Raw genomic sequence first — 72,089 nt, 5'->3', positions numbered from 1 at the left:
GGCATCTGTTCGTAGAGGGAACTACTCGCATATCGTGGAAGTATCGACCATACTTAAAGAACTTCGGAACGCTGGCTACATACAATAATCATTTGATTAACTGTCATGTGTGTACTAATGAAAAATAAAATGAATTATTTATATTTTAAAAAAGTATGATTTATTTCTTGTATCCTGATTTCCAAATAAGCCTGTGTTTCCGCTACTGTATGTGTGATCATTCCGTTTCCTGTGTGTACTGTGTGTACGTTCCGATTTCCTGTGTGTAAATTCCGTTTTCCTGTGTGTACATTTCGTTTTCCTGTTTGTACATTTCGTTTTCCTGTGTGTACATTTCGTTTTCCTGTTTGTACATTTCGTTTTCCTGTGTGTACATTTCGTTTTCCTGTGTGTACGTCCCGTTTCCTGTGTGTACTGTGTGTACGTTCCGTTTTCCTGTGTGTACGTTCCGTTTCCTGTGTGTACTGTGTGTACGTTCCGATTTCCTGTGTGTACATTTCGTTTTCCTGTGTGTACTTTTCGTTTTCCTGTGTGTACTGTGTGTACATTGCGTGTTGGAGCCGAGTAGACTTGTATCCATCTAGCTTTATAGACATGTAGTTTCGTAGCCATGCGGTCTTTTAGTCATGTAGTCTCTCAGCCATGTATAACTCGGAACCAGCTAGATCCTTTTAGACTCGTAGCCTTGTAGCCTCGTAGTCTCTTAGACTCGTAGCATTGTAGCCCAATATCATTGGAGCTGTTGAAAGAAAAGGTAGTTGGAGCATTTGGAGCTGTTGGAGCATTTGGAGCTGCTGGAGCATTTGGAGCTAAGAAGTAGTCGTTGCACGTCTATGCAAAGCTAAATGTTTATAAGTTTGCTGGCTTTCGCAAGTGATTCTGTAGTAGGATAGAAATTGTGTAATAAATATTAATTTTGTAAAATATTTTGTGGTTTTTTATTTCTCGAACCTTACGATTTTCTGGTATTTAAATTAAATTTATTTTAGCTTCGTCCAGGATCGTGCCAAGGACCTTAGGTGACCTAATTAATCAGTATATTGTTTGCAAATTTATTTAATGAATTTTTAACTTTTACCTGAATTTTTAGTTTTATTATTACGAAAATTCCAAGATGTTGGACTTGATGTCGGATAGGATGATGGTAGTAGAGGATTTAAAGTCTCTTAAGAATGTTGAACATGGTTTATTGAAATTATTTTTTTTTAAATTAAATTAAATATTATTGCATCGTTCGAGTATCGAACCAAGGACTGGAGCGGATCGAATCAATATGTAAGTTAATGAGTGATTTTTTTGATGAAGTTTGGATTTTTTCCCGCTTTTCTAGCTACATTATTACACGATTTCAAGATGGCTGCCGAATTTCAATATGGCGGGGGGCTCCTCGGTAATAAATGATTACTGCACTCTAGCGGGTTAGAATAAGACGAGTACACACACACACACAAGATGGATTACTCCAGCAGGTGGTAGCTCCTGGTAGAATGTACTAAACATAAAATGACGGATCCATGATGGTCGACAAGGACAAAGTCAAATTTAAAAGACAAAGTCAAATTTCAAGGTCAAGGTCAAATTTCAAGGTCAAGTTAAAAGTTCAAGGTCAAGGTCAAATTTCAAGGTCAAGGTCAAAGTTCAAGGTTAAGGACAAATTTCAAGGTCAAGGTCAAATTTCAAGGTCAAGGTCAAATTTCAAGGTCAATGTCAAAGTTCAAGGACAATGTCAAAGTTCAATATCAAGGTCAAAGTTCAAGGTCAAGGTCAAAGTTCAAGGTCAAGGTCAAAGTTCAAGGCCAAGGTCAAAGTTCAAGGTTAAGGTCAAAGTTCAAGGTCAAGGACAAAGGTGTGGTGACTAGATACTTATACTAACATGGTATCAGCACACTCTAGCAGACGAAAACAAGATGATGATCTCCAGCGGGTGATTTCAAGATGGCGGTCGTCACAAAAAGTGCAACGGAGGATTTAAGGATTTTTTTATTATTTAATTAGGTTGATTAATTTTTTAAAATGATTTTTGAAAGTTTTCCCGATTTTCTAACATAAGAATTACGGATTTTCAAGATGGCGACCATAACGATAATTGCAACAGTTACGTCTTATTACAAGATGGTGGTTCTGTCTCGAACAGGTGGTGCTATTATTACTTTAAATTAAAAAAATTACAAGTCCAAATATGCATGTTATTTTTTTATATACCTTATTTAATTTTCAGTCTGGTAAATGTCTCGATAGCCGAGCGGTTATAGGCGTATGTTTTCCAACCTAGAGATCAGAGCTGCGCTGGTTCGAATCACAGTGCTTCCAATGTATTTTGCATAAAAAAATAAATTTGGTATGTCGATAAGGACCATACTAGCTCTGGTAGGTAATGGAACATCGACCTTATGTGATAAGACACAGCGAAGCTGGCGCTCTCTCGGAACAAACGACAGAAACAAAGTCGACGGTATCCAAGATGGCGGCCTGCAGCGGAACAGAAAAAAAAACCATGAGCGCCGCTGGCGCTATCTAGGAACAAACAACAGAAACAAAGTCAACGGTATCCAAGATGGCGGCCTCCAGTGGAACAGGAAAAAAAATCAAAAGCGACGCTGGCGCTATCTAGGAACAAACAACAGAAACAGAGTCGTCGGTATCCAAGATGGCGGCCTCCAGTGGAACAAAACAAAAAATCAAAAGCGACGCTGGCGCTATCTAGGAACAAACAGCTGAAACAGAGTCGACGGTATCCAAGATGGCGGCCTCCAGCGGAACAGAAAAATCAATATGGCGACAGAGATGAAAATTTCATTATAATGAGTGGGGCGCTCGATTTAAATATGGCGGATCCAAGATGGCTGCCGTGATCTACTTGTTCCGTTACGTTATGTCCCGTTATGTTGTGTCCCGTTACGCTGCATCCAAGATGGTGGATCCAAGATGGCGGATCCAAAATGGCCGCCGGGGTCAAGGTCAAAGGTCAAGGTCATAACCATCCAAGATGGTCGCAGTAACGTCACAATCCAAGATGGCGGTCGGCAATCACAATCCACACAATCCACAGCCTGAAGCCTGCCGCAGGAGCCCCTATTATATACTACTGACAATTTTCATTGTTACTGAAGATGTGTAGGCCTAGATTATGTAGAGTTCGTACAAAATCTAGTAAATAGCAATGATACAAGAAAAATTATATGAATAATAGTAATCTGTCAACACTTATACAAACGCAGTTTGTACGGACAACTGTGTCGTTTCGGCACACCAGATCAGAGGGCTTAGTTTTCATCACACTGACGTAAAACTGGTTGCCATATTTTAGTTTTCGGAAGGGAATGCCAGCAAAACTTAAGCACCACGCCATATGATGCTATCAACCTCATTAATTTTTTTTTTCGAGAAACGCGCGTACAACCCAGCGTCTGAAAATTAACCGTAATGAGAGTACAATGTGACATGCACCATACATGCCAGTTTGCAAGAACCATTAGGTTGAACTTGCTGAGGGAGGGATGGGAGGCTTGAGACTAAGTACTGAGTCAGTTCTACAGAATAGAAACGTCAGCTCAGACTGTGATTAAGTGATAGTATACCTATGTGTATTTTTTTCTTCTGGCTGAAAAAAAAATCAATTTATTAAACACGACTATACAAATAATTAAAAACAAAATACTAATTTTTTTTACTAAAATACTGTAGGAGAATAACATTACATGCTTTGAATTTTAATTTGGATATTATGTCTCTTAGAAAGTGCAGACAGTTCCCAAAGAATGTGTGTCCACGCCTGAAGTCAGGCCGAGGCCGACTCGTCTGTTATAAAAGCTGCATATAAGCACACGTGCATAAATGTGCGAGGATCATGGGCTAGATTCCACCTACATGCAAGAAGTATTTTAACTAAATAAACAATTATAATAACCTCCACGCAAGGTACAAAACAAAAGATTTCTACGATATAAGTAGCCAATAGCGTATATATGAAATATGGCCACCGGCAGCCGTAGTGAACCTCGAAGGTGCAACTAGCGTACTTATGGTGCACAACAAGTGAAATACCGAACAAGGGTGTGGTGGAAGGGAGTTGACCGTTCATGGTGGGAAGCCTTCATTTCACAGACGAGAGAGCCACACCCGAAGTTCCCCGAAGTTCATGCTCGCTTTTTTTTCTCCGTACCACAACAGGTGTATTTATTTAGGATGTAGCTTACTCATCACGTCATACGCCGTTCTATCTCATTGTATAAACCGGTGTGGCATTAAATTTTGCGGTCGATTAGGATAGGTTAGCTACATTATAAATACTTTAAGACATTGTGGATGGTTGGTTATATTAGGTAAGTATAGCTACATTAAAAATACTGTAAAATCATTTTATGGTTGCTTAGCAAATAACTTTTTAATATGTAGCTATCCAGCACTAGGAAACCGTTTACATGATTTCACAGTATCTTTAATGTAGCTATTCTAACCAAATCAACCGTCCTTAATGTTCAAAAGTATTTATAATATAGGTAACCTAACCTAATTGTTCATTAGTTATCATGAGTTGTCCAAAATAAACATTCACGGACACACGACAAACGAAAAATATGGCGGCGTACAAATAAATACCGTTGCCTTGTTGATGGTCTTTACTTTTATCAACACCGCCATATTTATTTACAATGAAAAAAAAACACGAAAATACACGATCGGGCGTTTGGCTCTCTCGTCTGTGAAAAGAAGGCTTCCCGTTCATGGTCGCCTCTGAACATACGGCTTTGTCCGCTCGTCCGCTCTGACATTACGACCTTTTGATCATAAGCATCGAGCGGCGTATAGCGATGGAACGAATATTCGCACTCACGTTCGCGAGTGCCTAAGAATTGACATTCGTTACATCAATGGCGCACACGTCCGCAGGATTCCGAGAGAGAGGCCACGACCGAGTAGGCCACATAACTGTAAGCCCATAACAAATACATCGGCCCAAAACACGCACTTATATACTAATGACAGCAACGTGGAACATTGATACCGGCTGTAAATTTATCTAAAGTAATATTGGAAAGGTACTTCTATGTTGTTAACCCTTTTCACTAGAGTTTAAATAAGTACGTCATGTTAAAAAGTGAACAACAGCTCACCCAAGAAAAGAGATACGTCATCGTCAAAAAAAAAAAAAAAACTCATCGCTCACGAAATGTAAACCAACACCTTCATCTGCATGTCCATCAAGTTCTGTCCCGGCCCGAACACCCCCGAATATTCACCTTCGGCCAACCTCGGGATTTGTGTTATTTTTGCGCAGGAAAAAATGAATTTAAATATTAAAAGTGGTCGGTTAGGTTAGCTACATTAAAACACTTTAAAACACTATGGACGGTTAGTTAGGTTAGTATAGCTACATTAATATAAACAGAGAAATATAAATATATATGAATAAACCCTAGTTGGCTGAAGGTGAATATTCGGGCGTGTTCGGGCAGGGACAGAACTTGATGTATATCTTAGGCTTCCCTTCATCTGCTCGTGATCCCCACAACTATAAACAAATAAAGGAGTGGCTAAAGAATTATGATCTACAAAAGAAAAATTTATTCATGAACCCTATAAAGCACTACTACCTAGCGTCAGAAGTGAGAACTAGCAATGACCGGTACTGAAAGGGAGTTGGTACTTATCGACTATCCCATGTACTTAAACGGTTCCTGTATTTTTAATTCTATTATGAAAATAATAATCTTTGTGTGTTCTAACAATCCTACACCATCACGACTAAAGCTGATAGTTTTATGCCAAATTTTAAGTAAACGCACCGCAGAAAGATACGTCACAACCAGGTGGAGTTAAAAAGGTACAATTTTTCAAAACGGCTTTTTAACACGGTAAGTGGCAATATCTGACGTGGACAGCAATGCCAAACCAATTTTGATTGTATGTGCACGAGGGTTTATAAATTTTTACATAATAGGTAAAATTAAAAAGAAAACTTTTATTCTAATATCAACGTTGTTGTAATGACCACTGCCACAAAGAAAAGAAAAAAAGAAAACACAAACAAATATTAAAATTAAGGAGTGTTTGTTAATTTTAGAAATGGGTCAATTTATTTAAACGGAAAATGACCAAAGCACCTGCATATATATAAAAAAATCAGAACTGAATTAGTTTCGGCCAGCACGCAGCTCGTTAAGAAACCCTTTGGCTCTGAAACTAACGAGCAAGAATGAGGGCAGAGGTAATGCTTGGGCGCACAGGACTCTGGGAATAACACAAAGAAAAGTTATTAAAGCGAGAGACCCCTTGCGAAAGCGGCGTGCAAGAGCGGCACAGGAAACGCGCCCTAATGAACACGCACAGAGGCGAGAGGTGTACTTCTAGACCTCATTTTTTTTCCGTCCCACGTATTTAAATCAAATAACAACTTGGGGTCTCTATACCTTCTACGTTTGGAGTTGCAAAAAAAGAAAAAAAATTAATTTGCATCCTCCGGCGGGAGGACAAGCAGTCTGCCTGGAACGGGCGGAGACAAATTACCTCCAAAAGAAATTTTACAAGTCGGTCTCCATTTCCCTGGCTTGTTTACACGCCGGCCACAAAAGCAAATATTTTCTTCCTTTCCTCCAAATCTTCCCTCTCCTCTCTTTCCCTTCGCCTCCTTCTTTGTGAGAGCATTTCAACTGGCAGGGACGTAAATTGCAAGCCGCGGAGCCCAGACAGCTAACAAACGAATGGGAGTTTAATTTCGGCAATAAAAAAAGGAATGAGAAACTGGCCTTAAAAAATTATTCTCTCTCAGCATTAAGTAGAGTTGGCGAAACTCCTTATTGCTTGTAGGATCACGTCGCCTTACTCGAATTATTTACGTTGCATAAATCATGAAAATCATACTCTTGGTAAAAATATTAGTTTGGAGTTTCAGAACTTTGAAGAAGCGCCACTCAAATAAAACAATTTTGTTTCTCACAAGGTACCTCAAAGGAAGTTGCATGTATGCAAATTAATGTACAGTTGGAAGAAATTACAAAGTTAAAGTCTTGCTACTCTGCACAACATATTCTAACTACGTAAATAACTATATACAGGAACAAACAATGTTACTAAAAGAGATATAACACAAGTTTCAATTGACAGTAGTAGTATACAAATGTATTTCCTGGTCCTGGGTTCCGGGTGAGGCGTCGAAGTGTTGAACGCCATCTTGGATTGTGACGTCACGGTGACCATATTTGATGATCTTGACCTTGAACCTTTCCACCATCTTGAATTACACAATTTTAAATAATGATGTCACGGCCGCCATTTAGTTTTACAGAACCCTCCACCAAATTGAATTGTGATTCCACATCCACCATACTGGATTTTATAACTTTCTGCCATTTTGTTTTCCCGTTTGGGACAATGATATCACGTCTACCATATTAATATACTGAAATTATTAACCTAAATTCAAAAAAATATTAAAAATTATTTATTAAAAAAATTATTAATTCGATTGTTTCCTGTACACTGGGCCATCCTTGGTCGATGCGTAGTGGTAATTTAAGCTTTAGAACCATTATTTAAACTAATCATTCTTACTGCAATAAGGAATCTATACCGTCCGACTAAACATATGTTACACAATATCATTATGCCTACCTTGGAGGCCACATTCGACGAACCTAATAATAATTATTGGGTTCGTCGAATGTGGCCTCCAAGGTAGGCATAATGATATTGTGTAACATATGTTTAGTCGGACGGTATAGATTCCTTATTATTATTTTATATTATATTATATTAATTATTATATATTATAATATATTATATTAATTATTATTAGACTTCCAAATACAAGAATATATGTCAAGCGTCTCTAAAATATAATTCCTTCTTCGTTTATAAGTTTATGTCAAAATATGTGTCCTAGTTGACGAATGTACATCCATTTTGTGGAATGTGTATCCAAATGTGTGTCCTATAAAACGATTGTGCGTCTTTTTTGTTGAATGTGCAGCCACGAATGTGCGAAGTCGTCTGTAGTCAAATCTGAATGTTTAATGGTTCAGAACCTCTCGGTCTTATAGTAAGAGTGCAACATATTCCAGGTATGCTGTAACCTATAGTTAAAATAAAACATATGTTACTTCGTATCTATACTGGTAAGAGGTTATATCTATACTGTATGTATGGCAGTTCGGAGACTTTTGCCGTATCTGCTTGAAATAGGCCATGGTTTGTTTGAAAGGCATACCAAGTATGGATGAAGAAGGTCAAATTGTTTGGAGATGCTTGGCCTATACGCTTGTATTTGGAAGTATAGTAGTCATAAGGTTCATCTAATGCGGCCTCCATGGTATTTATAATGATGATGAGTAACATATTTATTCAGTCAGGCAATATAGAGTCCTCCTGGTTTGCAGTGAGTATGATTCATGTAAATAATGATTTTGAAGCTTAAATTACCTTTTTCTTTCGATAAAGGATCGAAAAAAGTACAGGAATCGATCGAATAAATCAATATATAAAAATCAATTTTTTTAACGAATTTTGGAATTTTATTTTTTATATTTTAGGTAAAAAACCTGCATTTTTTTCAATATGGTGGACATGTCATTATTTAAAATGGCGGAAAACAAAACAGTGGTAAGTTCAAGAATACAAGATGAGGCACGTGATGTCACAATTCAAGATGGTGAAGAGTTTTATAATTTGTAAGCAGTGACATAATAATACCAAATGGCGGAAAGTTATAGCATACAAAAGTAGACTGGGATGTCATAATTAAAAATGGCGGAATCCAAGATGGTGCAGGGGAAAAGTCATCCAATATAGCGGCCGGATCAAGGGTTATAGTCAACGGTCAATATCAAGATCAACGGTCAATACCAATGTCAAAGGTCAAAGTAAGAGGTCAAAGTAAAAGGTCAAGGTTATATAAATTGGCCGCCATTACGTCACAATATAATATTGTGGAAAAAACCTGGATAACTTTTCAAGAACCCAGAGTCAGGAAATGCATTTGTATACTATTGAAAGTCTTAGCAAATTTTCTTGTAAAGCCTAGGTCTAATTAAATATCTGCGGAATAACTTGTAATCAATTCTGTTGCAACACCACGCCTTTTACCGAAACCTAGATATTCTATTGGAATATCGTTCTTGGCCTCGCAAATTTCTAGTACACAAAACAAATAAGAAGGAATTATATTGTAGTTACCTGTGCAGAGAGAACTATAGAGGAAAAGAGAATCACATTCAAGGTTAAATATTTAATAATGCTCACGCAGCATTGTGGAAAAGTTGGAAGAGTACACGGAATGTCCGGTTATTTTTTATTTCTAGCTTCGTCGTTATCGTACTAAATAAACATCATGACTCAATGCTGGATATAAAAGTTTGTAATAATGCATATTGTCGAGGCCCCTCTCTGCAAGCTGCAAATTGGTAGAACAAAAAGCCTGTGTGAGTGTGTGTGAAATTTTACAGTTTGGATGTTTAACAAGACTCCCTAATGAGAAATAGCGTTGCCCGAATTGAACTATTTGTCTCGTGCATCGCGTGAATAGAGATTTACACTTTGTTTATTTCATGCGTGGTAAAGATAGAGGAAAAAAAATATAAAATTGAATTTCTGTAGGAAAAACTTTAAACTGTTTTCTCGTATATTTCACAGTGAATAACTCAAATTTCGTTACAAACGTAATATGTTACTTCTGTCACCCGCACAATGGCTTAGATGGCTACATTTGAGTTCATGTTATCTCACTCACTCGTCATCGCTAACACAGCTCGGGTTGTGTGCGACGGCAGTGCATAGTTTGTTTGTTGCCGCACGCATCAGCTCCGAATTGCACACAACGGGATTGATTGCGCTAATTGCTCCCCACCACACAGAAAGGGAGAGACACAAAGACAGAGAGAGAGGGAGAAAGAGATGAGGTAGTATACAGCATCAATAAGCAACCAGCCCTCGCCGACGCAGGTGGCGGTACACAGGGCTTGAATTTGCATCGTCTCTTTTGCCCCATTCAACCCGGCCATCTCAACTGCCACTCCCTCATCCACTCGCAGCAAGCCACGTCACATGATAGTCGTGTGTGTGCTGCGGTTTTCTGCAAATGAAATGACCACGCGCGCGATATTCAACAAGGATGATTCTGATCCAACAACAACGTAGATAAGGAGTTAATTAATGCCCTAAATTTCAGTGCGAAAATAAACTTTAATCATTTACTTGAAAAGGCATACCGGATAGGCAGTTTTTGTCCATTTAAAATTTTAAAAAATGCCAACAAGGAATTAACATAAGTCTCTTTTATGTCTCAATAGGAACACCACATTTTTTTTAGTAAGAAAAGTGTTATTTTGCATCCCATCGTCACAGTGAAAAAATTCAAGTGATAATTTGAATACGAGTGCACTAAATGCGTGCAGAGTTGCTGTGTTCGTAATGGTAGCTTGGTACTACGAGAGAATTGTGAAACTGACATGCTTTCATTTATATTTGCAGTGTCCTAGGTCAAGAGGGAGTATTTCTTAAAAGAAACCGGTGACTGACTTGGGCCCTCAGCGATGCCTGGTTTGTTGTTTTTGTGAGGACTAAGGATAAAGTTGACATCATTCGGCGTAGCACTAAACATTTGGCTTATTAATGAATCATTTTGTCAAACGTTCAGAGCACTAAGCATTAACTTTTAATCTGAAGCGCTGCATATGCACATAATTGTTTTACCTGGAAATCCCCTTTAAAAGGTTTCGCTCTTGGAAGTGACTGAAGTGTGTCCACATCAGGCAATAAGTGAAGAAAGGTAAAGAGTTTTATTTAAATTTTATTATTGACTGTCGATGCACAGACATTCCGGCATGTTAAGTGGATTGAGAGATACCCAAGAAAATTGGCATTTTCTAAGTCGGGGAATGATTTATAATTCATGGCTTTAGTGAGTTTAGAAGCCTCACTGTTTCGTGTTGGGTATTCTACTGAAATTTTATACTGCTTAACATCGTTCATTTTGGTGACTGCCAAATACCTAAGTGCAGATGTTTGCAGCGCTAGCTGAATTCAGAGCAAAAATTCCTGGATTTGATTCCAGGATAATAGTTTTAATTTATTTTTCATTTTATTTTACATGGAAATATTATAAATATGCGGTTTTTGCAATGCTAACATAACAAAAAAAGTTATTAGAGCAAACTAATAGAATTAATTACTAAAGATAGGTATATTCACACTCAAAAATACATACCGTACCATTAGTATCGTAAAACATCGCATGTTACTTTAAGGAAAATATCAATGACTGGCCAAACAATATGATCTTAGTAGTATATATTTGGGGCACTGAGCGCAGGGTGCAGGGTGTGGAGATGGATGGAACCGCCATCTTGAGTTGTGACGTCGCGGTAGCCATATTTTACCATGGAATCGGGCGCTCGACTCCCAAACGTTGCAATTTTCCGATATGGTGACATCGTAATCGAATGCCCCACTCTTAAGCGTTGAAATTTTCATTACAGTATTTAGAATTATAATTTATCTCCGCCATTTTGAGTTATTACATAACGTCTGCCATTTTGAAACATGACATCACGTCCGCCATCCTGATAGTTCATAAATATGATACAAAAAATCGGGAAAATGTTTCGAATTTATTAAAAAACTATTTAATAATAAAACATTTAATAAAAAATTCACTTACTTGATGGAACTCTGAGTCCTGGGATAAACCTTGGTGAGGGCACATAACACATCAATCTCCCAGTTGTAGCAGCTGTTAGACAGACCGCCAATCACTAATATTAAGAAATATATTACGTCAACCAGTACGCTGTCATGGTGGTAATCTTGAGATTGCTATCATTTTTGTCTGCTACAGATCGCATCACGCCATTTTCGTTTATTTTTTAATCGCTAGAGTAAAGTAGTATTTACTACCGTTGAATATGTCATCTTGTCGACATCTTGATAATCTGTAATTATTTAATTGAAATGAAAAACTTCAAAAATCATCAAAAAATTCTATAATTAATTTAATGATTGAATTGATCAATTCTGTCATAGTTACATCCTTGGTAAATGCAAAAGTGTTAGTTTAATTAAATGTAATTTACATTTTACAATAAAAGAGATAGTTCCGAGAAATATGTCCAAGAAATTACAAGTAAAAAGTTATTCTATGATTTCTACAAGTATTAACTAGCAAATTACTAAAGTACTTAGCATTTCTCGATTTTTGCATCTTCTACTCACGAATAAAAGTGAGGTGGGAAGTCCTATCACTTGATGTAGGATCGTCCATTTCTTCGATTGAGAATCTCCACCAACAAGCACTTTCAGACTAATATGAAAATTCCTCAAATCGTCACGCCTTTGTGTATTCGATACTTCGAAAATTTCGCGATTTAGAGAATCCTAGGCCTCCACGCGCTTGTCAGCAACTAGGTACTCTTAGTAATTCGTTTCTCGTACTTTCGTCCACGATGACATTCGCACTGTCACGCAGGAAATGTTTAGGTATTCGGATGTATATTTTGACACAGATAAATGCAGTATAATTTTGTGTGTGTACCCATGGAAAAGTACTCTTGTATTATGCCTTGCTTCTTGCACATGAAATCGCCGAAAACTATTACAGATTTGATGCTTCCTTCGTTTGAAAGCACCACATTTACAATGTCAGTAAACAGAAAATATTCCAGGACTTCCACCGATCGTAAGATCGTATCCAGGCTGTTGCAGCGACTTGGAATAGAGGTACACGTTCTCGAACAGAAAACCGCTTGATTCTTCCAGCAAACTTCGTAGAACGCACATTTTCCTACAGTTGGATGGGCCTGCCATATAGCAGTGTATGGTAGAATGGAATAACGAACCACATCGCGATTCAAGCTCACTGACTTCGTCATATTGCGCAATGCGCACCGGCAAACACACTTCTAGCTTGACTATCTCCATTGGTACTGACGAAATTCTATAACAGCAAACCCATTTATACTTTAAGCTCAGTTGTGCGTAATGCCTCGAAGAGTTAAGAACAATAAACACGTCGGTGCAGGACTCGCAAACTCGCTGATAAATAATCAGCCTTCAGAGCTGCACAATCCAGGCTACAGATTCTGTGGTCCAGGAACGAAAATAGCCAAACAACAAGATCGAGGCGACATGGGCACATATTCTCTTGACGATAAGTGTAAGCATAACGATATTGTCTATTCCCTCCGCAAAGATTTGGAATTAGGCACCAAGCAGACGAGATCCGTGTGTTTTGAGTCAAAAAGGAAAATGGCAATTAATGAGTACTTATACGAATATGGCGAGAACTTTGAGGCAATGAAGAATGAAATGTTTATAATATAAATGCTCATTTTTATTTTTCACTTGAAACGCAGGTACCTTGAAAATAAATATCAAAAATGTTTTCATGGCTTTATTTGATAAACCGACGTGCTTTGCACAAATCATTTTTTCTTGAAAAAATATTTCTTCAACTATGTCCGAACTATACCTTATGTTTTCCTAAATTAATTACACTTGCTATTTTTGTCAAAGTCTATGTAACTATTCACTACAGGATGTGAAGGATAAAGGTTCATTTCTTAAATTTAAAATACTCTGCAAAAACAGCTGTCAGCCTTCTAACATAGGCTTACGCAATTTTATCCTTTCAGGCTGAAGCAATTCGTAATAATATAGTTAATGGAATACTACAGAAAACTGTGCACAGTTTGATCTGCACGTGTGTGTTAGTTATTTTTTCTAAGTATGTGAATGTGTATTACACATCATAATAATTTAATGACAGTTTCTTAAGTTATAACCAAAGTCTGCGTGTTTCAGTAGTTTTTTTTAGGTGAAATAAATTGCAACTTAAATACTGAGCACAGAAGCGAGCTATTTTACACAAACATTCATAGACAGTTGAAGTTTCGCTTTTAGTTTTGTCATATTTCATGTATGAAGTAGCTTGGCTTCTGGGTTGTAGCCGTGTCCTAGGCGAATAATTCACCGACGTTTCGGTCAACACTGCAGTCGCCAAAATCAGGGAGCAGTTACCTACTGAGGTAACTGCTCCCTGATGATAGCGACTGCAATGTCGACCGAAACGTCGGTGAATTATTCGCCTAGGACACGGCTACAACCCAGGCTTCAGACAATGGCCGTGAAAGCCTGCTAAAATTATTATATTTAATGTGTTTTTTTACTTAGGCTACATTTATTTTTGTTAACGTGCCGTATTTTTTTTCAAACTTACCATTAATTAATTAAAATAATGTTTTGATTAATAATTTAAGGCAGAAAATACTGCAACGGGCTGCATGGGCGCCCATGCACACGGCCTTCCCTCCCTCTCACTCCCTCCATCCGCCTTTGCCCCAAACCCCTTCCCTCCCCTCGCTTTCCCCTCTTGTCGTTTCTTCGGTGGTAGCTGACAACACTAGCGCCATCTGAGCTTAGTTTATTTAAGGCCTTGCGCCCCCTGACTCTAGCTGTTTCGACGCTGGGACACCGACCGATCTACACGCCCCTTCAGGTACGGTTGACTTCAAATTGAGTGATTGCGGAAGGGACGCGGTGGCCGCTCCCGGAATGTAACGTAAATGTTATAATTCTCCTTTCTTGTTGTTTCGAAATTATTGTTTTGGCCGCCACCTTGTAAATTCCAATTAGTATTTTCTGTGGCTTTTCCTCCCGTTGTCAACCGTGCCTCGCAAGATGTTTTCGTCATTTTTCTTTGTTCATTTGGTGGTGTATCCCAGCGTTGGCAGCCAAGGTGATCAGGTTTAATTTGTTTGTGTATTTACGTTCCCTGTTCGTCATAAGTATTTAAAGGGCAAAGTTAAATTTTATATATGATATATTGCATGTAAACCTTTTTTTCTGATTTCAAGTTGACATCGCGTCGTGTAATAAGGGTCTTCTGCCCCGTGTGTCTAATGGGACCGTGTATAAATCATGTATCAATAATTAATGTGTTATAAATTGAACATGTGTAATTATCTTCTGCAATTGTTGATCGCCTTGAATTTACTATTTGAATAAATTGTTTTCATAACAGTCGTTCGGGAAACGTCTCGTTTGATGGTAATTTCACTGTTGATTATTTGTTTGTTGTTAGTGCAAGGCAATTAGTTTACCACTCTGAGAAAACCCCTCCCAGAAGGGGCCTAAAGTGTTATAGAAATTATTCACTACCACGCGGGAGCAAATCTGCGCTACTCTGCTGTCTCAGAGTTTCTGTGTTTTCTGTTTGTCTGTTTCATGACCATAGCTATTGCCGGTGGAGTGTCGTGGATTTACCAACTGCATCGTGAGGACCTGATGCTCCACTTAGAGGAAAATGGGCTTACTGTTGCCCCAGGGGAAACCGTGGTTTCCATGCGGTCCCGTCTCGTGCAGTTCGTGCGAGAGTCGAGTGCCTCCCCCCCGGGAGACCCGCCGCGGCAGTCTCCTCCGGATGTGAGTCAACCCAATTCCTCATTCAATCAGAAGTTATTTTTCTCCACTCTTAAATCGCTTCCTTTACTGGGGGATAGCAAGCCTGAGGGCGTGTTAGATTTTATTATTGCCGCCGATAGATTAAATAAGTTACAGTTGGTTTCCCAGGAGGCTTTCATGAAGGCGCTCTTAAGTAAATGCTCAGGCATTTTTGTGACTAGTATTACACAAGCTATTTTGCAAGGCTTGGAATTTTCGGCTTTCAAAAAAACCATCATCCGCACAGTGTGCCCGCCTAGAATTTTGGATGCCTGTAAAAGGGACCTAGTATATAGGTTCCAAAGGCCGGGGGAATCAATTGCTCAGTTCGTCACTTCTGTGACGAATTATGCTGATGCCCTGGAGCTGAAGATGCCCGAGCCGGAGTTCGTGCAATTGCTTCTAGGTAATTTTTCGCCTCGTGTTTTGGAGCATTGTGCTATGCTAACTCCGCCTACTACCCTTGTGGGTTTGCGAGCTTGGGGGGATGAAGTGGAGAATCGTCTTAGTGCGATAGAGAAATACCAGGCCGAATTCCCTCAGCCTAAACCCTGGGCTTCTAGATTTGCTGAGAGTGGGGAGGAGGTAAGTGTTCACGGCGGGGCCGTTAGACATTCAGCGTTGTGCGTGAACGGCATGCTTGGTCGTTCCCCCATCATACACGACGCGAGTGTAAGCGAGTCCATTGCCGGGGCTTGCGCGCCGCGCCGGGAGACCCGCGGTCGCTGGCCGTCGGTAGCCCGCTCGCCTAGGATAACCCAGCCCGTGAAGGTCGAGTCCGTAACCTTGAATGCGCCGGATCAAGGCGCGGCTATTGGCGGGCAGCTGAACAGCCCGCACGCGGCCTTGAACTTGCCGAGGCGGCAGGCTTTCCCTTTCACCGAACAAACATCGGGTCGTTGCGCGAACTGTTGCGCCTTTGGGCATCGGTCCGCTCACTGCACGAGTCCGTCCCTTGACTTAAGGGAGCGGAGATGTTTTCGGTGCCAGCGCATGGGTCATTACCGTGCCGACTGCCCGGGAAACGAGCAGTGACGGGTCGCAAGAAAGGGCGACTCCGTCGATTGCGTCGTAAATCCTTTCGACCGCAGTATCTACATTATGTTCCCCTTAAGATTCAGGATTATTTTTTGTCTGCCCTCGTTGACACGGGAGCCACTCGCTCCGTGATCAGCGAAAAGCTGTTTAATTCTTTGAGTGATAAATTTCCCTGTTTATCGCGACGTGTGATGGATGACGTCACGACGGAGTTGTGCGTCGCTAATGGAGAAGCTATGAAAGCTTCCAAGTCTGTCGTCTTACATTTTAAAATTAAGGGATTTTCTTGGGACTGGGTCTTTAGTGTTGTGCCTGGCCTTGTGCCTAATCTTATTTTAGGCCTGGTTTTTTTGAGCCATTCTCGTTGCGTGTTGAATGTTAACAGGCATGAATTACATTTCGCCTTTGCACCTGACGTCAAAATTTTTTTAAAACATGAAACGCATGCCCCTATCGTCTTGACTTGTCGCGAGCACGATTCGTCATGCGAGCGAGACATAGCCATTAGTGATTTAGTTAGCTCATTTCCGGACGTGTTTACCCATAAATTGGGAAATTGTGACATCCTGCCCTACCGATTTTTTGTTAAAGATGAGATCCCAGTTTCCAGTCGCTATCATAAAGTGTCGCCGCCCAAGTTGCAAGCGATGCGGGATATCATTCATAGGCTATTGGAGGAAGGAGTTATTACGCCTTCTCAATCCCCGTATAGTACCCCCACCTTCCTTGTGCAGAAGAAGAACGGCACTGACTGGCGCCTAGTGCATAATTTCAAACCGTTGAATGATAAGATTGTTGACGATGTCTGGCCTCTTCCAACCGTGGAGAGTGCCTTGCAGCACCTGGGAAAAGCCAGAATTTTTTCTACGATAGATTTAAACCATAGTTTTCATCAAATTTCCTTGGATCCTCAATGTCGTAAATACACCGCTTTCTCCACTCCGTTTGGTCACTTTCAATTCAACAGGATTCCTATGGGTGTCAGTTTTGGGAGCCAGGCTTTAAGTCGTATATTGGACCACGTTCTCAGTGATTTAAAATTTCAATTTGTTTTTAATTATATCGACGATATTATTGTTTACAGTGAATCCTTTGAAGAACATTTAGTACATCTAAGAGAAGTTTTTACTCGGCTCCGAGCTGCTAACTTAACAGTGAACCCTAATAAAATTTCTTTAGGTAAACATTTTGTTAAATTCTTGGGATATATTATTTCAGAGGGTAGTCTGATAATGGATCCGTAAAAGATCGAGCCCATTGTAAATTTCCCACGTCCCAGAAATTTGAAGGGTGTCCAGCGTTTCCTGGGAATGCTCGGTTATTTTTCGAGGTTCATTCCGGATTTTGCCAGCATTTGCGCTCCCTTAAATTTTTTGCGCAAGAAAAACACCCCCTTTGTGTGGGGAGAGGAACAGGAAGAGTCCTTCTCTACGCTCAAGACACGTATGGCCTCTCCACCCGTCTTGGTTTTGCCTGACTTTAATCGGCGGTTCGCAGTTCAGGTCGACGCATCTTCTATAGCCCTGGGGGCGGTGATAGGGCACATGGAGAACGGCAGGCTACGACCTATTGCCTTCGCAAGTCAAACCTTGCTGGAGTCTGAGCGACACCTTGGGACGTATGAAAAGGAAGCTTTGGCTATTCTTTTTGGCCTGGAAAAATTCGAAAGCTATCTGGACACCCAAGTTTTCGACCTTTATACCGATAATAGGGCGCTGTCATGGTTATGTAATCACCCTAATCAACTGGGAAAATTAGGTCGCTGGATCCTTCGCCTTTCTCGTTTTCGTTTTGTGATTCATCACATTAAGGGGTCGGAGAACGTGGTTGCAGATACCCTTTCTCGTATGTTTTGCCCTGAGGAATTTGAGGTTGATCTGCAACCTCCCCCCGAGCCTGTTGAATTTTTGTCCGTCTGTAAAGTTTTTCCAGAATCCTTTGTAAACATTAAACAGGTGCAACGCGATGACGCATTTTGCATTCAAATCCGTAAGGATCTGCGTGATTCCAAGCCCGTGCCATTTAGGGAGGAACAGGGTCTATTGTATTTTGTAGGTGATTCGGGTCGATCCCGGAGGGTAGTGGTCCCGTTAAGCTTAAGACCTATGCTTCTAACCTACTTCCATGCCTCTCTGGTAGGCGTACATCTGGGCATAGAAAAGACGTACCGCAGGATTGCGGGACATTTCTTTTGGCCGGAGCTCCGCAAGGACGCGCGTGATTTTGTCAGATCCTGTGTGGACTGTCAGATCTCTAAGCCCCCCCATAATTCCAAGGTAGGGCTTTACGGGGCTGATGCGCCGGTCGCGCCTTGGCACGTAGTGCATATTGATATTTTTGGTCCCCTTACGCGATCTCGTAAGGGAAATATGTGTTTGCTCGTAGTTCTGGATATTTTCTCGAAATACGTGATTCTGCTTCCACTTAAAAATATGAGAGCAGTTACGATAGTTAAAACTTTGAAGGAACAGGTCTGGAAACTTTTTGGACCCCCTTGTATTTTAGTTTCCGATAATGCGGCTTATTTTAGGTCCACCATGTACAAAGACGTGTGCTTTGAGTGGGCGATCAAGCCTGTATTTAGTACGCCTTATTTCCCGCAGGGTAATCAGTCAGAAAGGGTCAATAAGGTGTTAAAGGGAATTTTGACGTCTTTTTATCGTGTCGATCAGACCGTGTGGGATGAGGATTTGGACTTTATTAACGTGGGTTTGAACTCCGCCTTCCATTCTGCCTCCGGACATCCCCCCTCGGTCCCCTTCCTGGGGAGGGAACTTTCCCACCCCTTACTCAACCAGTGGGGACTGCCGCCGCTGGATAGTTCTTTGAATGTTTCTGAGTTGGAACGTGTTCTTGATGACGTAACTTGTAACCTTACGAAGACACGTAAAATTGTTATTGCTAGATACAACGCAAACAGAAGTCCGCATAACTTTGAGACAGGAGACACTGTTTTGTGTAGATCTTTTGTTTTGCCTTCCTTAAGTGATAAGATTAATGTCAAGCTTTTGCCACCTTTCAGCGGTCCCTTTGTCATTAAGCGTTTTCTATCTTCAAATACTGTTTTGCTTCAAGACAATAAGTGTAAACAAAAATTTAAAAAGGCACATGTGTCACAATTAAAAAAATTTGTAAATTAGAGCATGACGCCCTTTGACTGGCAGGTCGCCTTGCTCCTCTGTGATTAGTGTTTGTTAAGTGATAGGTGCTTTCGTGATTGGCTTTGGGTGTCGTTTGCTGCCGGCGAGGCTTTGTTTTTTTTTTCAGCTGTGAGCGCGCCGTGTCTTCCCTTTCCATTCTCCTGGGCTGTGCATGGAGGCGCCTCGTCGGCGGTGATCATCTGCTCGCTGCCTCGTTCGTCATCGAGGTCGTCGCTTCCTCCTCGTCATGCTCCCCGCCCCCCCCCCCCCCTGCTGCCTGCCTGCCACGCTCGTTGCTGGGAGACGTCGCCTTCGCATCTGTTTGGGATTCTGAAGTGGCTTCCCGAGACCTGGCCAGCCTTGGTTGAGGCCACTCTCGTCGATCTGAGCGTGGAACGTCATCAACCTGACTCCGCCACCTCGCTCTTCTGATGCTGAAGGGCTACCTTGGCTCGTCGTGCTGGAGACTCCATCCGATTCGCAGTGTGGCATCCTACGGGAGGCGCTCCTTGATTTCGCTCCATGGCTGGAGCTATCTGCGCTCGGCCGCCCGGGCGGCTGATCTCCGCCGCTGAATAGCTTGCGGCCGCGCGCCGCATCTCCCCGAAGTGGCCGCATGCCGCCGTCGCCGAACGTCTCTGCGCTCGTCCAGACCTCTGAAGACGTCGGAATCCCGAAGAAGAGGCCTACCACTCTTTGGTTTAGTTTTTTCGACTCTGGGTAGCAGCAGTCTAGGGGTGGGGAGTTGAAACGGGCTGCATGGGCGCCCGTGCACACGGCCTTCCCTCCCTCTCACTCCCTCCATCCGCCTTTGCCCCAAACCCCTTCCCTCCCCTCGCTTTCCCCTCTTGTCGTTTCTTCGGTGGTAGCTGACAACACTAGCGCCATCTGAGCTTAGTTTATTTAAGGCCTTGCGCCCCTTGACTCTAGCTGTTTCGACGCTGGGACACCGACCGATCTACACGCCCCTTCAGGTACGGTTGACTTCAAATTGAGTGATTGCGGAAGGGACGCGGTGGCCGCTCCCGGAATGTAACGTAAATGTTATAATTCTCCTTTCTTGTTGTTTCGAAATTATTGTTTTGGCCGCCACCTTGTAAATTCCAATTAGTATTTTCTGTGGCTTTTCCTCCCGTTGTCAACCGTGCCTCGCAAGATGTTTTCGTCATTTTTCTTTGTTCATTTGGTGGTGTATCCCAGCGTTGGCAGCCAAGGTGATCAGGTTTAATTTGTTTGTGTATTTACGTTCCCTGTTCGTCATAAGTATTTAAAGGGCAAAGTTAAATTTTATATATGATATATTGCATGTAAAACTTTTTTTCTGATTTCAAGTTGACATCGCGTCGTGTAATAAGGGTCTTCTGCCCCGTGTGTCTAATGGGACCGTGTATAAATCATGTATCAATAATTAATGTGTTATAAATTGAACATGTGTAATTATCTTCTGCAACTGTTGATCGCCTTGAATTTACTATTTGAATAAATTGTTTTCATAACAGTCGTTCGGGAAACGTCTCGTTTGATGGTAATTTCACTGTTGATTATTTGTTTGTTGTTAGTGCAAGGCAATCAGTTTACCACTCTGAGAAAACCCCTCCCAGAAGGGGCCTAAAGTGTTATAGAAATTATTCACTACCACGCGGGAGCAATACAAGCACTTACGAATTATAATAGAACTAAAAATTATCAAGTTTATACATTATTAAATAGCTAATAATTCATTACTTAATTTATTAGTAATTAGAGTTCTATAAAATAATTAACAGCAGAAAATTTTAAAGGCGTTTTTAAATAATAGAGTTTGAATATTGTTTTTTTGTGTAATTGGACAAAACTGTATATAGTAAAAACATAGCGATTACAAAATAATTAGATAACTTGTTTTATAAACTATAGTGAAGTAAACCAACGGAAAAGTTCTGCAGTTTGGAAAATAAATATATAGTGACCTTTATTTTTATAACAGTTGTTAGGCTTCAAAATTCATTGGATAGTAGTTTATGAAAGATTTACAGCGGTTGAGATGCAATTTATATCAGAACTCTAGAACCAAATGTTATGTTGTATTAAAGTTTCTAATGGTCTGAAAGATTTGTTAAGACGGGAGAGCTCGCCGCAGAGCACAGGCCTGAGAACCGCGCGCGCCCGTGGCCTCGGCGGAGCGAACAGCCAGAACAGGGCAGCGTGACGACCGCGTGGGACATTCCTCTTCACGCAAGTCGCGCTCAGTTTGAACTGCTACTCCACTGCGTGCGTTGCGAGCGTGGCAGGTTGGCTAAGGGCGGGGGGGGAGGGGCGGGGAGGGGGAATGTTTCCAGGAGCGGAACCACCCCGCACGAGAGCAACCACCGCGAGGCCATTAAAACTCGGCTAATGTACTTCCGAGTTGCCTCTACGCCGGCGTCACGCTCTTGTTTCGAACCATTAAATCTTCTTTCGTCCGTTACGTTCCCTCACCCCCCCTTTGCCCCGGCATTATCAACCGCAGCTACGCAGAGTTGAATTAAAGAACCTCGTTCAATGTCGCGTTGGACCTCCAAACAGTTCTCAGTGACTGAGAAAGTTTTGTATGTTTACGTCCTTGGCACTTAACAGTGCCGTAAACGTCGTAGGAAGAGCCTTTTTGTTTTATCCAAATAGATTCCTGTTCCGACAACCAGCGAGGCGAACCGTCCTGTTCATAAAGGATGATAGCCACTGTTATTTCTCACCAGCCTATTTGGGAAGGTGTCACCGATACCTATGCACGTAGAAATTACCTCAATTCGTTCACCGGGGTGTCGGCTGTTGACTGATCAGACCTAGGCAGCCCGGGTTCATTGCCCGGTGGAGTCAGGCCGCAATTTTTCACAAGTATTAAAAATTGTGGAACGTTACCGTGGTCGGGATTGTTTTCTCCGTGTACTCCCGCTCCCAGAAACAACGAACTTCTTCGCAGCTTCACCTCATATTGATGTCAATGAGACATCGAACACTATAACATTAATTTTTCTGCTCTTGTTAATAGATTGGAGTTTCGTAAATTTTACATTTTAAAAGGCCATGTAAGTAACGTACCTGCAAAAATTTTGGACATGGGTTGCTTAAAGAGTCAGGCTAGTAAAATGTAAGAAAAAACTTTGCAGGTTAATCAAAATGAGAATTACTCTACTCTGCCACAAGTCACGACTGTGCAAGCTGGCCTACATCTTTGAAATTTTTTAGCCCATTCGGGTTAGTCAATAAAAGGGCTTTATCTTGAAAAAATTCTGGGCCAAAATGTTATTGCACCACCCTTATGGAACGAGGGGGTGTCAGTGGTAGTCTAATTTCAAAATGGAAACCAAATTCGGCCGGTGCGTTAGCAGCCATTTTTAATTTAAGGGGGAATTGTTTTTGCCTATTACCTCGGCCGTTGTCAACTTTTCAACAAAAATGGTTAGGACTTAAATTGTTGTAATTAAGTGTTGTAGTTAGATTCTTTACATTTTATTCCTTTCTAATTTTTACCGTGCGATCAATATTTTTCGAGTTAATTGGGGAAAATGTAGCCAAGTGTAGTTATTGAATTATCTCGTTTATTATTAACTTTAGGGCCTAAATTTACATAAAACAAGTTGTATGTGATTAGAATTCCTACAATTTTAATATATAAGATTATTTTCCTAGAACAAATATTTAAGATCCCACGCCTATGGCAACCCTAACGGGACCTAAGCAACCAGCACACCCTAGACGCTGGCGTCACCGGCAGGTGTGCCACGAACAAGAATGAGCCTGCAGGGACGCTTTTATACAAAAAGTTTCCGTTTGTCAAACGATGCTCTACGGAGTAGACGTATTGCAAGCAAAATGGAGATTTATTGTGTGTGTGGAGAAGCTACAAGTGAAAATAATGTTGTAACAGGGAAACGATGTGGTGTTTAGTCATTTTTATCAGCAAGTATTGTTCGCGATGATGAAGAACACGAGCGTATGCTTGAAGCTGTTGTCATTGTTGTCATGCACCCAGCGTGCTTAAAGAGTTACGTGAACAAAAAGCTAGCGGAAACACGTTGGAGAAACATCGACGCATCTCGACTATAATCACCATCATCATCGTCATCAACAGCGCCATCAGCAGTTGAATTGCAGGTACTGCCAACGTTAGATTTTAATAACTATTGCTTCATGTTTTAAAGAGAGGTGCGATCCAATGATGGGGGAAAAAGGCGTTCCATAAACGTGCGGCGTCACATTTCGTGGGTCGAGAACGTGAATTACAGGATGCTCTTTTGAACCATTTGAAACAGCGAAACGACGAATTGGCACAATAAATAATAGCACGCATCGAGAACGTCGATCTGACGGCTGTTGAAACGCATTATCATCACAGCTGTTGCAGCAATGTATACAATTACGCTATGAAACGTAGATTAGGCTTACTGGGGATACGCGCATGGAAATCTACCCCTGTGGCGTGGAAAGGAGTACGCAAAATACAAATTTTACGTCGCTATGTGCCTTTACCGCAAGCGTAGGATATTAAATACTAGCTGAGGATGAACCGCTTCGCTGGGTTTCTTTTTAGTGCATATGTGCATTTAATTAAAAATGTACAACAAATAATAATGACGTAATAATGTCTAACTAAATTCGAAAGTAATCTACTTTTGACGAATGAAATAAACAAAACAATATCCAACTAAAGAAAAAATATTTAATAACCTAACCCAAAAATTACAGTTATTTGTATTTCACGAAGAACATTAATTAAATAAACAAAAAATCGTGAAAGCAAATCGAATTGTAATCAAATTCCAGTGAATAATAATGAATTTTCAGCGGAAAAAAACAGTATTCGCATGCGTGTGGCACAGTCGTCTGCCCTCACGTGTCTGCCCGTTCGGGTAAGAACACTTAGGCATATTTCCCCACCTACACCGCGCCGTACCACACCGCGCTCCATCCCCCCCCCCTCGTCATCGTGTTGCTGCACAGCGCTTATTGTGTACGGCGCGGTGCTTGGCAAGTTTCTTACTCGCGTTAACTACAGTTTCACATTTTGTAATGACTCCGTAAATGTTACATAAGAATAGCTCTAATATTTTGCCTCTTGTCGCAAACTTATAAAACATTCACATAAACCTTACACATTTCCATACAAACTTTCATCCCCTATCCCTAATTGTTATTTTCCACCCTTGAGGGTAAAACATTTACAAACTTTGAATGTCATATTTATTTATATCAAATCAACAGCCTAAGAAATAAGTTTCAAGCTTCTATCCCTAAAAATGACGATACTTCCATACAACATTTCATCCCCCCTTTCAACCCCTTACAACCTTTTTTTCGCATTAAAAAGTAGCCTCTGTCCTTTCTCAGGCTCTAGACTATCTGCGTACCAAATTTCATTTAAATAGGTTCAGTAGTTTTGGCGTGAAAGTGCGACAGACAGACAGACAGAGTTACTTTCGCATTTATAATATTAGTAAGGATTGGTTCTATGAAAGAAATTCGTAGACATAAAATTTGTAGAAATTCTAATCCCACACAACTTTTTTTATGTACATTTAAGCCCTAAAGTTATTAATAAACGAGATAATTCGATAACTACACTTTGCCATTTTTTCCCCGCTTAATGCGAAAAATATTGGTCGCGCTACAAAAATTTCACAGAATACAATGTAGAGAATAGAATTAACAACAATTTAAACCTTACCATTTTTGCTAAAAATTTAAAAATGGCCAAGATATTAAGCAAGAACGATTCCCCTGACGCACCAGCCAAATTTGGTCGCCATTTTGAATTTAAACTATCACTGACCGCCCCTAAATGGTGGTACAATAAAATTTTGGCCTAGAATTTTCGCAGAGTTAGGTAAATGCTAACCCGACTGGGATTATTGCGCAATGTTTTAAAACACGGTGACACCACTAATCGTACCATTATCAGAATATTAACTCAAACAAAACAAGTACAGGCCTGAGTTCTTGAACTGTAACATATTAACTCTAGGTTCATGACATTTTTTTTTTTTGGGGGGTGGGGGGGGGGGGGGCAATTTCGTGAATGCGACGGAATTCAAGGAACGGAAATGTGTAATAGCAAGTAGGAAGAAGCTCGCGCCAATCAAATTTATTTTGAGAAAAGTCAGGATTTACTGGTTTCTGCTTAAATGAATACTTAAAACGTTACATACATTTTAATATCTTAATAGAACTCCTTCCCTAAAGTGTAACCAGATGCAAAAACGGTATGAGTACATTCAAGCATATCAACGAACCAATAAAACACTCCAGTGCAAATGTGATATAACTAATTTTTTTGAACAGCCAATAGTGCCATCCTGTTAAACAGAAATATAATTCAGTTTTAAAATATAAAAAAAATTGTCAGTTTTTTTCTAAAAAAAAAAACTTTAGAAGATAAAAACACTGAAAAGTTTTTGGTGGTTTTTTGGGATATTTTTGTATTATATATACGTACAGTAATAGTGTAATATAAGTGCTGATGGTTTTATATAGAATCATGTTTGATGATTTGCATACTTATAAACTTAAATATTTAACAACCGGAATAAAGACCATTTATAGGTAGATGTGCCTAATTAAAGAGCTCGAGGAGTGTTAAAGGGTCCTTGGTGTTTAACTAGGAGATGCCCTAGAAAATCTACTGAGACGTCCATCACGACGCAAGTGATCTAAAAAAAAAAATTGGTAACTGTAGTGTTTGTGTTTTTCAAGTCTTTCTTGCTTTTATCAGAGCGGTTTCATTATATTGTTTATAATTTAGGTCTGCTATAAAATGATTCAATATTCGACGTAAAAGCTCCAGCAGCAAATTATGGAGGCAGGTGAAGAAACTACTCGTAATTCGCGTCCAGAAATCTAGTTGAAAACATAATTTGCGTAGGCGTATATTTATCGCGCTTAGCATTATTAAAAAAACTATACGTTAAATATAGTGTTATAGTATCTTATTTTAAGTGTATTTGCAACATGAGAACACATGAATTTGCTTGTTACCGAGGTTACATGTTGCACATCTCTGGCGAGTACTGAAAGACTCGCTCACCTTTTTTTTTGTTTTAAAATTTTTAATGTATCAAAATAAAATAATCTCAAACATACTTCAAAGCTCTTCATCTTCGCTCTTAGCTATATATAAACAGTGAAAAGTCATGTTCGATTTTGGATAAGAAATCTTTTCAACAATTGGGGCTAGCTGCAATATAAATCCAAAAGAATATTGGATGTACGGTTTAAGAATTATTTTTTTAAAACTATTGGTTGATGCAAATATAAATTGGTAATGAAGAAGAAATTCAAGTTTCGTTTGAAATGCAGATTTCTTTTAAACCGACAGGTGATAACATCCAACAACACAACTCAGGAGTGTCGATGAAGGAGCTGCTCACGGCCCATATTTAAAGGACGCATCCCAGAATATACCTGGCGGGACTAGAATTTGAACTCGAGCCACCGGAATGAAAACACAATGTCTCACCAGCAAGAAACCTCTCTCCGCACAGCGAATCCGATTACTGACGTCTGCACGTGAACAGATGTCGCTGAACAATAAATATGAATGAATACTTTTAACGTGATTAAAACCATTTTTTTATAACTTAAATGCCAAAACCAATACAAAACAATAAGAAATAAATTTATATACAATTATGTACTTAGCAATTAAACAAGTGGGTGTCAAAAAAAATGTTTGCTGTCACTGGATGCTACGTACACGCATACATAGACTGATGAGTATAATATATTTACAAGGATTTTGAGTTTACCGAGGCTAGATGAAGTTCTCCCAACTCGGCAAAGAGAAATCTGCTCAGCGCTGTCTTAATGCACTAATAACGTGCCTTTCAGGCGCGTGGGGCCCGCGTAATGAAATTCCAGTCTCTGCTGCATTCCATTTCCACGTTGTGCGAGCATTCCTGCTCGTGAATTTCTTCCTTCAGAGGTATATCCAGGATCTGAATAATAGTGACGCAGTGCTGGCATCGTCGTGCGTTGTGGAATGAAAATTCTCTTGTCTATTCACAACTAGTTCAGCTCATTGGTGTTCTGAAAGAAAAAATACATAAAAAGTTGAATAATAAAACATTCACTCACTTATCAGAAAGAAGTTAAAATTTACAATATTAAAATATCTATTGTTTGCAATGACATAAAATATTTAATTATACTTTTTTTTTTTGGCTTTTATCAACAAAACATGTAGTAACTACGTAAAGGTTGGTCCACACGCAACGTTTTGAGCAACGATGTACCTGCTAAGTTGAAAAGTGTGCAGGTTATTTTAGTATTTTTTTTCTATCGGTTTAATTTATTCTCAAATGTTGAAACATGTAAGGAAAATATGTTCAAGAAGGTGCAGGCACTGGCTGCTGAAGTGAAACAAAATTTTTCCATGTAAGTTTGGCTCTTGAATTGCAAGGCGAGACGGAAGACTGGTTCAATGACTTACGCATGGACGTCGGTACACATGCACTCAAGGGGGGAGCTGAATTGTTGCCCCTTGGAAGGGCAGCCCTTCAGGATATTTCTGGCAATAGTTTGTTTGTACAGTGACTGGAAGGGCAGCCCATCCAATTTCTGAAAACATGTTTCTTTAAGTGTTTAAATAATCCTGAAAACTTGCCCCTTGGGAGGGCAGCCCATCAGGATTTTTCTGACAGTAGTGTTTTTGAAAGGTTGTCTGAATTGTTGCCCCTTGGATGGGCAGCCCTTCAGGATTTTTCTGACAGTGGTTAGTTTAGGTTAGGTTAGGTTAGGTTAGGTTAGGTTAGGTTAGGTTAGGTTAGGTTAGGTTAGGTTAGGTCAGGTCACTTTACAAACTAACCACTGTCAGAAAAATCCTGAAGTACTGCCCATCCAAGGGGCAACAATTCAGACAACTTTCAAAAACACTACTGTCAGAAAAATCCTGATGGGCTGCCCTCCCAAGGGGCAAGTTTTCAGGATTATTTAAACACTTAAAGAAACATGTTTTCAGAAATTGGATGGGCTGCCCTTCCAGTCGCTGTACAAACAAACCATTGCCAGAAAAAATACTGAAGGGCTGCCCTTCCAAGGGGCAGCATTTCAGTCGCCCCCACTCAAGTACTACAACTGCTGACTTCAAACATCGAACTGCAAAGTTACCCGTGTGACAGTTACTGCACTTCTAGAGGCTGACTGCAGTGTTAAGTTTCCTTGCCACTGTCAGGAGCCTTACAAGGACTTGGAACTACTGGATTCCGTCCAAACAATCTTCAAGTACATTAGTTCCCGAGACATGTACTTCTGTCTACAGGTCTCTGCGCAAGGCTCACTTGGTGTTCACCGCTCGATCCAACTCCTACCTTTTGTATTTCTCTACTAACACTTCGTACACCTGATCTTTCTTATCCCTGGCACTGTACTCTTTACTTTAAACTCGCAACAATCAAGGGATACTTCTATCTAGTTTAATTAACAGACAAGGGCCAGACATCTTTACTATCTTTCAAACAATACAATAAGAACATTGTTCACTTGCGCCAGCCTGGAGTGAAATCTGCCGTCTCCACGGAACGGAATACGGAGGGAGTGTCCACTCGCACCAACAACTTGTCTGTGCAGTTGTCTGAGGTTTCAGCTGATTTGCTCATATTTCGTCTCCGTGTTGCGTCTTTTCACGTGACTGTGGAGGTTGTCGTTGCTCAAAACGTTACACTTGGACTGGCCTTTAAGTGTGACACCTAAAATATCTCTTTGATTATTTTTTGAAGTGGTATTTTCATCCAATTCCAAGTCGTAGCCTGCACGGGGGTTAAAATTCAGTTTCAAATTCTTAATGCATTCTGCGGAAAAATCTTGTGTATTTGCAAAGGGCTTGCTTTGCCTTCTTAGAAAACTTTAGAAATTGAGAAACGCTAGTAATTGGCTTGTTTTTACCAGCCCAATTTACATAATAAATTTTTATTTGCAATTTTATTGGTTTATTTTTTGAACCTTTTACTTTTTTAGTAATTGTGATTATTTTTTTTTAATCGAGTAAGGATAGAAATAAGGACAGATATCGATTAAATCAAACATATTTTAACATACGATATTTTTGGTTGATTTTTGGAATTTTTCACATATTTCTAGGTTATTGATTACGAATTTCCAAGATGGCGGTCAAGATGGAATCGATAGCTTACTGACGGCTGGTGGATAAGGAATTCAAGCAGTTTTTTGTTTTAGGTTTTTTCGCCACGTTTTATTGAATACATTTTTTTACCTCTAATTTAGTATTTTGCAACACTGAAGGATTGAACCAACTACAGAAATCAATCAAATTAATAATTTTTTAATTGGCGAATTTTTTCAGGATTGTAAGAACTTTTCCGGATTTATAGCTTTATAATTAAAGATTTTCAAGCATTTTGGATTACAAGATGGTGGATTTGGCGTCACTAAAAATGGACGTCGAGGTCCTGATCATAGTAAACGAGCGCCGGACTCCTCTGAACATGGCCGAATCCTTATGGTTGGTAAGCCAAAACTGAGTAACCCACCAATGCGTAGTCCCATAAGAATAACATTGCACTAGAATCGGTTATTATATACTACTCACGTCTATACTTGAAAATTGCCTTAAATTTTTTTTCTGATTTGCTTTCACCGCACCAGACTTTGAGAAATGGTAATTTTTTTGGTCTTATGATTAAATATTTTAGTAAAACATTCACGATTTTTTGCTATTCCAGCAATATTTTTAGGAAAGCTGCAAATATGTAGTTAACTTTCCTTTCATTAATGTCTAAAAAAATATTTTGTATGCAGGTCTTGGCTTATGATTGTGCCGAGCGACGTGCAAAATACATTTTATTAGCCGTGAACTCAAAAAATTGCATTTTGATAAAGTTTATCTGAAATGCTTACAATTAAAATAAGTGTGTAACATACATTTATTCATTGTTTAGCGACAGTCAATATTATTACCAATGGTCAGCTTCGTAAGTGTTAAGACAAAAAAAAATGAGCAGGATAATTATTATTGACACGAGCTAAATTTCTGAATACTTGAGTTCAGCACATCATTAAAAAGTTAATTTATTTGATAAATTCCTTTAAAATTAATTCCTAATATTAATATTTCTACCTTTACAGGATAATAAAATACAACTCTACATGATATACGTATTTCTGTTTTCATCAAAAGCATAGTCTTAGTATTTATTGTGGCTTTAAATCTGTAAGATGGGTGCTCTCAGAATTTTTAGACTTGTTTACTTTAATTTAATATTCACCGGTTTTACAGTTGCGCAAAATGTTATATAAGTATCCAAACGTAACTCATTAAAAATATGCATGAGTATTTCCTCTTTGTTTTAAATGATTCAATGTTTTATTGTTTATCGCACTGACAGATTACGAAAGGAGCGGGAGAGAGTTATGGTAGCTGATCATGCTTGTAGTTTGATCTGTGTCTCTTGCCCGGGCCAACAGCCACGCCTGTCTCCAGAGCAGTTAGTCCCCGTCTGGCGCCGCTCCGCCGTGAATGCCTTCAATCGCGCTCTGCGCCAGTCCCGCCGCGGCTCAATGGAGCGTCGTTACGCCCCTCCCCTCCCCACCCCCCATCAAGGGGCGCGTGTCTTGGGCGTCCACAGTCCGTCCCACGCACCGCACGACGGGGCCAACAGCAGCATTCTGCTCAAGGAGTCGTTACGTGCGATGTATTTAGTTGTAAGACCGCACACTTGGTCCATTCGAAGCCGACCTCCGTAGCGTAGTCGGGTGCACGCAGGCTCACGGTGCGAGGGTCCCGGGTAAGGCATGGGTGCAAATTTGTAAAAGTTTAAATTTGTCATCGATTTGTCAAAGTCGATAAAAACTTTCACACTAAACTGTCGACCCATAAGAAATAATAAGTAAGAAAAAGGGGGGGGGGGGTTTGTTGGCTAGTTGGTGGTGAGTATCACCAGCCACCCAAACATTAAAAAAAGGGGGTTGTCTGTAAAGTCGGTTTACGGACGATAATTTTACGTGATAACGTCAGAAGAAAACATTGATGAAAAATTGCATACCTTAACCTGTTTGATATTATAAATATTTTCTCGCACGGTGGTTGGCCGGTTCTTGCACGCTTGGTTCAGGCGGAACGTGACAATGAGTTATGCTTTTTCGTGCATGCAGCCGGCGTTCATCGATTTATAAGACGTTATCACGTAAAAAAAATGGAAAAAAGTGGCTAGCGTATCTGGCTGTTGGGCCAAGGGCACTAGGTTCAAAACCCGGCTGGGGAGGAGATTTTTGAAACCTCCCGGGATTGTAGACAGTGTTTGAGATGTTTCTTTCACCTTCATCATGCCTCGGCAAGCATAGGAACATCACGGCTGTTATCACCGCGGCGTTGCGTGTGCCCATGACACCCAATAATGGGTGAAACGACTCATCTTCACATTTAGTAAGTTATTTACAAACATTGTTTCATTGTGAATAACACTGAAAATTGCATCCATATATTCAATAAAAATAACACTATGGTATGATCTGTAGTTGAAGCAATCCGAGCCTTCATTACAATGTTTGATGATTGCCATGTTTTTAACCGCCGTATTATATTCGCCATTATTGGGAATGTTCCACATTGATTGAAAATATCTTACGATCATCTCCATTTCTTCTGGTCTGGTTGGGTACTGCAAAAATCCGAAGTATTCATAATAAAAAGAAGAAAATAAAGATTCCTTGAGCGCGTACTGATTGTATTGATCCCGTTGTTTTCTACTAAACCTGTTTTACAGTATGTTGCCTCTAAATTGACTGTTCCGAATATTAGTACCAGTGATCCACGTATCCTTCTGACGCAGTTTCTCTGTCAGCAAGGTTTGTAAACAAACACCACGTCATGATCATCGACTGCTTCCAGTTTGCGGCCGGTTGAGCAAAGTAGAATACCTTCATGTTACCCTGTCCTTCCACCATTCCTCCTCCTTCACTTCATTCCAGTCTTCTCTCTCCTGCACTCCCGTAACTCTCTGATCTTCCTTGTTGCCCTTTGGGACCTTCTTCCCGCGATCTTCCACATCCTGCGATGCTCTGCGAGCGACAGCTGGGAAATGGCTGCCCCTTGTGCTACTTTCGAGAATTTACAAATTTGAGATGGGTTCCGTGACACAGACTTTAAAACTAATAGGTTAGTACTTCACGGGGGTAGATGGAAGAGTTAAGACGTGTAGGTAACTAAAAATAAGTAAGCATTGTGATGGCGTGATATATGTTAATTGTGTACGTTTTGTGTAGTAACCCGTTTTAACGTGTAGACTTATGAAAAAAAAAAGGTGAAATTTATCCTAAAATAATTTAAGTTAATCTGTTTAAATTGTTGACATGAAGTGAAAGGAAAGTATCATATTTTACGAAAAGTGCAAAGATAAATATTTTTATAGAATGCTGTGATAGTTTAAGTATGAAACCGTGAAGTTATGTGTGACAAGTTGGACGCCAAACGAGAGCATTCAGTATTTACCATAATTTGTTTTGGCGTTTATGCACTCGTTATTATGCTAACGTTGTTACGTAGTAAACGAGCTTGAACAGAACTTAATGTTGTACCCTGCTACTTACACATACTACCTATGAATGGCTGTAGACACTGTGCACAGGTTGTGTAATAAATCATTTTTGTACCTGACATTAAACAGTTTATTTACCAATCGAACAGTAACAAAATCATGGCAAACGTCATATGGATTTTGTACATTGCATATATTTATAGGTAAAGTTTTAATTATATTTATAATTGTTTACGTATTTATAGGTTAATAAGGACAAATTTTCGTGATGGTGGCCAAGATTGATGACGCGATAGTGGTTTCTACGACATATGACGATTTTGTAATTGATAGTGCTGCACTCGAGTGGGTAAAAAAATAAACTAAGATGATGGGTGCAGACTCTAAAAAACGAAAACAAAATGGCTAATCAAAGACGGTTACAATGACGTCATAAGAACGTAAATAATATATTTATTGGCCAAAGTGGTGAGTGTCAGTTGCCTGGTAAATAATTAAAAAAAACCATTTACCTCAATGGCATGAAAACCAGTACCTCCAAGGTCTGTAGCTTGGGATATATATATATAAAATTTTTGAATACTTTATAAAGAATTTACAATTATTTTTTTATTGATTTTAAATTTCTTTTAAATTTTTTGATGATAATTACGGATTTTAAAAGAGGTGGACGTGACGTCATTAATCAAATATATATAAATACACATATACACTCTCCTGCAGTATTAGCAATACCTTCATAACTTGAAAAGTTCAGGCACAATCTTCTTCTTTCCCAGAGCAACTTTTCCTTGTTTACAACAAGAATATAACTCTGAAGTCGGACATCGACTTTGTTTCTACTAAGATTCAGTTATTTGGAATTACGAAGAATACTTATTTTAATCGCAGTACATTGTTCGTTGACAAGTCTGTAAGTAGTATGTAATAGCCGGTCCTGCGCCAGGCTTCAGGCTGTGGAGCCGGGAGCCGACCGCCATATTGGATTGTGACGTCATGGCGACCATTTTTGACTCAAAATGTTCTCAAAAATCCTCAAAAATGACTCAAAATGACTCAAAAATTCCCGTTTTGAGGAAATATTTTTCGTTTTCGAGGGAAAAATTCCCGTTTCGAGGAAAAATTTCCCGTTTTAATCCTTAAAAATCCCAGCGGCTAGAAATGTCCATATAGAGCCTTAAGCATCCATGTCAACAGACTCCGATAAGCCTCTGACGTCATCTAGGATTATGACGTCACCATTGCAATTATCGTTACGCCCGCCATCTTTAAAATCTTTATTACTATCCGATTTAATTAAAAAAATTTAAAATTTATAAAAAATTTAATTAATTTAATTTTAATAAAAAATTAAAAAAAAAACATAAATTTACGACACGGAGCTCGGAGTTCTCGGTTCGAACCAGGTGAGGGCAGAAAAAAAATAAAAATGGCGACAGGTCCTTTCCTCACAGTGGCTGCTGGCAGACTGGCCCCCACCACTTTGTTAATGGCATATATATCGTCAGGTAACATGGCGTCATGTCCGCCTTATTGTCTTCGTTGCTGGAAGCCATCATCATTGTATCGTCGGCTAGAGTGCGCTGACGCCATGTTTGTTTAATTCTTATCCGCTAGAGTGCAGTAATCATTTATTATTACTGTGACACCTGCCATATTGTCATTTGGACGCCATCTTGAAAATCCGTAACTTTAATGCTAGAGATGCGGGAAAAAGTTAAAATCCATTATATAAATTGGCAATAAATATACTGATTGATTCAATCGATTCCTGCCCTTGGTTCGAAACCGCTAAGAGCAAAAAACAACAGATCCTTCCTCCACAGAAGCCACCTACAGACTGATCTACCGCCACCAATACTAAGGTATACAGGTATATACTGTCAGCTGGTATGACGACATGTCCGACATCTTGTCTTCATCTGCTGGAGACCACCATCTTGTTTTCGTCTGCTAGAGTGTGCTGATACCATGTTAGTATAATTTTCTAGTCACCATACCTTTGACCTCAACTTGAACTTTGACCTTGAACTTGAACTAAGACCTTGAACTTGAACTTTGACTTTGACCTTGAAATTTTACCTTGACCTTGAACTTTGGCATTGACCTTGAAATATGACCTTGACCTTGAAATTTGACCTTGACCTTGACCTTGATCATTACTTTAACCTTGATGACCATCATGGATCCGACATTTTATGTTCAGTACATGCTACCAGGAGCTACCGCCTGCTAGTGGTCATTGCCACCATCTTGTTTTTGTCTGCTGGAGGACACCATCTTGTGTGTACCCGTCTTACTATCATGCTAGTTTTATTCTAACCCGCTACAGTGCAGGAATCATTTATTATTACTGAGGTGCCCGCCATCTTGAAATTTGGGCACCATCTTGAAATCGTGTAATTATTTAGCTAGAAATGCGGGAAAAATTCCAAAATTCACCGAAAAAATCAATTATTAATTTACAAATTGATTAGATCATTTCCTGTCCTTGGTTAGATTCTTGACCAGTGATAGTTGTAGGTAACTAAATATTAAATAAATTTTAAATTCTGTTTTCCATTACCTTTCGCAATATACCTGACCAACCAATTAAATACAGTACCGATTAGCCTAACATGTAAGTCTAATTTTTTTCGATAATCTGAATAACCTTTAAGCCGTTCATGAACAAAGCCATCCAAACATATAGACCAAGTGTATCCGGACCATTGAAAAATATTTTAGTAACACCAAGAGGTTTTGAACTAGTAAATATTCAGTCACTACATATTTCACTACGTGCAATCAACAAAAAAGGAAGCACCATCAACGAAAAGGCAGCACATTTGGAAGCAACGTCAACGAAAAGGCAGCTCATTTGGAAGCACCGTCAACGAAAAGCCAGCACAATTTGGAAGCACAGTCAACGAAAAGGCAGCACCGTCAACAAAAGGAAGCACATTTTGGAAGCACCGTCAACGAAAAGGAAGCACAATTTTGGAAGCACCGTCAACGAAAAGGCAGCACCGCCAACGAATTGGCAGCTCATTTGGAAGCACCGTCAACGAAAAGCCAGCACAATTTGGAAGCACAGTCAACGAAAAGGCAGCACCGTCAACAAAAGGAAGCACATTTTGGAAGCACCGTCAACGAAAAGGAAGCACAATTTTGGAAGCACCGTCAACGAAAAGGCAGCACCGCCAACGAATTGGCAGCACATTTTGGAAGCACCGTCAACGAAAAGGAAGCACATTTTGGAAGCACCGACAACGAAAAGGCAGCACCGCCAACGAAATGGCAGCACATTTGGAAGCACCGTCAACGAAAATATGGCACCCTCAATGAAAAGGCAGCACATTTGTCATTGGCTCCAATATTCATTGGCTCCAATATTCATTGGCTCCAATATTCATTGGCTCCAATATTCATTGGCTCCAATATTCATTGGCTCCAATATTCATTGGCTCCAATATTCATTGGCTCCAATATTCATTGGCTCCAATATTCATTGGTTCCAATATTCATTGGCTCCAATATTCATTGGCTCCAATGTACATTGGCTCCAATATTCATTGGCTCCAATGTACATTGGCTCCAATTCCTCCAAATGCTCCAACAGGCTCCAAAAGGCTCCATCAGTCTTTGGGCTCCAACAGTCTTTTGACTCCAATATTCATTGGCTCCAATATTCATTGGCTACAATAGTCTTTGTCTCCAATAGTCATTGGATCCATTAGTCTATTGATTCCATCAGTCTAGTGACTTCATCAGTCATTGACTCCTACAGTCATTGACTCCAACTGTCTTTTGTCTCATCAGCTCCAAATATATTTGGCTACAATTCTACGAGTCTAAGAGACTATGAGGCCACATGGCTACGAGTCTAAAAGGATCTAGCTGATTACGAGTTATACATGGCTACGAGACTGCATGGCTAAAAGACCGCGTGGCTACGAAACTACATGTCTTTGAAGCTACAAGTATACAAGTCTACTCGGCTCCAACTACTCCAGCAGCATTATGTTATAAGATTACATGACTACTTGTTTACGGAGCTACAAGTCTACGAGGCTACTTGGCTACGTAGCTACAATTCTACGAGGTCCCAAGACATCATGACTAAGCGACTACGAGCCATGAGGTTACGAGACTACGTGACTACGAATCTTCAAGTTTACGAGTCTGCGAGACTACAGAGCTAAGGAGCTTCTAGAACACGAGTTTACGTGACTGCGAGGATAGAGGACTACAAGTCTGCATGAGTACTTGACTACGAAGCTACTCGACTACAAGGCTCCAATAGCCGCATCTGTCTTCGTCGGAATATTCTCTTTTGCTCCAACTGCACCATCAGCATTATGTTATAAGATTACAACGCTACTTGCTTACGTAGCTTCAAGTCTACGAGGCTGCAATGCATCACGACTACGAGACTACGAGCCATGATGTTACGAGACTACGCGATTACGAGTCTTCAAGGTTACGTGATCGCGAGGCTATAGGACTACGAAGCTTCCAGATCACATGGTTACGAGACTGCATGGCTAAAAGATCGCGAGGCTACGAAACTACACGACTAACTGACTACAATAGCACCATTCAGTGATGAGAGTTAATTTATCTCATGCTAAATAACCTGTTTAAAGTAGTGTCGATTATTGTCAACAGATGACACCTAATTTTGCTTACAGTAAAATATTATTTATTTCTTTTATGCGAGATGCGAGATGCTCTCTAACGATCGCAATAGAAGGATGGCTTCGCTAGACACCAAGGAGAAGAAAGTTCTTCTTGCATTTTAGTGCTTCACAGATGTCTCATGGTATATTATTTGACTGAGTATCTGAATAAAATTACCTGTCTTAGCCACCAAGTTCAATGCAGTTTGTCTCAAAGCATATTATTTGACTGAATAATGGATGTTTATTTTTTGAATTTCACCTGGTAAAAATATTGTAAATGCCAATTTATTAGCAGAATTTCACTAATTAAATGTAACTCTAAATAAAATGACATGACTTATTAAGTAAAAAATTCTTCATACTGAGATCGATTTCTCACAAATAATCAGGAGCACTCGGAGAAAACCATAAGAATTCTAGCCAGGAATAATCAGAAGAATTTGGAGAAAACTATCAAAATATTAACAAGAATAATCGGGAGCACACGGAGAAAACCACCATATAATTGACAAGGATAATCAGAAGCACTCGGAGAAAACCGCCACACGTTTTCTTTGATATCATAAAATTACAGGGAAAAAAAATATTTAGTAAAAATAAACAATAAAAAATTTAAAATGAAAAAAATTACAAAAATACATTAATGGATTCTGCTAGCCTGTGAACTTCTCATTGTTGAGCAAAGATAGAGTTCTATTACAAGCCAAAATCCATACTTAAGCAATTTAGGCCTCTACACATAGAAACTTAAAAAAACAATTGGTTGTCTAAGTCGGTTTACGGACGATAGTTTAACGTGACAACGTCATAACAAAACATTGATGAAATGATTGCATACGTTTATGAATAAAATTGAATCATTTTTATTGAATTATCACTATTTTGTATGGATACAAAGAATGAGTGAAATAATGAAATCTACAATTTAATTGATAAATTTACTTTTATTTGCACTCATTAATTCAAATATGTTTATTTCTTTAACGAAGAAATTATTTTACCTATAACTTTTATACATGTTTGCTATTTAACTACTTCCAATCTGTGTTATTCTGTTAAGGATAGGACGATGATAGGAAAAGTAGGAAACGAATGGGAGTGTTTCAAGTTTAATGTGCCTCGAAAAAGTCAAATAGATGGTTGTTCCAATCGAGTGGAAGAGAGATTAATGCGGCGCAAGCGTACAATAAGCGTAATGGGACACCGTGTAACGGGACAATTTTTCGTGCGTGCAGCCGGCATTCATCGATTTATTAGACGTTGTCACGTCAAAAAACTATTCGCACAAATACTTATTTAATGATTTTTAAATGGTTCGACCCCGTTCTACAATAGTCCGCGCGCGGTGGTATCGTACATATTCCTTTTTGGGGGGGGGGGGGGTTATGTTTTCTTCTTTTACTTATAAGTAGTTCTACTGGCCATGGACTTCACTTTCGATATCGTTTCGTTCAAGTTATCGGGCTGTCCCCTGACGCGACCAACTGATATGAAGTCGCAACACTCCTCTGTACAGTCAAACCGGGCCGCCACGTGACACAGCAGCTGACTCCGCCCGCGGGACTGCAAGGGTTCAGGTGACGGAGCTGACGACTTACTTGTTCGATGAAGACGTCGCTGCGAGCAGCAGGTCTCCTGACCCGGAGCGCTCCTCCGAGCAGCTACTTGAAGGGAAGCCTTCTTTTCACACAAGAGAGAGCCAAACACCCGATCGTGCATCTTCGGGGTTATTTTTTTTGTTCATTGTAACTCATGATAACTAATGGTCAATTAGGTTAGGTTAGCTACATTATAAATACTTTAAAACATTGTGGACGGTTGATTTGGTTAGGATAGCTACATTAAAGATACTGTGAAATAATGTAAACGTTTTCCTAGCCCTGGATAGCTACATATTAAAAAGTTATTTGCTAAGCCACCATAAAAAGATTTTACAGTATTTTTTAATGTAGCTATGCTTACCTAATATAACCAACCATCCACAATGTTTTAAAGTATTTATAATGTAGCTAACCTATCCTAATCGACCGCAAAATTTAACGCCACACCGGTTTATACAATGAGATAGAACGGAAAAAAAGCGAGCATGAACTTCGGGTGTGGCTCTCTCGTCTGTGAAATTAAGGCTTCCTCCTAATTGAAGGCTTGTCCGGCTCGTGGACTCTCTGGTTGGGCGCACACGCACTTGTTCGCCGCAACTTCTGCTCGCCGAATCCCCGTCCAGGTACTCTCGACGCGTGCACTTCAAATACGTTAACTTTTACGTAAAGTTATTTAAGTTGAACCGTGACTCCCGCACAGCCCGGCCCGATCGCGGTGGTCTACCGCCCTTGCGGCCAGCGAACACGCGCACACGTCTTCAACAGTCGGCTGGGAGCTCGCGAATAGCCTCGTCGTACTGGTCACTACGTCACTCTTCAACTCCCCCCCCCCCCCCCATACCTTCTCCAAGCGCGCCAGGCGGCGGAGACGTGCAAACAGCTTTCATTGGCGCGCAAGTTCGTTAACGTATTTTATAGTTCATGCTTGTCCACGTATTTTAAGACCTCACGTAAAATGTATACGTTCCACTAACATTAACAAAATATCTTAAATCAATTTAAAATAAAAAAATTCGGAATAAGAACCAGACTGCTAGTGATACCTTAAAAATAACTAGACAGTTGACAAATTAACTAAAATTAATTTACTAAAATAAACTAAAAATAACTGAAATTTAGAACCGAGCAATAAACATAATTAACAAAATCCACCAATTGGAACACATTCCCTAGGGGAGCTGGCGTTAACGTCTCTGAAGTCTTTGGGCCAGAGCGAAGCTGGTCACAGACTGCCGTGCCTCCCGGCGGCGCGAGGGGCAATTAGCGTCTGCCGCAGCCCTGGGGACACTGCCCTCCCGTGTCGCCGTCAGCTGCCGGGTAGCGGGGGAAGACTGCTGCGTGCTGTGCTATGTGCTGTGCTGTGCTGTGCATGTGTGTGTGCGTGGAGTGCCCGCGTGACAGAAGGGAAACAACTTGCTTATTAGCTCTAGATGTAAATTAATAATATTTTAAAATATAACAAGAGATAACATTTGAGCATACTAAGGACGCGGGTATGATCTGAAATGAAATAACGGTCTTCCACACGAATAAATAAATTGTAAATTCTTTGAATAAAAAAAAAATGTACTGAAATATTTTTTTTCTTTCGTGCGTGTATACGCCATGATTATTTTCTGGTCATCTCTCAAACTTCCATACTTGCCTTATGGACGATCAGAAGACTGCGCGCCAAATATAGAGCGAGGCGTTTAGAGGCGATAGAGCTCTAGAATCTCCATCGAGTGTCGCACCTATGATTCCACGTCACTATCACTGATACACCCCTGACTAGGTAGGCCCATGCAGCGAAATAGCGCTGAAGTGAATTAGGAAACTACTGTTTCAGGAGACTCATAAACGTATTTACACGAAAATTATCTACTCGAAGCCATTAATTTATTGAAATATTTCCACTAAACTCGAGTGCATTAAACTTTGCTCCACTCTTATGACACTAACATGAAAGGACCACCGACTCGAAGTCTGGTAGGTGCAGGCATCAAGAGGAGAATTCTGACGTTTGGACACTGCCATGCGCGCAGAGACGACTGTGCACTTGATTTGCGTGTTGGTGTCACCCTTAGTGCTTCCGAGCTCCTGTCTGAATGAAAATAATAGAAAGACCACGCTTAAGTTTTCGTCGCACACGCCATGGTTATTTTTTTTAAATTTTTTGTCATCACCTTTATTAAGGCGTGTTTCTATAATTTTTACTCGATACCTTTCCTGGAATTTGTTGTTTTGCCACTTATATGTTTTCAACACACAAACAGTTAATGTAAAGTCATGAATGTAAAAAAGGCATGCAAGTCTTCGTAACTATAATAATTTACACGACTTTTTACAATCATAATATTTCATTTATTAAATACCTTTAAAAATATTAGTGCTGAACAACAAATATAAAGGAAGTATCTAGATAAAATCTAGGAATAGCCCTTACAAAGTAATGAATAAAATTTTAAAAAAATCATCATGGCGTGTTTGACGGCGCACGCGTGACCTTGCACAGGCGCGGATGTCTACAAGGTCGACATACACGTGTTCACTTAGTGCAGCTTCACCCCTGTGGCCGGCAGGAGCACATCTTTATTCCTGACGCACTGCGTCTTGAAATCACGAGCGGCAACGCGGTTTTATGTGTGCAGTTTCATCTCAAAAAAACAAAGAATTGTTGATTATATATATATATACATATATATATATTCAAATGTCTGTTTAAAATAATTTTTTTTGAAGTTGCTTTGAAAAAGATTGAAAAGCTTTTTTTTAAGCTATTATTTATAAAAGAATGTTTATTAAAAAAAAATTCCACGAAACCCTTCTTGCGTGCCCTTTTATTGTGACGTCAAATATAAATAAAAGGGAAATACCAACAAACTTCGTTTTCGTTTGGAAAATTTGAAAGGCCTGTGCGGTGAGCTTGAAGTGGGCTCGCCCTGACTAATAAAAAGGTTTTCGGGCGATGAAAAGGCTCTCTCTCCGCGACTTCATCCCATTGCGCTTTAAGGGACATGCTTCCGCCGCTACGTCCACCCCTTTCGACGCGAAACTCTTCATAAAGTCCACCTGGCGCGGTGTGCGCGGTGTACGCAGTGAATTAGTCACCTGAAATACTGGAATGCTTCTGCCTCGCTGAAGATTTATGACAAGAGATTCCGTTGCCTGAAGAATCCGGAGAAGGTAAGTGGAAACAAGGGCCAGGCAGAATTTAATCCACCGTGAGACACGAGAAATGCGCGCCAGTCAAATAAATTAAACCTAAAATTTAGTTAATTTACTGTTGTTTGTAAAAATAACATTGGCTTGATTTAAGTCAATTTTCAATGTTTAATTTAGTTTTCCAAACCTTAGAAGTAAAATCTCACTAGAAAATTTACAGTAAAATTACGGACTTTTTTTTTTAAAGAAATTACTATTAAAAAAACTAAAACTTCTTCATAGTTACATATAACAATATCTCAGTTGAAATTACGCCAAGTTTTTGAATCTGAGTTCAGATTTCCATTGTTACAGTGTAAACATGGAAGTACAATAAATAATATTTTTAGTAGATAAAAAAAAATATTTGAGAGTTTCGTTAGCATTCCAAAATGATTCAAGTTAGTTCATGTTCAAAGTAAGAAAACTCATCACCTATGTACGAAGATATCCGTAAAATACAATGATACCTTGAACAATTTTAACTAATGTTCTTGTTGAGTTTAATGTGAAAATATATTCTTGAGAGTGTGTAGTAATGGTGGAAGCAGACTTCCCGGCGCTGCTTGTAGTGTGGCCATTGATAAGACACCACGAGACTTACACTGACAAGACGCGTCATTCCAGGAAGGCTGCTAATGACGTGACAACCCAACTGGAAGGTTCGTAAAGTACCACCACCTTAATACTATGATTCACACACTGTGTCGGTTAGTTATTTCTTATAAAAACTTTCAATTGAGGACTTAACACACATTAACATGAATCTAAATACCACAAACTCAATGAGATGAATCGGTTGTCTGCCCACATAATGTATCTTAATTTATGGATTTAATATTTAAATTAAAAATTAATTATTTAGTGATCAATTTAACTTTTTACTCTTAAATACTTACTTTATAAATTCCTTCATCGCTAACTTAAACTCCCGGGAGGTCAAGACGGAGTCCATGGCTGAAGCACCCCTAGCTCTGAAACAGCAGAATAAGTGGTTCAAGCGTAAAAACCGGTCTGGAAGATAGCAAAACGGTTCTCCTGCAATCAACGTAAACCAGCAGCGAGACGGCAATACCAGGAGCTAAACGCCAATGCAGCCATCATCAAAGACGCAGCAACCACTGGCATGGCAGACTTTGCAACAGTTCGTGTGAAATCTAGACTCAAAAATGTTCTAGCTACTTCAATTTACTAAGAATACAAGAATTACTTTGTAGTATTCAAAAAATATCTTATTAAAATAAATTCTTAGAAAAATACTTGTGTTTATTCTCGAACATGTTTATAATATTATAGAAGCAGAATACGGTGTATTTTATATGAGGTTTTATTCATCCAAAACTATACGCAGAAAAACACTTCGAAATCTCGTAGATTAACTTAAATAGATATAAAAGTGCAAGAATGTTTGCACCCATGCCTGCGAAGATGGGGAGGGGACTTGTAAGCACATTGTTAAACAGCGGCGAGTCCATGCCGACCCAGAGAATGGATCAAAGAATCAGGATTCGACGGCTCTTGAGCACCGAGGCCAGTGGAAACGTACGCGGAGAGTGGAAAGGTTGGATGGAGCAACGACGAGGGACACGGGAGAACACCGAGAAAACAACCACCGCTCACAGCGACGTTCCCTACGTTTTCTCACTTGCGAACCATCCGGGTCGGTGGCGAGTGAACCCGTCGATTCCGTCTCGTAAAGCTGGAACGAGGCGTGCGAGAGGTTTTTGTTTCCCACTCACGTAGTAACTTGCATGGCGTTGCTGTTCCGCTTCGCCAGTCCTCCACCAGACGGCGGGAGTCCCTGAGGGACGGGAAGCCTAAGATGTACATCAAGTTCTGTCCCTGCCCGATTACACCCAAACAATTCACCTTCGGCCAACCTCGGGTTTATTTATATATATTTATACTTCTCTGTTTATTTTAATGTAGCTATACTAACCTAACTAACCGTCCATAGTGTTTTAAAGTGTTTTAATGTAGCTAACCTAACCGACCACTTTTAATACTTGAATTAATTTTTCCTGCACAAAAAATAAAACAAATCCCGAAGTTGGCTGAAGGTGAATTGTTCGGGTGTAATCGGGAATGGCAGAACTTGATGTGCATCTTAGGTCTCCCCTGAGGGACAGCCTTCCAAGATCGCTCGCATGCTGAAGCCGCTCCAAACACTGGTTTAGTTAGACGAGAAGGGAAAAGGAGGAGCTGTCAGGGTTTGCGAGTGGGAACGTTCGGCCTGAAAGGTAGTTCGGTGTCTGGTCGTGCCAGCGAGATCCCCACGTGATGGAGGGGGGGGGGGGGAGCCTCCCTTCTGGGTGAAATAGAGTCGAGCGTGATCTGCCGAACACGTCACGCAAGAAGATCGTTGGAAAACTTCCTTTGCTTTGATAGTCTGATTTCTTTATTGGATTCTTCATGACCGCAGTCTCCTTCCATCAGCTTCTAAACTCAATCTATCTAGTGGTGATTAAGGTGTTAGCTCGTCCAACCAAAAAATAATAATTTTATTCATCATGTTTCGTGTGTTACGCATAATTTAACCAAAAACTCTTTTATACCATTTATTCATGTTTCACAAGTGTTGTAGCTTCCTACTTAAAAATTATATATATATATATATATATATATATATATATACACACATACATACATACTTGAAATACCGTAGTTATGAAATGAAGTAATTCTTTTGAAAATATGTTTTTAATATAGAAAAAAATTTTCGACGAAACAATTCGTTCTATACATTTTTTTCTTTGCGGGTTCACAACAAAGGGTCCTTTTCATTCGCTTATTGCTTTCAGGAAATGAAATTCTCTTTCACGATCATAAGCCACGGATTCCGAGCTAAAGCTCCCCAGTCATAGGGAGTAAAAAATAATCCTACCTATTTTTAGAAAGCTTTGTGTTTTGTTTTAACCAAAGAAGCATTTACTGAAAGCAAACAAATTTAATAACCCTGTTATTTTAAAATTGCTTAAACTGAGAAGAATGGACTTAAATATATTTTTCTACATTTTTCAACTTTTTAATTAGTTACATTTTTTGGTGATTTAATGTTTATGTTATTAAGGGTATTTCTAAAATTAAAATAATTAAAATCATACATATTAAATAATGTGCTTATTTTAATGCAAGTGTAATGAAAATAAAAAGTTTTCTTAAATACAAAATGGTTTATGTATCATTTTATGAAGTCGTTGCGTCCATACATTTTTCTGTTGCTCGTGCAGGAATGATTCTTTACTATTGAAGTTTGATAAGAAAAAAATATATGCAATAAGAAACAACAAATCTCCATACAGGCCAAGCGTTTCCTAACCAAGATGTATTTATCGATGATGTTCGGCGAACATTTTAAACCGGTAATGTTCAATGCCAGGTGTATAGGCAAAGTGTCTTTGAACCAAGAGGCCAGGTTATGTACAATGTCAAGCGTATAGGCTAAGTTTATACGAAATAAAAAGACTTATTCATTTCAAAAATTGTCATTTCTTTTTCACAAGTAATGGAATATTTTAAGTAGACAAGTGTCTTCGAACTGTCAGACTAATTTGAAAGGATCTAATCTATTATAATACCAAGATGTCTTTAATCATTTAATATTGTCCTGGTGATATATTCACTACATGCATTTAACAAAAAGGACCTAGCTTTGAACGAAAATTCAACTCAGTAGGATACGATATCATCAGACGGATACGATAACGTCACAGGGATCGATCTGGCCACAGGGATATGTTCTCATCGTAGGGATGAGTAATCATCACAGGGATATGATCTTGTCACAGATATATGGCACAGAGATATTTCATCAAAGGGATCCGATCTCATCACGGGGATATGGTACAGGGATACGATCTCTCAGGGATACAATCTCGTCACAGAGATACGACTGGTAGGATACGATAGGATACTACGAGCATTCAGTCTTAGAAAATAGATTACAGAAATAAAACTGTGAAATCAAATAATTTTATTTATTTTTTAATTTTATACACAAGCAGGTAAAACAGATCATTATTGTATGTAGCCTGTATTTCTTAGTTATTTGAGTATAATAACTACTTCGTAGAAGTGCGAATAGTTTCTTTCACTAAACAAAGCAAAAAGGAAGTCTTAACCTGTCGACTAACATGTTAGGATCTTCCCATGTCGTGTAATCAATTTTTTCTGCTACTTTCATCTTACTTGCATGTTTATTATTATTTTATGATCTCTGATGTCTTCTGTTTTAACACCAGCCTCAAAGTCACTGTCGTCATCATCCCAGTGACCTCATAAGCTTAATCAGACTAATTTAGTTTAATGTGCTGTCTCTATCGTTTAGGCCTCAGTGAATCATCATTGGTAGCTTCAAATTCTTCTATTTTGTTTTCATTTTCTGTAAAGCTGTTGTTGATGCCATGATTTCCAGTAATATTATTTAATCGTTTAGCTTGAGTAAAAGAATATCCATCACAGAATTCAGTAGAAAAATCACATCCTTCATGGCTTATCTTAGGAAATTGGTCATAATTTTCTTCCTTTAGTACTGTATCTTGGTGCGATTTATTCGATGCTGGAATATCATTACATTTCAATGCAGACGATGCAGATGACCAAGTGTATTGATTTTTTTTTGCCAATTCCACGTACATTCGGTCCAAAAACAGACGTTTTCTCAGTAGACGAAAAATGTTTTTCTTTTTAGGTTTTGATATGATTTTTTTTAAATTTATCACTTCGTCCCAACTGAAAATCATAATTTTTTGCAATGTAGTACTTTCTGCAAAGGACACTTTGCACAATTGCCTTTCTCACGACATCTAGCATTGTTGGTTTTAGTAAACGAAATGCCACAGTACCGACACATTTATTCCGACAATGAAACTACTGCTTTCGGAAACACTCATACTGATTTTTATATGTCACGCGAAGTCATATTCCATATTTCAAACAGAAAATGATCCAACCATGGTCGATCACTCTCACTTTCGTAAAATATTCGCCAATGTTATCCCTCTTATATTTATGTATTCATATATATCGTCAGCGAGACTTAATGTAAGACTTATTTTAAGAAACATGTTGCAAGTAGTAAGATTCTTGCCAACAGACATCTTCATAAATGTTATGTTGAGGTAAATAATATTTTTTTTTATATGGGCTGCAGGATGCTCTCTCACGGTCGCAAGAGAAGGATGGGTTTGCTAGATATTAAGAAGAAGGAAATTCGTCTTGGTTTATTGTGTTTCTCAGGTGGCTGAAGGCATAATATTTGACTCAGTAATGAGTTTGAATTTCACATGATAAAAATATTGTAAGTGCTGATTTGTTAACAGGAATTCATCTCGAAACAAAATACATGCAGGGATTTTTTTCTGGAATAATTAGAAGCACACGGAGAAAACAAATCAGGAATAAACTTGGAGAAAAGCACTTGGAGAAAACTAACAAAATATTTACAAGAATAATCATAAGCATACAGAGCAAACCAACATAAATATTGCCATATAAAGTTCAGTAAATTAAGAAAAATTGTATTAAAAAAATATGAAAAAACTTCTGTCGGCTTGTCAACTACCTACTCCTTTGTAAACAAAGCTAGAATTCTAACACAAGCCGGATATTTTTCTATTTTTTTAAATTCTTTTTTATAAAATTTTTGTTGTTTACTGAAACCGATTTAGTAAAACCTGCGTTTGTTTTCTGAGTGTTCTCCTGGTTATTCCTGGCGAGACTTCTGGTGATATTCTCCGAGTGTTTCTAGTTATTCCTGAGGAAACAATCCCTGCATGTATTTTTTTTTTTTGTAATATGACATTTTATTTTATTATGAAGTTAATTTATTAGTGAATTCCTGTTGTCATATCAGCACTTACAATATTTTCCATCAGGTGGAATTCAGACAAAAAAAATTCCTTACTCAGACGATTGTCTTAAAACAACTGAGAAAATCTATCATGCAAGAAGATTTTCCTTCCCCTTGAGCTCTAACGAAGCCCTCCTTCTCTTGCAATCGTGAGAGGGCATCCCGCATCATACATGAGAAACTGTCTGGACAAATCAAAACAACAGGATTCATTACTCAGTCGAATGCCTTATAGACTTGTAGCCTCGTAGCCATGTAGCCTGTTGAAGCCTTCTAGACTCGTAGTCTCGTAGACTTGTAGCCATGTAGCCATGTAGCCTTGTAGTCTTGTAGCCGAATTTCGTTGAAGCAGTGCAGCCAAAGACAGTTGGAGCAGTTTCAGCCAATGTATATTGGCTATAGTATCCTGTGACAGATCGTATCTTACTGAGTTGAATGTTTCGAACGCGCCTTTAAATGTTCGTACTCTTACCCTCCATGTCGTCCAAGAGTACGCAGAGTGTACGATTACACTGAAAATTTTTTACTGTCTTTGTAAGCAATTTTGAAACATATTTGTACATATTTTTGTGAAACTGAACCATTACAGTAACTGTATGCTTATTATGATTTTTGTTTTGAATTTAATGTGTCAAGATATTTTCGTGTTTACTTTAAGTGCGTACTCTTAGCCACCTTTCCCATATAGACAAAACTATTAATTTTTAAAAGTATTGTTGCAATCCCGTAAAACTGATATTTTATTGGCAAAAGCTAATAACCAGGGAAAGCTTAAGATCAACAGGTCTTTACGCACACAGCAATGTTGCCGAGACAAAACATCACTGCTATTTGGTGATGAAAAATTTAACTGTGCCGAACTTATAACCTTTTATCTACCCATGGAAGTAAAGTCAATTTGAATTAAGGTCAAATTGAAAACGATACCCCATCAAGACAGATAAAAACACTTTTTTATGTTACCATGAATTTTAAAGCGGATTTATTGTTTAACAACAATAACTTTATTAATAAATTATACGATACTTCCTAGCGATTTCATTTCAAGTTTTCAAACTTCCAGCATGAGCCTTTATAAAGGCACCAATTGTTTGCTGACGAATCTCTAACCAGAGTGACTTCAAGTTTATAATAGCCTCCCAATCCAAAGATTAATTCTTTCATGGATCTTCCCAGCATTTAGGGGACTGAACCTTGGTGTGTAAGAAGGGCTGCCTACTATGCACAAAGCCTTTTAAATACGCCCGAATACTTATTTTTTTTTAAGAAAGGCAAAATGCGTGGTTTAAAAACGCAATGTATATGTATCAAGTTACATAGCCATCATACTTAATCATTAAAAACGAAAAAAAATATCAAAATTGCAACTAGTATTTTTTTTTACGTCCCATGATACCTGATATCTGATTTCAAGTTCTCTGTCATAGTTGAGGCAAGCTGTTTGCAAGCACTGTAGGGACTCGAGCCCTACGGCGCCCGCGTTACGGCGCAGGGAAACGTTAAAAAAATATAGTTTAAAAAACTAAAGAAACATGCTTTTAAAGATTATCAAACTAAAAAGTAAAAAAATAATTTTAAAATTTAATTTATGACAATAGTATATAAGCAATACTAGTATAAATGAGAAAAAAGCTTGAGGTGCTTTGTGCCATATTTTTTGTATATTAAGCGCCCCATGCTTTTTTCTCATTTATACTAGTATTGCTTATATACTATTGTCATAAATTAAATTTTAAAATTATTTTTTACTTTTTAGTTTGATAATCTTTAAAAGCACGTTTCTTTAGTTTTTTAAACTATATTTATTTTTAACTTTTTTGTTTGAAGTTCTTTAAAATCATGTTTTTTTTAGTTTTTTAAACTATATTTATTTTTAACTTTTTAGTTTGATATTCATAAAAGCATGTTTTTTTAGTTTTTAAACTATATTTATGTATAATTATCATAGGGAAATGAGTTACCGGCACTACCTATTACCATCTGAGATAACTATTTGGAGTTGCAACGTCACAAAGAAATGGTAAAGTCTCTCCGAATCATTTACAGTTAGATGTATGGATATAATGTTAGAATTTACCGGGGGAAAAAAAATCGGTGTGGCCGGGAGTAGAACCCACGATCGCTGAATACGAAAGCTGACGTCACGGAAGTCGCGCGCCTTAGACCACTTTTTTTTTTTTTTTTTTTTTTTTTATTTATTTACAATTAGCTTCATGCGGGTGGCATGGTACATGCACATAGGAAAGGTATAGGGCAGAGGCTCAAGTGCGCATGCCCACCCTTTCACATTTTACATTTTACATTTTACATTTTTACATTCACTCAGACATTACCATTACATTACTTGGTTCGGTACACAGATCAAAAGAAAAACAGGTAAGGACCAAACCGAGGTTGCAGCGTTTTGTAATTGATCATACTCCACCGGGCACGGCGAAGTTGGTCGACAAAGTCACGTACAGAATACGGCGTTGGGGTGTGTAAGGAAAAGTCAAGCAGGTTCATGATGAGCCACACTATTGCTCTACGTTTGACGGTCGGAAACACTGTGAAATCAAAAAAGCAAATTTTCTGTACGATTATGTCCTGGATCGGGACATTGAGTTGTCTTGCTACACGTCTCCTGCACCAGAGCCACAGAGGTTTAGAGTAGACACAACTAGAGACTCGGTGAAGCGCTGTATCACATTGGCCACATAGGTCACAAATGTCGTCATTGTCGAGGGAGATTTGTCGTCTTCTAATCTTCGTAGGGGTGAGATCATTGACAAAGGCAAAAGCTGACGCTCGGAGAGATGTTGATAATTCGTCGTCCGCTATGTTCTTCCAGATACGCGTCCAGTTGAAGTACGGCCATTTTGACTGTATTTTGGGAGTAATTTTGACCGTTTGGCAATATTTGTCGTATAATAGCGGGGTAGTTACACACTCCCCGTCGGGCAATTCATTTATCTGCGATCGCAAGTCATGAAGTGCTACTATATAGGTGCGCGGAAGAAGCCTCTCATTCGTCCACACGGCGTGATGTAATGCCGCGAAGACTACATCGTCGGTCATTAATCGTTGGACAATAGTTTTCCCAAACAGGGCTTTGGCCTTCAGATGGTGGTCAATTAGCCCCAATCCACCAATATGAGGTTTCTGTGTAATCTGCTCACGACCTGTTCGGAATAGAAATCCATGCCATACGAACCAACCGACATATTGTCGTATTTGTGCCTCTGTACCACGAGACATGGGAATCAGCTGTGCGACGTACCACAATTTGGATAACATGTACATGTTAACTATGTGCACTCTCTGAATAATGTTTATATTTCGTAGACGTGCAGCTACAAGTGTTCCTCGTACGTTGTTTACCACAGAGTCCCAATTAACCTTGTCCATTTGACTTGTATTTTGCATGAAGGTGATTCCTAGTGTGCGTAAAGTTTCGGTTCTGGTGTATGGCCTCACCTGCTGCAGCAGATGGGGCGCCATCTTGAGGTCTACTATTTTTGTTTTTACGGCATTTACTTGGGTGGTAGAGGCTTGGCTGAAATTGGTCAAGGCGGCTGATGTCCTGAGTACATCATCTTCACTCCGAATTATGCAGGTGACATCGTCAGCATAGGCACTGCATGTGATCCGGTGGCTGGCAATGCTAATTCCTGTTAAAGTCTCATGGAGTGTCCGGAGCAATGGTTCTATATACAGTACAAACAGTGCCATGGACAAGGGGCACCCTTGACGCACGGAAGAGCGGATATTAATTTCTTCGCCCAGTTTCCCATTAATAGAAATCTGCGTCGTAGAGCATTTACGCAGAGTGTGAAGCATGCGGACCGTAATTTGTGGAAATCCGACATGAGTTAGGAGTCTGTCGAGAAAACCCCAGTGTATCCTGTCGAAGGCTTTATCAAGGTCAACGTTGAGTAATGCCACTGGACCGGGCAAGGATTTGGCAAGGAGCTGTACATCACGTAGTACCGCAATCCCCTGTATAATAGATTTATTTGGAACTGCGCAACATTGCTCGGGTCCAACGAGTTCGGGCAGTACACGTTTCAATTTTTGTGCAATTGTACGGGCGATGATTTTATAGTCCGTGCACAGTAGAGTTATAGGCCTGTAATCCACCAGGTTTATCGGTTTATTTTTCTTTGGAATTAAAACCAGGATACCGTTTGTTTGAGACTTGCAAAGGGCACCGCGTTGAAGCACTGTACGTGCCATTTTACAAAAATCGGTTTTTATTATTGTCCAGTATGTTTGATAGAATTCATACGGTATTCCATCCTTTCCCGGAGATTTTCTTTTCGGAGCATCATGAACAACTTGCGCAATTTCTTCGTCTGTAATCTCACTCTCCAGAAGATCCCGCGCATTGTCGCTCAGGCGGGCTGTTACTCGTTGTATGAAGGAAGTTCCGGCGTCAAAATCGACCTGGTGTTCCGAGTATAAGTCGGTATAATGAATACGGAAGGCGGTCGCAATGGCCGTTGTGTCTCGGAGAGTACTGCCATCAGCTGTCGTCAACGCGTCAATCTGTCGTTTAGTCTTACATTTTTGTTCGTTTGCCAAGGAATATAAGCTGAGCCTCTCATTTTGTAATGCGCTATTTGTGTGAAGGAAGTGCAGCCGTTCTTCCATATATTTCCTATGAATGGTCATAATTTTTTCTTTGAGCCGACGCTCTTTTTCCTTGACGTTCGTCACTGTCATAGCTGCCGCGCCGAGATCTCGCAGAGCCCGCTCATATAGGTACAAGAGTGAGGCTTGCTCCCGTCGGACACGTGCTCCGTGGTATTGAAAGAGGCGTCGAATGCCCGGTTTTACACAATGTTCCCACCATTCCGCGACATCAGCGTATCGGTGTTTCTGCCTAGTCCACAAAATCCACCGTTGCTGCAGGCGCCAGTAGTTTCGCCCGCGAACAGGGTTGAGTGTGGGGTAAGAGAGAGTGCAAAGTACAAGGGAGTGATCTGTGAAGGCCGCCGGTATGACGTCATAACTGACCACTGAATTGCGGTTGCTTTTGGAAAAGTAAAACCGGTCCAACCGCGTACTAGACGCATGGCCATGGAACGTAAAGTGGGGTCGAGGAACTAGCAGAATATCAACTGCATCCTCAACTTGTATGGCTGAGACTAAATCTTGTAACGCTGTGTTAGTCGTATATGCTCCTCCATGGTGGTCAATAAGGTTCAGCACACAGTTGAAATCACCACCAAATATTATTTTGTTGCGGTCACCTTCCAAGAATGGTAATATTTCTTGTCTGTAAAAGTTCGTCCTGGCTTGCCTGTTTTGTGAACCCGAAGGGGCGTACACGTTCACACATAGAGCTAGTTCCAACAAGTCATTTCCAGGTGGTAGAGAAGGCATGACAAGAGTTCCTGCAATGATTCGTCCCGAGGGGTGTGCTCGGATATTTATTAGCTGATATCCATTCCGTGTAATGATACCCGTACCTCTTCCGTGGGAGCCAACATTTGTATACACATTGCAGTTATCGAAGTGCGGGATCTGATTTATTGGTAATTCTTGTAAAAAAATTACGTCGATGGCGTGAGCGTAAGCTAGTGTATATAACACACGGTATTTGCATGCCATCTCCATGGCACAGACATTTACAGTTGCAACTGTCAAAACGCTGGCCATGACCCCTCTGGTGATGAACGTTTATGGAGTTATCACCGAAGGCAAGCCGTGTGAGTCCTCACACTTTCCTATGGCTTGTTTGGCTACGGCAAGAGGGTGAGCTCGTTGTGATTGAGGGCTGTCAGGGACAATTTTATTCCGTCTGGGACTTCGACTGTTTTGACGAAATTTCTTCCCTGTACGTCCTTCCCCGCGCACATCCTCAGTACTCCCTTTTTTACGTGGATGTTGTTTATCGCCACGTTTCCCTGTCATTTCGTCATCTGCCTGTTCTCTGTCCCCAATGTGTGCGTCTGTGGTTCCTGCACTAACATCCCCGCCCTCAGTAGTGAGTAACTCCCCCATGTCAATTTCCAGCAATGGTGAAGTGTTTTCCAATATACCCTTTATTGAAACCATGTCCCGAGCACTCCCAGTCGGGTGTTCCCCCGCTGGGGTTTGAACCGGAGGTCTACGGAAGGTAGCGCTGCTCTCCCGCGCCGCTGCGGTGTCACGTGTGTCACTCTTGTCCGGAGCCGCGCCGCGCACCCCGCCGACGAGCGCCTGCGCCCACGAGCGCCCGGCCGCGGCCGCGGCAGGGGCAGGCGTGTCGCGGCGCGGTGCAATGGGGCAGGCGGCCCGCGCATGTCCCGGCGTGTGGCATATACTGCATGTCTGAGGCTGGCCGTCGTACAGGGCCACGCCTGTGTGACCCTCGACCGTCAGTACTGATGGTATGTCCTTATCTAACTCAATCTTGACCACACGTACACCGGTTTTAACTTTGTATTTGCAGTGTCCCCCCCAAAGTTCGTCAATTAAGGACAATACTTTACCGTATGGAGTCAGCGCCTTAACTATATTATCATTAGTGACTTCAACAGGAAGGTTTATCACACGTACAGTTTTTAGGTTGTCTAGGGCAATTTCAATGTCAGCCAAAATAGACTCACCCGATGCTGTTAGAATCTGCGATGAACCGCCAGTTAGTCTCATGATCCGTTCGCAGTGGAGCATGGATGTTAACTTGATAAATATGCAGCGTTGACGCCCGTCCATTTGGACAGCCACCAGCTCGTCTTCTTTTATTCGGAGAGTCTCGTCCATCCAGTTGTGAAGATCCATGGCGAATGGCTTCGTTTGACACTTCACACTAAGCGTGTTGACGCGTTTGGTAGGTGTATGCACATCCATATTAATAGGATAATATGGCTGTGGTAGCAATGTAGATTAATGTAAGCAGGCCGAGCCTAGCTGAACACTTCTGAAATCGCGCGGCACGAACTGTACTCACGTAAGTCGAATGCACTCGCATGTAAACACGTCCGCGCGCCTCGGAATCCCAAGGCAGACTGTTTTTAGTTTTTAAACTATATTTATGTATAATTATCATAGGGAAATGAGTTACCGGCACTACCTATTACCATCTGAGATAACTATTTGGAGTTGCAACGTCACAAAGAAATGGTAAAGTCTCTCCGAATCATTTACAGTTAGATGTATGGATATAATGTTAGAATTTACCGGGGGAAAAAAAATCGGTGTGGCCGGGAGTAGAACCCACGATCGCTGAATACGAAAGCTGACGTCACGGAAGTCGCGCGCCTTAGACCACTCGGCTAACGAACGTAATGAAAATGGTGGGACATTTTAGAGTGATGAGTCACTCACTCTTAGTCGAAAGAGTTACAGACGGACAGACAAACATACAGGTGAAGCTAATATAAAGCATGTAAAAAAGGGCCAAGTTACACGAAGTAAAGTGTCCGGGCGTGTTGAAAAGGCGATGTAATGGGAGCAGAGTGGGGAGAAGGAAAAGGGAAAAGGGGAAAGGGAAGAGGGAAAAGGGAAGAGGGAAGAGGGAAAGAAGGAAAGAGAGAGAGAGGGAGAGAGGGAAAGAGGGAAAGAGGGAAAGAGGGAAAGAGGGAAAGAGGGAGAGAGTGAGAGAGGGAGAGAGGGAGAGAGGGAGAGAGGGAGAGAGTGAGAGAGGGAGAGAGGGGGAGAGGGAGAGAGGGAGAGAGGGAGAGAGGGAGAGAGGGGGAGAGGGGAGAGGGGGGTGGGGGAGATGGGATGGGACGGTGAGGGGGTGCGAGAGGGGGAGAGTGGAGAGGGGGTGGGGGAGATGGGATGGGATGGAGAGGGGAGGCGAGAGGGGGAGATAGGTGAGGGGGAGAGGGGGAGAGGGGGATGGGAGGGTTACCTGCAGCTGCTGCCGCTGACTCTGCGTCGCGGCAGACCGGGCAGAAGCGCCGCTCGGGCGACCGGTAGTAGCAGACGGCGCATGCCAGCAGCAAGCAGGTCGCCCCTCCCAGCGCCACGCCGGCCACCAGCAGCGCGAACCGCACGTCTGCCTGCGCCGACCGCAAGCCACACTCACCTCCAGCACGGCCCGCGCCTTGCTCAACACCACTTTCAACTTGCTTTGCCAAGGGAATAACGCATCACCCATGGGCGCGTTTACAAACTATACTCACTTGGCGTAAAAATAACTAATCTTAATTTTGCGTGCAGAGAATAAAAGAAATAAAATAATAAACGAATGGAGTGATATTTTAAATAAGGCTGGTGAATTATAAGATCAATACAATTATTATTTTTATATAAATACTCAGTACTCAATATTAATATAAACACGTATATGAAATTTATTATTTAATTTAGTAAAATAATACAGATACCATTTAATTATATCATGAAAATAATAAACAGTTTATTATAATTTATACCTGCTGTTGAATATGATTGCTGCCGTGAAATAATCCCAGACCAACGATTCCTAAATCCCTAACAATAATTTGGGAAGAAAATATCCTTAGAACATTGATGAGATGGACCGCACGCATAAATTAAGCCACGCAGTGTCGAAATAACGGCCCTAAAATTAAGTATTTTACTTGTCAACTGATCTTTAAAGAACATATGTCATCGCACCCTCAGTTTAAAAAAAAGGCATATAAAAGCTCTGATTAAAAAAAAAAGATTGCTCTTCGTATCTCCAAGTTTGAATGCAGGAAATATTCAATCGTTTGTTTATAGCATGGCAAAAATCTGCGGCAAACTACAGCTTTACGATGAGAACTTTTTTGTTTTTACAAAATTACACGTCTGTTGCAGTACATATTTTTTCCGCTTGGAGCACGGTGGCATTGTTGTGAGACACTGGACTCGCACTGCAGAAGCTGATGACCCAGGCTCCAGTCACGGCCTGACCATCCTTTTTTTTTCTGTTTTCCATGGTTTCCCGAAACCTTTCCAAGAAAAAGCTGGGATGGGGCCTAGAAACAGGCCGCGGCCGATTCCTCCAACGGGAAGCCTACAGTTCACAGGGATGAAAGCCACACCCGAACAGTTCCGAAGTTCTCCGTAGTTTGCCGATCGTTCGTGAAAAATAAATTCATATTTAGGGTCACAGAATATTTTAAATAATACTATCCTCACCTAACCAACCTTTTATTTTAGTTACGATGACCTAACCTAACCTACCATCCGGGAACCAATAAAAAACTGTTATTTATTACACTGACTGAACCTAACCTAACCTAACCTAACCTAACCTAACCTTTTACTTCGGTCATCTTTGGAACTGTTTATGTTGTGGTTGTGTCTTTCATCCCGGTGAACTGTAGGCTATCCTTCACAAACAACCCTGTTATATGTTGTTGTGTATTGTCGTTATTAAAACATCGCTGTCGGAGAGACTTTCAGCTCAAATATATTTAACTAATCGATGGCATAATAAATTTTGGTAGTTATACTGGAGAAACTTGCGATAATGATAGGCATATTTGCTGATGAAAATAATAATTGTTCTTTATGTACTGATTAGTTTACGAAAAGGTTTGTGTGTTGGTAGGTTAAAACATGGAGTTAGGAAGTGTCGGAGACGGCATTCTGTGACGTAGTTAAGTCAATTTTTAACCTCACCATCACCATATTGTTCCTCCCAAAAATCACGGAAATGGTACTTGATAACTCTGACGAAGTTAGTAAGTTTGAATTAGAACATCCGCCGTTAAAAAAAAAACTGTCACTTGCATAAAGAAAAGTAGTTTAAAACTGTTTCCACAATACGAACCCTACACTTCGGCCAATGTTTTCGGTATCCAACTAACATGGCGCAACGATTAGTTGAGGGAAATAAAACGACATTAACCATTTACCATGTAGTCATGCAGAATTGCCACCCTCATCCTGAGTTCAAGAGCGGTACAGATACCCACAGAGGTTCAAGGCTACGGAACCTACACGCATACTGACTCAGGGCTTGTAAATATGAGCTGCTATCCGGGTACTGGGATCGAATCCCTGAGTCTCACCACACACGAGCATGAGACGTTAGCCGATCGTGCCCACCCAAGTTCCACCGTATACGAATCGAACGAAAGGAAGAAGAGTGTTCGTTTGTTCTCACGCTCATTGAATCCCAGTCTTCGAGCAGCGGCCAAAACCTTCGTTGGTCGTCGGGCGGGGAGTCCGTGGTCGGAGGGAGGCCCTCCTCTTTGCGGTGGTTGGCACCGTCTCCCGGCAGCTCGGCCCTGTGACCTTCGACCTCTGGGCGGCGGTCACCGACGTCCTCTGGCTCCTGTGCTGTCTGCTCGTCAGAGTCCACGTCCTTCTCTTCCCCGCGGGGTCTCATCCTGTCAGCGGCTCGGTCTTTCGACTCTAGTTCAGCAAACAACAACAACATTATCATTATATTTCGTTTGATCACACGTCGACAACGAGATCATTGAAGATGGACGTACAAGATAAGAGAAATCAATGAAGCGATCACGCCCCTGGCCAATTTTAAGGACTACTAACTGGCGGGATATAGAAAGCCACGGTGACCCGAAATCAGTTTGACTAGACCGATGTTTGAATCCCCGTCGTAAATAAATGTGAGGCCAGGGTCTCACAACTCGGCACCACCATTCCCCGTTCGTCTTCAGAGAGCTTGCCAAGAGTTGAAAAGTAATTTGGGGTTATTTAACTAAAGAGTGATCACACACAATAAGTCAACCCAATAAATATTTTATTCTATCGTGCAACTATAAGTATAGCAATTTAAAGAAATAACTACATTTTTTTATCTATTCGTAAATAACAGAAAACATTCATGGTTTCATTACACAATAAGATAAATTTAAAAAATCCTTAGATTGCTTTTTAGATTGGTCACGTTTTGTTTAAAGAACTCTGAGCCAATAAGACACACTGAACTCAAGACGTATCAAATGATGTGCAGCCCAGTTTTAACATTTCTCAAGTGAATATGTAATGAGCAGGAGATATTTGCCCGATTGGAAAGAAAATTCTAGAATTTAATCAACGAATCATTTAATGTGTTAATTTTTTGAGTTCATAATTACTTTTGATCAGTGTCTTATATATTTAGGCCTTTGGATAGAATAAGCATACATAAAATAGAAAATAGGGGCAATAAACTGTAGTCGCTAATATCTGAAAGAGCGATCAGTGAGAAATTCCTTTTGAGCAATAACTGGGCGAAAATGTAGTTGTATTCGAAGAGGCCCACAACATGAAATAACAGAAAATAAGTCAAAATGTTCAAATTTTATTTCGCATGAAATAAAAAAAAAATATTTTAACTTTGTTCAATTCCTATACTTTTAAAAAATTTCCCATATGGTGAACGTTATTTTGAAGCTTTTCGACGTGGCTATAGTAGGAATTTACACACTGGTGTAATTTAAATTCTTCTAACATAGGTACAAAGCACTGAACTTTATTTCTCACTTTCCAACGATAAAATATCAGTGTCACCAATACAATATTTAAAGGTACATGCGTAAATCACCTTGCTGCAGAGGCATCTGACTAAGTAATTGATACACGCGACAATTCCACCTTTGGCACTCCTTTCAATCAAGTATATCGATGTGGAAACGTTTATAGTGCGCTTCGTTTACCAGCCAATTGTGAAATATCGTCGCTTAGCAAACAATACCACCTGACATTTTTTTTATTAACTATAGTGACATTTTGCTTTCAACGCATTCTAGCGGACTTTTCGCATCCACCGATACAGTTTTTACGGCAAAAATCCTAGAGATAGCAGCACTGTCGTACAAAAATGAAAGCAACTACGTACACAAAGCAGGGCCAGTGAGCTCTATGCTGAGGCAATATGAGAAGTGTATTTGGTTATCCTTCCTTTATAGTAAAAAACTAACATTCAAATTTTTGGTTAAAATAAAAATAGCATTATATTCAATACGCACTATACCTAATAAAAAATAAGCAGAATGTTGACCCTCCTGTAAAGTAACTCAAATTTTAATTATGCGTTTTCGTTAGCTACGAGACGATATGTTGGCTATAAAAAGTTCACGATTACATGTAGGTGATGTCTCAAAAACGCGGTGGTTTAAAATGACGTGCAAGATAGTCTATATATTCCTCTTTTTATATTGCTGCTAAACTTGTGAGTCCCTCAGTGGGTTGATTGTAATTCGGCACTTCTTTTGCAACATAATTACTACTGGAATAGATGTTTCCACATGAACTGTGGGCCAATCAATTTTTTCTGCCAAAAAATTTGTATTTTCGCCTTTCAAAATATAAACTCAATAATATAATATTATTGTTCTCTATATACATAGGTATTTTCTCTTTATACATAGGTAGCCTACATAGATAATTTCTTACTGGATTTAAAAAAAGGTGGATTTAATACAAATATAGGTATTATAAAAACATTAATTGACAATTATTGGTTGAAAACAGCTTTGAAATGTAATGTGTAATAATCATCTGAAAGCAGCAATGAGAAGAAATTTTTACCATCTACCAATGTTTGTCATTATTTTATAGGACATGGGAGTTATACACTTTTGAAATTTCCTAATCTTTAATACATAACCAACAGATAGCGTGCTGCAGTAAATAAAAAATAACAAATTTATGTTTTGTCCTAAAATGTTAGACTTACTTCATAGTTACTTACTGCGAGAAGTTAATTTCTTTGAAGCATTCGGAATTACATTTTGTTTCAAGGTCGTATCTAAAAAGTATGGTGTAGTTGACGAAAATTCGTTCCTGTAAATTCCTGGGATCTCTTTATTAAATTCTTCGTGTAAATCAGTTGGTTCGTCATAATTGACAATCGGCATCATGTAATCGTAATAGTCATCTGGTATTACCTCATGATAGTCTTCAAGCGATACCGTATCGCCATAATTCTCTTCCTTTGTTGTTCTGTTAAACATTTTGTTCTTTTTTCTTGTTGAAGAGGTTTTACTTGTCCAAGTTAAATCCTTTTCTTTGGACGTAGCTTCATTAGTCTCTCTCCCTAAGTAATTACTCTCGGGATAATCTTTAGTTTTTGTTGGTTCAAACATTTTGCTCTTTATTCTTGTCAAAGAAGATTTAACCGTAGGATCGGGATAATTTTGTCGATACGTTGATTCAGTAGTTTGTCTCTTATTGTAATGTCTGTTGGAATAATCTTCCGTTCTTATTGCATATAACATTTTGTTCTTTTGTCTTGTCCCTGTCCAACTGAGATCGTTCTTTCGAGACGTAGATTCATTTGTATCTCTTCCGAAATAATTAATATTGGGATAATCTGCAGTTGTCGTTGGTTCAGATATTGTGCTCTTTATTCTTGTAGGAGAAGTTGTATCCACCGAATCGGGATACCTTTGTCGATACTTCGATTGCTCAGGTCCCGTCTCCAAATAATTTTTCTCCGGATAATCTTCGCTTGTCATTGCAGTAAACATTTTGCTCTTCATTCTTGTCGAAGAAGTTTTATCCACCCGATTGGGATTCTTTTGTCGATACTTTGATTCAGCAGTTTGTCTCCCGTTGTAATTTCTCTCGGGATGATTTTCTGTTGTGATTGTTTCAATCATTTTGTTATTTAATCTCGTCGAAGAAGTTTTAACCGCCTTTTGTCGATAAGGATATTCAGTTGTTTCTCTTCTGAAGTAAGTTCTCTCGGGATAATCATTAGCTGTCATTACCATCCTATTATTATTCCATAAATATGCCTTCTTGTGAAAATTATCGTTAAAGTTTTTGGTATCCGGGGGAATTTTCTTTTTAACATAATTCGCCTGTGCTTTGGCATCAGTTTTTATCCAATTGCTACTCTTGTCTGGTGTCATTAACTCTGGTGTAAAATCCACGTACTCTTCCAAATCAGAATTTACTTTTTGGCTGAATATTACTTTTTCTTTATCCGGATTTTGGCCAATACTTTCTTCAAAAATTCCTCCAGGTTGTCTTATAACTTCAGCTCTGAAATAAAAGTAATAAATAGTTTCTTGCAAAGAATAACATATGCACTATTATAAAATATTATTTCATCCCATAAATACTAGAAATTTTTTTTTGTAGAGAAATGTCCATCTACCTTGTCCTTGCAGTCAAACGACTATTTAATATAATACAAAAAGGTACAGCTTTAAAAGGAATAGTTGATAGTGCACTCAAGTAGTTGGGAATAAGGAAGTCGGGTACAGTGTCCAGGGTGGGTCCGGAGAGCAGGTCAATGTTCGACTGCCATGACGACACGGCGGCCATATTGGATGACCTTGACCTGAACTTTGACCGTTGACCTTCCAAAATTTACCAAAATTTGCCAAAATGTTCAGTTTTTAGGGGAAAAGAATTCCGCCACAAATTTTCAAAATATTAGAAAAAAATTAATTCCCCTATTTCTAGAGTAAAATTCCCATTTCGAGGGAAATTTTTCTATTTGAATCCTTAAAACTGCCGATGGCTTGAAATGTCCTCAAAGCGGCTTAAGACCTTAAAGATCCAAAAATTCAAGCCTCTAAGCCAGGGATACCATTTTGAAAATCTATAATTATTTAGCTAGATATTACGAAAAAAATTACTAAACTCATCAAAAAATCAGTAGTTAAAAAATTGATTGATTATATCGATACTCTTCCTCGGTTCGATCCTTGACTGATCAATATCATATAAACCAACCAAAAAAAGAAAAATTAAAAACAAAATATTACAAAAATTGTGAAGTAAAAAAAGCACATTACAAGCGTTTCTCAATTTAAACAATCTTCTTAGAAGGCGAAGCTAGTCCGTAGCATAAATTGACAAGTGTTTTCCGGGCAACTATTCAAAACAGTCGATTAACCAGACATGTTCAGTTGGTTGTTAGGCACTTCACAGTTTGTGGTCAGGCACGTCTTGATGTAAGCTATTAATGTCAAGTTGGTGACCATGCACATACGTCGGTTGGCCAGGCACGTGCAGTCTTTTGGACTGGCTAACATGTCCAATTGGTGGCAAAGAGGGCCCAGTTGGTGGCCAGTCACTTCTATTCAGGGGCCAGGAACGCACATAATGTCGGTGGCAAGGAGCATCCCGTTTGTGGTCAGACACTAGAGCAGATGGTGGTCAGACACGTCCATTTGTTGGGCAGGCATATCCATTTCTTAGCCAGACACACCTGGTCGGTAGCCAGGCATGTCAGATAGGTTGAATAGACACATTTATAGCAGGTTGGCCAGGCAAAACTAGTTGATTGGTCAGGCATGTCCATTTGAAGGTATGGCACATACAGTTAGTAAGCCAAAGAGTCTAATTTTTTTTATTTACTCGGTAGTAATTTAATCAGATCATGTAAAATGTCAGGCATATAGCCAGGCGTCTACGAAGTACAAGGCCAACTGACTACAGACATGGCAATACATCATCAAAGAAAAGTACACACACTCGTCTAAAAGGACACAAAATTGGCCACATCCTCATCAAAATCGGACACGCACTGGACACACATTCGCCAATAAAAAAAAACACTGAACATACATTCGACATAAAGGACACATATCAATCAAAAAAGACTTATTAGTCTGTCCAACCAGCTGGACGTGCGTGGGCCTAATCGACCGGTGTGAATTCAAGATGGCGGGCGTGACTCAGAAATCCAGTTGGCCGATATGATAACTGAATTCAAGTGGTGGACATTACATCCAATTTAAATGTGATAGACATAACGATAACTGCATTGTTTGTTGATTGGGATTTTCGATTTGGTGATTGCAGAAATTACATACAAATTAAAGATGGCGGACGTAAAGATAATTCGAATTTCGGTGATTGGGTCGTTCGATTTCAAAATGCTGAAGTTCAAGATGACGGTCTTAATGAAAATTGCATCTATGACGTGGTAACGAATCCTTCATAGTGTTTTAAAGTTTTTGGTTTTTAAGGATTCTTAAGCCATTTTTAAAACACTTCAAGCAATCGGCAAAGTTTTAGTATTCAAAATGTACAATTTTCATAAAAATGGGAATTTTCTCCACGAAATAGGGAAATTTTTATTTCATTTTTTTTTTTTAAGGTTTTTGGTGGAATTGTTTCCCTAAAAACTGGAAATAATGGCGATTGTTTTGGCCAATTTTGGCAAATTATAATTATTTTTGGGCAAATTTTCGGTTTAAAAAAATTCCAACTGTTAAAGGTCAACGTCAAGGTCATCCAAGGTGGGCGCCGTGACGTCATGTCAGTCGGTCATTGACCTGCAGCCCGCACCCCATTCTGGTCCTTGTACCTGACTTCCTTATTCCCTACTACTCAATTACAAATTCAATAAAAAATAATTTTCAATAATATGTATTGCTACCGTAATAACTGAAGTAAGAAGTCCGTAGTTAACTGACCGTAAAAAAGCATGTTTTAAAAACGTAAAATTATTGTTAATGTCACTGGTTTATGTGCTCAGAATTCAACTACCGAGAATCTAACAGGACTCCAACACCATTGGTACTTAACTGGAGCTTCTACTTAACTGTCCAGGTTGAGGGTTGAACAGAAAACAAAATTAATTAAGTGCCCCAGAGTCCGCGATCATAAACATCTATTTTGTACCACCTTGAAACCTACAAGATGAAATATTATAACTGTAAAACTAGGCTTCTTTTCGTGAAACTAGTTATTTTATTCGCGTAATTTATACTGCGATCCTAAGTGTCTCTAAGTAAATATTGCCCGTATTTCAGTTGACGTTTGTGCTTTAATCCCGCAAGTGAGAGAACTGTTACCATATTGAAATAGAACGATGGAAATCTTTACATTTTTATCAAGAAATTTATATTGCACAGTCCTTGACTTCAGAATTGTGGCTAGTTTCACTGAAAAAATGTTATGCAATTTTTAATACAAATTATATTAAATTATATTTGACATTCTAAAGAATATCAGAGATAAATTTTATTTTTCATTTAAATTCATGAAGTTTAGCTTTAAATATTTTTATTTTTAAAAGAAGAGTGCTAAGAAAATTTAAAATATTACATTAATCAAATGCTGTAAAATACTTACCGATTGGGAAGTACAGAGGACAAAATAAAACTGTAAATTATCACTGTATGTAGCATTGTTTTTGTTGTCCTTTTTTAACACTGGTAAGAAAAAACTTGCTATGATTTATAGACACCAAAGTAAGAAAAAACAGATAAAAAGTGGTAGTTAATGACAATGCACCTGAGAGTTTGAAATGTAAAAGACGTAATCTAATAGAAAATTTGTTTTCATCCAAAGAGCATAGTATTCACAGGCAAATTTTGCCAAAGATATATGAAATATTAATAGTTAATTTATATGTAAAGGCATGCAGGCATCTAGGATGTAGAAACTGTTATTGTTATAACATTATTCTCGAGCAAAGAGCTCGGTGGGTCTAAGAAAATACTACACCGGACACTGGCATGAATATGCCTCACGAGAGAATTTTTGAAAAGCGGCGGGGATTTCAAATTTACTGTAGTATCTTGTGACACATTTCATTTTTTTCAACTGTTTTAAAATAACTCCGCAGGCTTGTAAAGTAATAATTAAAAGTATTTGAAGTAAAGTAACGTTCCTTCCCATATTTGAAATTATTTCTTGCTGCTGACGTAGATGTAATATTCAATACACCACTGAATTATTTGCTCTTTGAAAAATGGGGAAATTTGCACTCACAAGTACAAGCTTGAATAAATTGATATTAATATAAATTAATACATTACCTATAACTACTTAATCTTTAAAGTTATAGTGAAATCAAGTAAAAAATTATATAATAAATTACCCAGATATTTTCTGTACTTAACTTCTGCATTCGACATAATAATTAAATCAATTTAGTCCGTCGGTAATGCAAATAAATTTCAAGAATTGTTTTCTTTACTTTGAATATTGATAACACATAATTTAGGATGTCTAAGAAACTGCAGGACTAAAGGAAAATTATTGTTTTGTAGGTAATTTATGACATTAAATTTGGTAGTTGTATATTAATTTTAAGTATATTTTTATATGAGACGACTCTAGGGGATTTATTTATTTTATTTATTGACTTATTTTATGTGGCGAAGTTAAGGCGTGCAGCTCTGTCTACCACTTAACCACAGAAATGTTATACAATTAAATGTAAAGTTCCTACAAAAACATAATAATACACTAACTTAAATAAAAGACAATAAAGGAGAACTGATAAACAACTCACAAAATACAATAAAAACTAAATAAACGAAACAATTTCTAGGAAGTAATGAAGCACGATTAACGAATAATAAGCAACATGTTACTGATATCATAATTGGACATTTAAAATAGTAAACACAGGACAAATATATTTAACCAATTTTTTTTTTTTAAATAAAGCTCATGTAAAAACATTGAAAACTGAATACTATTCATCGTTCAACTTAAGATTAATTTATTTTATCCAATAACAAAAAATAAAATAAATCACACTTGTACAAAGCTCATAAAAATAGGATTACATCCACTTCTTATTAAACTTTTGCAATTTTCATTTGTTTCTTGAGGTATTTTATAACAGACGTCCTGGAAAATGAACTTGATATGTGTTGCCTGACTGGCTCTCCAAGCGGATTCCAAGAGCGTACTGCAGCTACAGAGGAAGATTTAGAACACGCCTGACACTTCTGCAAGCTTGCGAATTCCTCCCCGCGCGCCGGCAAACGATTCTCGTCGGGGCGACCTCTGTCTTTAGTTCCGAGAATTTTTTTAAAAATTTATGTGGTTAACGTGCTTCAATTTAGGTTGTTTGACTAGTCGTACGAGAATACGTTTAACATCGTATGTTTTGGAATTTATTTTTCTACATGCGTCAAGGAAAGAAAAAATACAGAGTTGACGGGTAGTTAACGAACTCTTGGTCCTTACTACTTGAGTGACTGGTGCTTGGCGTGTATGCTAAATCCTCTTTCCTGCTGTTTCATGTAATATTGAATTTTTTTTTGTTATTGTAGCCCGGACCTTAGACTGTTTAATATATAATTAATCAATTTCATTAACTCTGTACTGCTTGGTATCGAACCATGGATATGACTCAATCGAATCAATAATTATTTGAATAAGTGTTTTTTTTTAATGAATTTTGGACTTTATTTTTCGAAATCATAGCTTAATAATTAAAGAATTTCAAGAGGCGACCAGATGTCAAGATGGCGGTTGCCCTGGCATAAATGAATACTACACTGTAGTGGGTAAAAATTAAACTAATATTGTGGCAGCGCCCTCTGACAGACGAAAAAAAATATGTTGGCAGTGACTTCCACCAGACGACAAGAAGATGGCGTACCCAAGATGGCTGTCATGACGTCATACTGGCTGGAGTAATTTCTGCCTTGGTGGTGGAGGTCAGTCTGCCGGTGGCTTTCGTGGAGGGAGGATCCGCCGCCATTTTTAATCGAATGCCTCGCCGGGTTCGAACCGTGGGACTTTTCATAATTTTTTATTAAAATATAATTATTTTCTTATGTTTATAAATTTTTTTTCCCATTTAAAGCGGATAATAAGTACGGCATTTCAAGATGGTGTCCGTAACGAAAATTGCAATATTCGGGGAATGTAGTGCTTGGTTCCAATATGGTTAAATTCAAAATGGTGCTTGAGGTCACAGTTAAAGGTCATGGTTAGGGTCAATGTCAAGGTAAAATTCCAACTTCAAAGTCAAGGTAAAATTCCAACTTCAAAGTCAAATTTCAAGTTCATAATCGAAGGTCAAGATAAATGTCGCACAAGATCAAGGTCAAGGTAATATGTCAAGGTCAAAGTCAAATGTCAAGGTTAAGGCCAAGACCAAATTCAAATGTCATCTGTAAAATTTATAATATTGTATTTAAATAATTTTGTTACAAATTTTAAAATTTTTCCTTTTAAAATCTTATAATAATTAATGATGTTCAAGATAGCGGAAAATTTTCAAAATTGTGAAAGTTTTTTATATCATACTTTATTAACTTAATATTTTATAATTAAAAAACAATCCGTTTGAATCAGATAATATTTACGGACTTTCAATATGGCAACAGTAACAAAAAAATGCAACGATAATGGTCAAGGTCAAGGTACTGATATCATCGGCTTAGGGCGGCTTGCTTGAAGGTCTCTTAAGCCATTTTTAGGAATTTGGGTTCTTTCAAAGGCAATAGTCTTTTGAAGCATTTCGAATTTTTGATTTTTTGAGTAATAAAACAGAAAATTTTCCCCTCAAAACGGGAATTTTGTTCCTCGAAGTTGGGAAATTTATACGAATTTTGAGTCATTTTTGAGGAATTTTGACACCAAAATGGCCGCTGTGATGTCAAAATCCAACATGACAGACTGACAATATCCATCCATAGCCTGAAGCTTGTTTCCGGACTTATATATACTACTAAAGTGATTTTTTTTGTTATAAATACTAAAAAATTTTTCACAAAAATTTTGACATTTCTGCAATATCAGCAATATTCTGAAGTTGCCACGAGTGAAGCCGAGGCTAGTATATCATAAAAATAAAATTAGGGCGTAGGGGATAAGGCTTGTCATATACGATAAGTGGCGTTGCGATGGCAGTTGATAGTTGACGGAATGCATCGGGGTAAGGAAGGGGCTGAAGAGGAATGGGAGCACCCGGACAAAACCCGCGGCTGTTGGAAACCTCTGCTTGCGGAATGTAATCCGGGACGGGAAAAACGAACCGCGGGGCTAGCGGTCCGAAACTTGGAAGAGAGTTGAGTTGCCGCGGGAACAGATCACGTCTGTCGATGCACGCGCGACGCAGAAGAATTGTTTGATTTTTTAAAATTTTATTAACACCCCGGGGGGGGGGGTGAGGCGTTTGCCACGCCTCCTTTTAATTTGGTAATTAATTATATCATATGTTTGGCACTTGGTTCATTTTCGTCCTGAAGATTGATTAAAACATAAGCATTACGGACATTCACGGCGCTGCGCTTGTGTGTGTTTCCGCGAGCCAACACCGCGCGGCGCGCGAAGCCTTATGACGTCATGGTGACGCGTTAACCTGCGACGGTCTGCGGCTGGCGAGCGTGGGGACGGTGCTGGCGGCTGGTGGAGTCGACTTCGGCTCGTCGGGTGCAGGCGTGTTGCGCCGCTGCTAAAATGGAAAAGGCTGTTCCATTCACCTACGCATCGACCAGTGCCCAGCCCGGGTTATCGTCCACCATGCTGCGCAACTACAAGTAAGCCTCGACGCAACCGCTATTAACAACCGGGCACCGGGTTGGTTTTTTAAGGAAAAACTATGAGCAGAGAGACTTGACTGATCATAAACTCAAATTCATTATCTTGCTAGTTTCTTGAATCGTAATTGGGCGAAATAAACTCTACTTCTCTTTTTTACGCTACGTGAGAATTTACGTAAACTGCAAGCCAGACTTATCACGTTGCTGTGGTGCGGGATCTGAGACTCGCATAATTACGTCGAAACGAGAGTCCGGTTAGACCAGAATATTCGGAATTGTGCCTAAATAACATTTATAGACAATTACGTCATCCAGGAGTGTAATCAACGGACCTGTTAGGGAAAAACTTATCCTTTATAAATATTTGTAAAATTACCCGTAATATAGTGTTTATAATATGTGATTACATTAGATGTCCTTTTCTTTAATGCGAGATCTAGATCTTCGGTAGATTTGTGTAAATGGTTCTGTATTTTAATGTACCAAGCCGATGCCAAGCAGGAATATTAAATAGTAAACAGGCAGTGATGTTTTCAATTATTATCCAGGTCATTCTTTTTTGCCTAGGGACCGTACTTCTCACTGCATTTAGTTGGTACACCCTTCTGCGACTCCCGACTTTAAACTCGAGCGCCTTAAGTAAGGCCTCAGGGGGGGGGGGGGGGGGGGGGGGGCAATTTAATCATCTAACGCGGATTATTTCCCTTCATTCGTCACCTGACGTCACCCCGCGGTCGCTGCTGTTCGCGTCACCAATATCCCTCCCCTCTCTCTGCAAAAGGGTTCGACGCCTCTGGTCGATAGATTGCGGCTGCACTCTCCCCCTCCACCCCTCTACATAGGTGCCCCCGCCACACCGACCACCTTCCCGACAGAAGGTTCCATAGATTGGATTGTGCCTCAGGAGGCGGCCGGAAAGTAATTTTCTTCCTCTGCCTTTCGGCTCGGCTCCACGAGGAGAAGAAATAATAACAGGAGGTATAAGAAAATCCACCCCTTCTTCCCCCCTTCTAACCCCCCCCCCCCCCAAGGGCATACACCAACTTCTCTCTTATTTCAGTAATCTCGCTGTATGAAAGAACTGTTGCCAACTTTCTTGTTGTAAGTGATATCATGTTTCGTCTGACGAAATGTATAAATGTAAATCAGTTTTCGGCATATTACAAATTATACGTAATTTAATAACAAGATTGTGTAAGTAGGAATGTGATGTAAGACGTTTGTAAAATTTCTATATTTAAGTTTTTGACGTGACAACGTTAATAAATAGATGAAAGCAGGCTGCACACAAGAAAGTGTCCCGTAACGCACATTGGCCTCTTACGCTGTGTCCCGTTACGCTCATTGTACGCTTGCGCCGCATCTATCTCTCTTCCACTCGATTCGAACAACCAACGATTTGATTTTTTCGAGGCACATTAAACTTGAAACACTCCCATTCGTTTCCTACTTTTCCTATCATCGTCCTATCCTTAACAGAATAACACAGATTGGAAAAAGTTAAATAGCAAACACGTGTAAAAGTTATAGTTAAAATAATTTTTTCGTTAAAGTAATAAACATGTTTGAATTAATGAGTGCAAATAAAAGTAAATTTATCAATTAAATTGTAGATTTCATTTCACTCCTTCTTTGTATCCATACAAAATAGTGATAATTCAATAAAATGATTCAATTTTATTCATAAAAGTATGCAATCATTTCATCAATGTTTTGTTATGACGTCACGTTAAACTATCGTCCGTAAACCGACTTTACAGACAGCCAGTTTTTTTTTGTGGATTAAGACTTCTGCTAAACTTTAAGTAACTAATGAGTGTTAATAAATAATTAATTAATTTAATGCTTGCTGCTGCTGTGGAGAGAGGCGGCGCTCCACAGCTGTGTCTCGTCACCAGGCGCACATGTGAGCGTAGGAGGTGTGTCGCGCAGGCCTAATTGTGTCGACGCTACCCTCACCCCAGCACACACGCGGTATCGGAAAAACAACGACGCGTTTTGAAAACTACTCAAGATATCCGAGTAGTGTTTGTCCACGAAAAAGCATTTACGAATGAATTCGCCGAGGGCCGAAAAAGTAGTTTTTATTCTGGATTAAGTTTTAAAACATTAATTTATTTGAAGAGTTAAAATGGCTAAAAGGCGTGTTTTAGATTCATTAAATGATTTTTGAAATTCTTGCCATTGATTTTTTTGTAAAATAAAAAATTCTTTGTCTAAATAAATCTGTCAACCCTACTCCCCTCACTTTTTTTTTTTTATAATTTAATGATGATATATTAACATTCTCAAAATAGAGTTTTACCACACAAGTGTTATTTGTAAAATTTAAATGAATTTAAAACTTTATTTTAAAGTGTTGTTCAAAGAAAGACAAAGTCATTGAAGCGATAGAAAGGAGAAATAAATCTATCTTAAATACAAAAAAAAAATATTTAACTAAAAATTTTATTGATATCAAAAATAAATTCTAACTATTATGTAACATACAAATTAATTTCATGTAAATTTAAATATTTAATTATGCTGGTAATATTAATTTTGAAAGTGTTAGTCATTTCTATTGGAGACAACATAAGTATGGCGATAGCTTTTGGT

General features: G+C 39.4%; 1 protein-coding gene across 3 annotated transcripts; it reads right to left on the bottom strand.

Moving 5' to 3' along the window:
- Positions 1 to 27,167: 27,167 nt before the first annotated feature.
- On the bottom strand, positions 27,168 to 65,507 carry LOC134533553 (uncharacterized). 3 transcript variants are annotated; one of them, XM_063371090.1, is made up of 6 exons: positions 65,329 to 65,507; positions 60,965 to 62,277; positions 58,442 to 58,692; positions 56,231 to 56,381; positions 43,457 to 43,531; positions 27,168 to 27,647 (listed from the first exon to the last, which is right to left on the bottom strand). In XM_063371090.1, exons 3-5 carry the CDS (start codon positions 58,664 to 58,666, stop codon positions 43,497 to 43,499), a joined length of 411 nt encoding a protein of 136 aa, XP_063227160.1. In that variant the 5' UTR covers positions 58,667 to 58,692; positions 60,965 to 62,277; positions 65,329 to 65,507; the 3' UTR covers positions 27,168 to 27,647; positions 43,457 to 43,496. The 3 variants fall into 2 exon arrangements, 2 of the variants coding, with proteins under 2 accessions (XP_063227160.1, XP_063227158.1); XM_063371088.1 differs by having other exon boundaries at positions 60,980 to 62,277.
- Positions 65,508 to 72,089: the final 6,582 nt, after the last annotated feature.

This window comes from Bacillus rossius, chromosome 6 (genome assembly GCF_032445375.1).
Source record: "Bacillus rossius redtenbacheri isolate Brsri chromosome 6, Brsri_v3, whole genome shotgun sequence".
In the NCBI taxonomy this organism is placed as follows: domain Eukaryota; kingdom Metazoa; phylum Arthropoda; class Insecta; order Phasmatodea; family Bacillidae; genus Bacillus; species Bacillus rossius.
Note: the sequence above shows the minus strand (reverse complement) of the source record. Positions and strands in the feature narration are given on the sequence as shown.

What these genes read in the sequence shown, in the direction of transcription:
- LOC134533553 (XM_063371088.1), bottom strand. Translation starts at nt 65,384, where the DNA reads ATGCTACATACAGTGATAATTTACAGTTTTATTTTGTCCTCTGTACTT. An exon ending in TCCTCTGTACTTCCCAATCG is followed by an intron (nt 62,278 to 65,328) that starts GTAAGTATTTTA and finishes CTTTTATTTCAG; the next exon opens with AGCTGAAGTTATAAGACAAC. An exon ending in AAAGAAATTAACTTCTCGCA is followed by an intron (nt 58,693 to 60,979) that starts GTAAGTAACTAT and finishes TTGCTGAACTAG; the next exon opens with AGTCGAAAGACCGAGCCGCT.